General features: G+C 41.9%; 4 protein-coding genes across 14 annotated transcripts in view; all 4 read right to left on the bottom strand.

Moving 5' to 3' along the window:
• The window catches only part of lpar2b (lysophosphatidic acid receptor 2b), a 15,761-nt gene extending 796 nt beyond the window's left edge, over window positions 1-14,965 (bottom strand). The window contains exons 1-5 of one of the 4 annotated variants that reach the window (XR_014118256.1): window positions 14,803-14,965; window positions 9,172-9,686; window positions 6,380-6,794; window positions 5,809-6,065; window positions 1-4,400 (exon numbers count right to left, since the gene is read on the bottom strand). The exon at window positions 1-4,400 is cut by the window's left edge and continues 43 nt beyond it. Coding sequence is in view for 3 of the 4 variants with exons in the window: in XM_027027158.3 (XP_026882959.1) it covers window positions 5,809-6,065; window positions 6,380-6,794; window positions 9,172-9,507 (1,008 nt within the window). In the remaining variant the exon portion in view is untranslated. Of the gene's footprint in view, window positions 4,401-5,808; window positions 6,066-6,379; window positions 6,795-9,171; window positions 9,687-13,452; window positions 14,061-14,114; window positions 14,388-14,802 lie in introns of those variants that run through there. The other 3 variants (XM_027027158.3, XM_035535174.2, XM_081701402.1) reach the window with 3 other exon arrangements.
• Window positions 14,966-18,105: 3,140 nt separating this feature from the next.
• On the bottom strand, window positions 18,106-42,190 carry LOC113588102 (bromodomain-containing protein 3-like). 7 transcript variants are annotated; one of them, XM_081701334.1, is made up of 22 exons: window positions 42,121-42,152; window positions 39,262-39,382; window positions 38,842-39,014; window positions 38,406-38,692; window positions 38,118-38,255; window positions 36,688-36,820; window positions 36,288-36,436; window positions 35,544-35,894; window positions 35,245-35,373; window positions 34,851-35,057; window positions 34,493-34,737; window positions 34,006-34,346; window positions 33,837-33,920; window positions 32,633-32,971; window positions 28,422-28,933; window positions 27,281-27,410; window positions 23,778-23,902; window positions 23,631-23,700; window positions 23,400-23,518; window positions 22,810-23,012; window positions 20,125-20,320; window positions 18,106-19,970 (listed from the first exon to the last, which is right to left on the bottom strand). In XM_081701334.1, exons 4-22 carry the CDS (start codon window positions 38,595-38,597, stop codon window positions 19,902-19,904), a joined length of 3,732 nt encoding a protein of 1,243 aa, XP_081557460.1. In that variant the 5' UTR covers window positions 38,598-38,692; window positions 38,842-39,014; window positions 39,262-39,382; window positions 42,121-42,152; the 3' UTR covers window positions 18,106-19,901. The 7 variants fall into 7 exon arrangements, with proteins under 7 accessions (XP_081557460.1, XP_081557461.1, XP_081557459.1 ...); XM_081701335.1 differs by lacking the exon at window positions 39,262-39,382 and having other exon boundaries at window positions 42,121-42,165; XM_081701333.1 differs by lacking the exons at window positions 38,842-39,014; window positions 39,262-39,382 and having other exon boundaries at window positions 42,121-42,190.
• A 574-nt stretch (window positions 42,191-42,764) lies between these two features.
• On the bottom strand, window positions 42,765-55,473 carry akap8l (A kinase (PRKA) anchor protein 8-like). Of its 2 annotated transcripts, none has more exons than XM_035535162.2 (13): window positions 55,331-55,473; window positions 53,842-53,901; window positions 53,397-53,634; window positions 51,125-51,626; window positions 48,863-49,007; window positions 47,898-47,956; window positions 46,658-46,694; window positions 46,424-46,556; window positions 46,117-46,258; window positions 45,673-45,778; window positions 45,383-45,513; window positions 44,418-44,513; window positions 42,765-44,100 (listed from the first exon to the last, which is right to left on the bottom strand). In XM_035535162.2, exons 1-13 carry the CDS (start codon window positions 55,353-55,355, stop codon window positions 43,732-43,734), a joined length of 2,043 nt encoding a protein of 680 aa, XP_035391055.1. In that variant the 5' UTR covers window positions 55,356-55,473; the 3' UTR covers window positions 42,765-43,731. The 2 variants fall into 2 exon arrangements, with proteins under 2 accessions (XP_035391055.1, XP_035391056.1); XM_035535163.2 differs by having other exon boundaries at window positions 46,451-46,556.
• Window positions 55,474-55,867: 394 nt separating this feature from the next.
• mvb12a (multivesicular body subunit 12A) lies at window positions 55,868-64,457 on the bottom strand. The gene is made up of 10 exons (XM_027027134.3): window positions 64,309-64,457; window positions 62,852-62,932; window positions 62,358-62,441; window positions 62,109-62,208; window positions 60,385-60,514; window positions 59,324-59,464; window positions 59,121-59,227; window positions 58,235-58,293; window positions 58,086-58,145; window positions 55,868-56,809 (listed from the first exon to the last, which is right to left on the bottom strand). Exons 2-10 carry the CDS (start codon window positions 62,930-62,932, stop codon window positions 56,738-56,740), a joined length of 834 nt encoding a protein of 277 aa, XP_026882935.2. The 5' UTR covers window positions 64,309-64,457; the 3' UTR covers window positions 55,868-56,737.
• Between the last annotated feature and the right edge of the window lie 6,997 nt (window positions 64,458-71,454).

Raw genomic sequence — 71,454 nt, 5'->3', positions numbered from 1 at the left:
ATGTCCAGGAGCTGGGGGTAGAGCTAAATTGTGCAGGGCAGGAGATGTCCAGGAGCTGGGGGTGGAGCTAAACTGTGCAGGGCAGTATGTGTCCAGGAGCTGGGGGTGGAGCTAAACTGTGCAAGACACCAGGTGTCCAGGAGCAGTGTTGGTCACACTGGCCTATCCTAACCCTATGCAGCAAATGGCAGCTAGATTAAATGAAGCCGAACTGCTTGGAAATTGCCTACTTTTCTGTTTCCTTCTGCCAGAACCCTCTGATTAAAACACAGGCTAGCATCACATTCGCTCAGTGGGGCCTATTCCCCGTCAATAAAACTTCAAAGGGAACAAAGTACCGGCCTCAGGCTCTGTTCATTATGTATACTGACTCTGTATCACTATATTTGCAAAAACTTACAACCAGAGATGAATATTCCAGATTCAGACAGCCATCAGAAGTCATCTTGAGGATTTTCTTTCAGCCATCTAGCTTTGACAATTACCTCAAGCCAGCATGTGGAATTTGTTGGTAAAATCACCAGGGTGATTCAATAACAAAAATTATGATTATTGTAACTGACCTTGTACATTTGGACTCAGATTAGGCCCTCATCCTACAAACCTTTGTGCTGCTGACAGCCTCCATTCACATCCCTTCCTCTACCAAAAGCTCAAAAACCTCTGTACAGTTTAAAATAATTCAAAAACTTAGAAGAGGATTTATATTATTTATATTTTGTGTAGAAGTACTTCTGCACACTCAGCACACATGTCAATGGCTCTGTTGCTAATCATGTGCTGATTGAATAACACAGAAATCTTCAAATCTTATTTGCATCTCTCCTGAGGCTTTACCTCGCTAAGAGCCAAGCTTGGAGAAGCCATGTGTGGGTGATGTCTTGCTGACTGAAATTACAAACATCAGGTTCAGTGCCATTTCCTTATGTTTCTGCCTTCTTGTGTCAAGGAAGAGTTGTGGTTAGGTGGAATTCTCCTGGAACTGTGCCCATCTGTCAGAACATGTAGACTGCCAGAACAGCTCTAGTTAGTAGTAGGATAGTCATTGTTGTTGTCAAGTTTTTATGCAATTCTGAACTAATTCTATGAACTTTTAACATTATTATATAAGAAGGGATTGGTAGTAACAAAATAGACCACATGTAACAAGGAAATGATTGGTAGTTACAGAAAAAAAAGGCAGGAATTAGATTACTTCAAGGGCTTTGAATCAGAGGGGCATGTGATACTTGGGGTGAAGAACAGTTATATGTCCCAAATTAAAGCTTTTGAATTCAGTGGCACCAAGATTAAAATTGTTAAAATATCTGATAAGTTATACAATCATGTGTCAAATACAGACAGGACAAAGTAAGACTGAAATTGATTTGTGCTCTCCTGTAAAATGTGTCACCCATCACTTATGCAGCTGTGGTTCCACCCCCTGGATTGGTACATTTAAAATATTCAAATTTAACAAGGACCACTTGGTGTTATTTCATCTCCTTTTCCATTTTTAATGGTTATAATTAGGTCAGTGGTCATCACTGCAATAGCATCAGCATTAAAATTGGCCTGTGTTTATTGTGTTGTGTTCCTTCCCTGGGTGGATTTTGGACCTTTTACTTCAAAACCAATCAGCGGTTAAGGTAGTGGACTAGTAATCAGAAGGTTCTCAGATTAAAAGGTTGCCACCACTGCCAAGTTGCCATTATTGGGTCCCTTAGCAAGGCCCTTAACCCTCAATTGCTCAAGCTGTCTTCAGTCATAATTGCAAATCATTTTGGATAAAAGCCTCAGCCAAACACTGCAAATATAAACAGCCGGTCACTGATGCCAAATTTCTCTCATTTTATGTTCAAGCCTTGTCAAATGATGAAACTCTTAATAATGTGGTGGGAGTGATGAACCCAGATTACAATCTTCAAATGCTACTCGAACAGAATATTCAATAAACTTTTAAAATAGACAGACAATCTTGTCTCTCCTACAGCAGAAGAGTGTTTTTTAAAAATCAGTATATTCCAATAAAGAAGGTTCAGTTTGAAGAACCTCGTTCCCACCGATGCCAGGATATTCTACACCCATCTGGGACGTTCACACTAGTCAAGACGATTTAACAGTGTGCAGGGGGATTCCTTGCCAGCAAGGAACCAGGGCTGGGAGTGTACCCCCGGCACAGCGAAAAGTACTGAAGTAGTTCTTGACCATGGAGGAGTTGTGTTATGGTTCCCAATATACTAAAACCCAAGTAAAGTGTTGGATATCAGCTTGCATCCACAGCAGCTGAGTTAAAGATGTAGGGCTCCAAGCTAGCAGACATGTGATTATGACTGAATTAGCAGAGAGGAAACGTTAGGCCTCCTCTCTTGCTCCCGACAATGCAGTGTTTATCTTTTTCCAATGTTTAATCAACAAAGGCATTCAACTGATAGCTGGCTTGTTTGGGAAAGCTGGATGATTGATTGTGGCTGCATCTGGTAAGATCCGCACAGCTGCAACACGAACAACACGGCTGTGATCCAACAGTGCCATGGCTATGCTCTGTGGATCTGGAAGATCCGCCCAGACTCACGGACTAAAGTAGGGAGTCAGGCTGCAGCAGTGCTGGAGCTTCCCTGGAGTCTGAATGTTAATCACATTCCCTGATGCTGAAGCAGTAAAAGTGGGTGCCAAGCATACAAGCTCAGCTGCTTTAGCTGTGGGGAGAAAGAGCAGCATGTGAACAGTGCTGGGGTTTGCACTACAAAATGATGCAACACACAAACACACGATTTGAGTAATGCAGGTCACTGGTCCCAGAAGTTAGTCGAGTATATTATGTGTAGATCACAGGATCTGCTCAAGGTCTCCATTACTCAAACACAACCCCACACCTGCACTTGCACACACAGAGTATGGGTTAATATTAGCATTTGTGGAATTCACCCTTCTCTGCAGATGACGCATTTTAGTAACTATAGACCATGGAAAATATTCTTAACTATGGTTATGAATTAAGACATGGTGCTCTATTACTTTGGTTAACATTTGTATAGGAAGAACTGGCCTTATATCAGCACAAAAGGGTCAACCTCCACTCAAAATGTGTGCACACATGCCTGCTAAAATGGTTGGCTTTAGTGAGCTAGCCTAAGACAAGCCTAATCAAAAGATCAACGATCAGGCCTCCTCAAGACAAACCATGCCAGCATGCCATCACAGGCCTGAACCCAGAGATAGAGAGACAGAATCTGCTTTTTCAAGCGTGTTTATTTCTCATTTAAAAATAACCTCTGGAGAATTTCAAACCCATTTGTGTACGAAAATAAAAACAGCCAACAAAACCACATTTTTAAAAGCAGAAGGAAGCAGTGATGTATAGATAAAGTTCTTCAAAAAAAAAAAAAGGCACGAAACTACAATCATGTATGTTTTTATATCCACACAACCGCAGCAGTAATTCAACACAAGTGTCCTCCCCTCCCCCAGGGGTCGATAATCAAATCCACCCTCATAAACACGACTCATAACATTGCATGAACATTGAGGACTGCTTGGCCTGACTAGAGATTCAGTGATCTGATCAGTCAAAAGACTGTAGGACCTCTATGGATCATTAACCATAGGAGAGTAAAGAAGCTCAGTGGAGTCACAGCAGTGCTAGACATGCTACAGCTCCCCTTAAAACTGCACGTTAGATAAGGGTAGAAGCATCTGAACATCAAAGTTGTTCACATGCAGACTGCTGATGTCATCCATCGTATCTTAACTCTTTGATCTCTCTTGCTCCCACACACAAACACACTTTTAAAAATTAGTCACGTAGCGACCCTAACATGACATCATAGACCAGTAAGCCCCATCAGACCTGCAGCAGAGACACACCATCCAGGTGGAGGAGCCTTGGTGGATTTACCCCTGCGGAGATGCACCATTCAGGCCAGGCCAAGTGCACCTTCTCCACAGACTGCATTAGCACTGCAGGGCCAACTTGTGCGGGTTCACTGTGGCAAGGGCTTTCCAAGCACTGGGTTTTGGTGGTGAGCTACTGGAGGCCCAGATGAGGTGGTCGGAACGTTTGCCTAGGAAAAAGCTGGCACACGTAGCATTCCCAAACAACCCAACCACCCTACATCCTCGGGCAGACAGTACTGTGGTCTGGGGAAAGTCCAAGCACCTGACTACATAACAGTGAGTGAGAGCAACTCCCCCCCCCCAATATTTTGACTTTAACATGACAGCAAAATTAGGTTTTTTGTTTTCTCTTTCTTTGTTTAAGGCCCCACAGATGAACATCTGTCAACAGATCAGACAAGCATTACAAAAGTCTAGATGATTTTTCATGAAGGTGGAACGGTCTGATTTCCATCCAATTGTGAGGATGAAATGCAAAATGATTTACATGCTATCCATGAGTCTTCCGATTCTTGTCGCCTTCTCTGGATCGCAAAATAAAAAAAAAGAGAAGACATATTAAAAACTGATAGGCAGAGACTATTTACAGTTCAGAAGGCAAGAAGCACAAAGCCATTGTGTGTATATACACAACTAAACTCTCATCTCTAGAATGAGCTGTAGCCCACCTATTCCAATCATACACTGCAAGCATCCACACATGTGCATGTACACGGACCTACACACCCACATGTGCACTTTAAAACTGCTCATTAAACATTAACATTTGAGGGTTGTTTCCCCTCAACAAAATAAAAAGCATCCATATATATATATATATATATATATATATATATATAAAATGAAGTTAATGAAGAAATGAAGTTCTGTGTGCTTAAACACACCCACACACCTCCGTGTATCAGTGAGTTCACTGCCAGAACACAACTCAAGAGCACACAGGAATCAGACATAGCCGAAAACAAACTAGTGCTTTCCCATGAAAAACGATAAAACAGTCTAATCCACATTCATAAAAAATAAACAACAACAAAAAATGACAATCAATTTCTTGGATGATCCATTTCTATGACACTTGGAATGAAACATGCATGTTTCCACTTCAGTGGGGACATACGTATTCAGTACGCAGAGCCGCTCAGCTAATGATGACAAATTAGACAGCAAGGGTCACTGCCTGGTGACCATCAAAGCCAAACTCTAAATATCAGGTGAAAACTCCAAGTAGGTACTAAGCTAACAGTGGTCTGTCTGGGCAGGTTTGTGATCTCTGGAAGTAATTGGCAAATGCTATAATAGTTATATAGTCATTTAAAAAAATTTCCAATTATTAAATTGAAGTATTCTGGTTAATTATAGACAAAAGAAATGTATAGACGCAATAAAATATTTGACTATAATATAAAAACTATAACAGTTACATGAATCTACATTTTACATCTGGATACATTTTTGTATTTTTATTTTAATTTTAAATTAAATGCAAAGTCACCTCAACGTCCCTGTTCTAGCTAGGATTCCCTCCCTGAGAGAGAGTAAAGACCACAGGGTTATCCCTAACTGGTTGTGCCAAACCACCTGCTGGGTAATGCGTCTGCCTGCTCGAATGTGCCCCCATGTGTTGATCAGCACAAGCATGATGCCAGCGGATCCTGCTGCAAATGCCCAGAACTGCAACATGGACATTTTTTATTGCACGACCAAGGTTGCGTTAGCTGCTCTAAAAGGACTACTACGGAAAGTAGGGGGAAGTCTAACTGGAGGGACATGGGGGAGGGTCCCTGCCAATGGCAGTGCATTTTATGAACCCAGGTTGCACAGTCGTGGCAACCTTGGGTGGCAGGGAGCAGTGGCACCTCGCAGTCAGTGTTCAAGAGCGGACTTGGCATCGGAGTGGTGAGTGGTTTGTGTCCCATTGCTGTCAGTCAGTACCTCTTGTTCAAGCGTGTTGAAGCGGACACCTGCATGTTGGCCTCGCCCTCCCGCACGCGGCCACAGGCAGCACAGGATGCGTTTGAAAGTGCGGCGCATGTCCTGGTCCCGGTACGAGTAGATGATGGGGTTCATGAGGGAGTTGAACTCGGCCAAGACCAGCATGTACTTCTCATAGGTCAACACTCCACAGCCGCAGTTCACACCATCCAACAGCAGGAGCACCAAGCCCGGAGTCCAGCAGATCACAAAACATCCTGTGAGACAGAGAGAGACAGAGAGAGAATGTATATCAACAACAAGGTTTTTTTTCCTCTCTCACACACACACACAGGATTGCAAAAAGAGGGTTGCAGAAAAGGGGGGAAAACATGAGACAGTACTAGTAAGTGTGTGTAAAATAAAAGGGGAGTAGAGACAAAAGTGAGGCAGTGTGTGAAGGACAGCGTTGGGGGGAATGGTAAGTGTGCAAGAATGAAGCAAGACAAGCAACACAAGTCAGAACAAGTCTGAGACAGAACAGAGCCAAGAAACACTCCCAAACAGTGTGTGCGTGTGCTCGTGTGCATACCGAGGATCATGAACACGGTCCTCATCAGGCTGACCACAGTCTCCTTGTGCTTGGTCTGCGAGGTGTGCTGGCTCATCCTCAGGTTCTTGCGCCGTACGTAGATGAAGATGCGCGTATAAACTACCACCATGACGGTGAAGGAGAAGAGGTTAAGCACCGCCCAAAAAACCAGGTAACTCCTGCTGTACAGCGGCGCCATTTTGGAGCAGTTTTGCAGATCACACATGCAGTTCCACCCCATGGTGGGCACCAGCCCCATCACTATGGCGATGAGCCAGATTGCGAGGATGAGGAGGATGACGCGGCGGTTGGTCATACTGCTGTGCAGCTGCATGGTGAAGATGGTCTGGTGCCGCTCCAGAGCGATGGCCATCAGGTTTATGACTGAAGCCGTCAGACTTGTGTCAATCAATCCCTGGAACAACATCAGGACAATGTCAAGACACATTACAGCACATCACACTAAAGAGGGATCACAAAAGGGCTTCACTATGAGCCAAACACTTCTGTCAGATGAGCAGTGGAGAGTATTGAGCCTTCTTGGAGAAATTCAGTGGAACTGTGGAGAGGGTTCCAAGAAGTGACTCAATTGTTTTGATGAGGGACTTCAACACTCATGTGGGCAATGTGTTATTGGATCTGCCTGATCTGAACAGGAGTTGTGGGATGTTACTGGATCTCTGTGCTGGCTGTGGTTTGTCCTTATTGAACACCATGTTCAAACACAAGGTTGCTCGTAAGTGTACTTGTTACTACAGCACCTTGGGCCAAAGGTCAAATATTGACTTTGTGGTTGTGTCACGTATTCAAAGGCGGAGTTGGATACAAGGGTGAAGAGAGGTGCTGAGCTGTCCACTAAATGACCATCTGGTGGAGAGTTGGATCAGATGGCAGAAACAGTCCCAAAAGGATATCAAGGGGCTGGGAATGACTGGTATAGCACTCAATCTCTCTCTGAGGAGAGAGTTGAAATAATTCTCACGCATTACAGAGGATGTGGGAGACATGGAGACTGAGGGGACCCTGTTCAAGACCTGTGGAAGTGGTGGCACATGCACTGTATGGACTAAAGTTCTGGCACACACCTCTTAATCACTGAATTCAGGTGTTTAATTCAGTTACACTGCCACAGGTGTATAAAATCAAGCACCTAGCCATGCAATCTGCCTTTATAAACATTTGTGAAAGAATAGGTCTTTCTAAAAAGAGCTCACTGCATTCAATTATGCTACTGCAATAGGACGCCACCATTGCAGCAAGTCAGTTTGTGAAAGTTCTTTCCTCTTAGACATCCCACAGTCAAATGTGACTGGTGGTATTGAAAAGTCTAAGCATATAGGATCCACAGCAACTCAACCACGAAGTGGCAGACCACGTAAAATTACAGACCAGGGTCGCAGAATGCAAACCTTACATCAAGTGTCAGACAGAGTTGTGTGAAGCACAGTGCCAAGCGTTGGACAGAGTGGTGTAAAGCACATTGCCACTCAAAACTTGTTAGTGCCTGTTATGACAGGAACCCAAGAACCTGGTGGGGGACACCAGCAGTTGTGGGTTTTTAAGCAGAAGGAAAAGGCTTTCTGGTCTTAGCTGGCTTGAGCAGCTCCTGATTTAGCTGAAGGGTACCAGCAGGCAAAAACAGTTGTGGTTTTGGCAGCTGTAGAAGCAAATCCAGGGCATGGCACGACTTTGATGAAGCCATAGAGAGAGACTCTCAGGCAGCCTCAAAGCCACAGGAGAGCTTCAGGCTGTGGGAGTGGAAGGTTGCGTCAAGGCTATTTGTGGATGATGTCCTTCCGGCTCTCTCATACATAGGCCTTTAGCACACACTGGAGCGGTTTGCAAGAGAGTGTAATGCAGTCAGTACATGGATCAGCACCTCCTGAGACTGTATCCCTCTGGGTGGTGGCTGAAAAGCTTCCTCAGGTGGAGGAGTTGATGGATCTCAGGTTCTTGGTCATAAGTGATGGGAAGCCGTTCCTTGAGATCGACCACAGGATAGGTGCAGCGGCTGCAGTAATGTGGTCACTATACCGGACTGTAGTGGGGAACAGGGATCTAAGCAGTGAAACACTCAATTTATCCATATCCATCCATATCCTCACCCTCACCTATGGTCACAAACTCTGGGTAATGACCAAAAAACAAAAGAGTCTCATAACTATGGAAAACAGCATACAGTAAATAGAACAAAAATAATCTTTTTGTTAGTAAGATTTTGCAGCATTTAGCTCATGCTATATCCAAAACAGTTATGAGAACTATGATGGTGCTGTGTACATATGTCTGTGTTTGGGTGTTACAACAAAGAGGAGAACAAATTCAGTTGAAATAACTCACATTACATGAGAGGGCCCAGTTTTGGGGCCCATCTCTGCAAAATTAGATTATAATAGAATTGGCCCATCAGTTAGAAATCAGTGGTGCTCATGGCTAATTCTGATCCCCCATCAGATTTAGAGCACCAGAATTAGACCACTGTCCAACATGTACACGCATTACACCAAACACTGAGGTATAGATGCATAGTGCATTTAACCTGGGCTATTTGAGGTGTTCACTTAATCTGCACTGCAGTCTTTAAGCACTTTGCTCACATTACATGATTCAATTCCGATTTTTTGCTCATATCTGATTCACACACGCACACACGTTGGGGGAACCACTGGTATATGGAGTGTGTGTGCGCGCATGTGCATGCCTGTCAGAGGATCCACTGGTCTATGGAGAGTGAGTGTGTGTGTGTGTGTGTGTGTGTGTGTGTGTGTGTGTGGGCAGGGGGGTGTACGCACCTGTCGGAGGAACCACTGGTATATGGAGAGCTTCTTTGTCCATGGGCCAGTGTGGAACATCAGGTGCATGTATGCGATGCCAGCAAACAGGTCAGCGGCTGCCAGATTCCCCAGCAGATAGTAGATGGGGTAATGGAATCGCCGGTTCATAAATATAGCTGACATAACCAGGATGTTGGTGAGGATGATGAAGACACAGACAGTCAGTCCAAGGCCGACCACCACATAGTCCTGTGGACGCCACTCCTCTGGGATGGTTTTGTTCACATTTAAGTAGAAGAAAGACACATTGCTGTCATAATAGCAAACTGGTGGGGCAGCTGTCGTTGACGCCATTCTGGACAAGGTAGGAGTTCGATGATGTGTGAAGGGAGGACGTGGTTAGTTGCGGTGTGTTGAGCGCGCCAAAGGCGTCGTTCTGGTTTGACCTGATGAGGAGGAGCACTAGAGAGGAAGCTTCTGCTCACGAGTCTCCTTCAGACTGAGAACAAGCTGGCCAGTACCACTCTCCCGGCCTGGAAAACAGAAATCCATAGAAACATAAAACCATTTTCTCACCCAACAACAGCAATGCTTATCCAGAGCGAATGCAGTGATGTCATCCCTCAACTATGCACAACAAGGCAGACGAAAATCAAAAGAACTTGTCAAAACAATAACAGATGCAAGCCAGAGTGACTTCCTCAGCTCTCTGGAGCAAAAGGTGAGCTTGTTTTGACCAACTAGTTATTGAACACTGGCAAATTTATCCCTCTGTTTTATCATAAAACTGTCAGTGTTTTAAAAAAAAAGACAGAAAGACAGAGACAGGCACACACGCCTCCCCAGTCTACACCAATACACCAACAATGCTCACTTTCCATGGAGAGACACCATCACTGACACCTTATTAGTACAAAAGTGCTCCTGTTTGCCTGTTACTGTTAAATACACAAAACATGCACAAACATTCTCTCATGTGGTAGCGAGGTATAACGTTTGCTCTCAAATGCACAAAGACCCTCACTTGCACTCATGTATGCACATACACACACACTGCAATTTTTGTCCTCATTAACAACCCACAAAATAGTGTGTGTGTGTGTGCGCGCGTGTGTGAAAACTAGTCCACTCTAAATAAAAACAACCATGTCTGAGATGGGTAGACCAACATAACTATCAGGTACAATTCAAGGCCATGAATACAAAGAGTAACACCCACATCTCTCATGTCCTCTGGACATCTTTCTTTCCTTAGTTCCCTCATTCTCTCTGTACACAGGTCTCTATAAGGATGTCTGTTTCATTCATAAACAGACCTTGTTAATGCCAAGAACTCCCCTCACTGCATGAAATCACGTCTTGTGGGCCTTCACCTTCCGAAGCCCATAACCTGCAGTTTCATGCAGTGTGCTGCGCCGTGGAACATGGGGAAGACAGCATGCGTGGGCACATCTACCACGAGCAAATAAACTGACCAAACAACTCTGCACTTGACATCATGAGCACCTCATCCAGTTAGAAGCAGTTGATCTGAATTTCTACTATACCATATTTTAGATGAATTCATACAATGGATGCCCAACAGACTACTTTGCAATACTATTCTCCCAGGTCACGACATACAAATGAGAATTTGTTTTTGCATTTTACTGTACTGGAGCTTCCAAACCAAGCTCCCTCCAGAAGATCCGAGGGTCACACCTTTTTAATAAACATAAATAAATATACATTTACCAAACAAACAGATTACCAGTGTATTTTAACATGGAACTTCAGATATAGCAGCAGTGTAGTTTGTCAGATACAAACTTTCTTAGAAAGTTATATTTATTAGATTGTTTACAGATTTCTTGCTTCTTGTTTTGAGTGTTGTTGGATCTGCATTTCAATAAGGGGATGCAGCTCTCTTCTGAGGAGTACTTCTCTCTCTCTCTGTCATACACACACCCTGTAGCTGCACTAAGCAGGCCAGTTGCCAGGTCTAATTCTCCAGGACAGAATTAGTTATAATAGAATTATAATTAATCACTGGAGCATGAAGCACAAACAGCCCACTAACTCAGACACCAACATGCAGCTGAGCATTATGTCAATGTCAGTGGAAACCAGCAAAACCACATGAAAAGAATGAGGGGAGCAAAAGCAAACTCCAGCAAGCCTTGATGCTAACCCTCTGCAGAATGCAATCTTCAACGTCACAACATTCAACAGTTCCTGTAAACTTGTACTGTAACCCCGCCCCACCCCATCTGCCTGATGGATGGGTCCTCTGTCAGACAAGCCACACGATGTATTCACTTCCCCTACAGATCACTCTGAACACGAGTCCACCCACCTACACAAATACATGATACCCTTCTGACATTCTTCATGTTTTCTCTCTGTGGGATTAAAGTTGGCACCAAATCCTGCAGAGTGCTAGATGGTGAGGTCCTAGCTGCAGTCTTAATGCTCCCATACAAAAGATGTGTGGTCAAAGAAAGGTAAGCAAATAATTTCAAGTTGTCTACAGTCGGGAGCTGGCATTTTATGGCAGCTGGCAGGGCTTTTTTACGTTTTTTGTAAAAAAAACAAACAAACATGGCACTTTGTACTTTGCATCAAATTTATATCAGCTCACAGCAAATAATGCATGCCAGCTTTTAAACCAGGTCATATTAAGGGACAGAGACACAACAATGCCATTGCACACAGTACTAGAAGAGGGCAACAAAGTCTTTATAATCTATAGTGCAAGACATATCAATTCTACTGCAAAGTCTGAGTGATCATAGCAGGCAGTCCTTGAGTGTACTGACTCATCTGAAATGGGAGACGTCATCGTCACTGCCTGACACCAAATTGATACAAAAACCAAACAATAATTGCTTCAAACCTACTGAAAGAGTGCTTGCAAGGGAAAGCAGAGTGTAATTTGATTGAAAGAAAAGTCAACCAAAATAATGCTACAAAAAGTGTAGTATTAGAGTGTCACAATAAGATATGACTACCATCCATATTGGGGCCATCCAAGTAAGCTGGTTTTAAGTCTCCTGGATATCATTTAAGATAATTACCATGGTGCTAGCATCTTGTACTTTGCTGGTTTATAAGACTACAGAAAGGTTAAGGAGACACACTAATAAATACGTCATCCACAGTGTAAATACTGGAACCAAGTAGTGACATGATTTAGTACAGCATGGTGGTTACTCAACCATGATTTTAAAAACCATTCAAACAGCAGGCAATGAATGTATTAAAGAGTTATCAATACATAAGAAAAATAGATTTTATAATTTTCTACAAAAGAAGTAAAAAGCTATTTTTATTAGGCAAAAACATGCAATAAATATTAAAGTAGCAAAGAAGGAAATGATTGATAGATGTGGTATATTCTTTCACAGCTAGTCAGAGCATTTGAGTTTCTTAAAAGTACTCGGAAGAGTGAAGTTCCACCCATAGGATGAGCAGTGAGTGCATTTACATGCACTTAATCTGAAAACTGCAGAAAATCAGATTGTGTCAGTAATCTGATCAATGTGTTTACATGCACTTGGGTATTCAGTTAATGAGAAAACTATTGCCTGACTCAGTGCATCTCAGTATATGCATTCTGAGAAATCAGAAAGAATCAGAGTAAGGGTACACATGTGCTGCGAAAACTGATTACTGAGCTAAAATACAGCTCTCTATCAGATTTCTAGGCCATAATCTGACCCAAGAAATCTGAGTATGCTCTTTACATGACCACTTGAATAATCAGATAACTGGAGAAATAATCCAATCATAAATCATATTAAGTGCATGTACACGCACTCACTGATATCTCTGATTCATTACAAACAGTTACATTGGCCTACATAATCCTCACCAACAATATTTGTTTGTTAGATCATGTCAATGTTTTCAAGCATGACCTTCACCTGAAAGATCTGAGATTTGCAAGAAAGGTGACGTCATACAATAAAACAAAAATATTCGGGGTTTTTGGCACTGTACTGCGATATCAGTATTGAAAAATATCGCGATATCAATTACCAAGCAACTTATTGTGCAGCCCGACACTACATTTTATAGAAGCGAACACCTGGGAAACAGGACGGGAATTGATCGTGCGTTTACTAATCAACCCCCGCTCTAAGGCAGTAAAGACGCGTCTCTAACCATGTTCAATGAGTTAAATTAGTCACATTAAATGCTAACTCCAGTTCATTGTTCCAGCGAAAAACTATACAAGAGTCAAACTACTCACAGCAGCTGCGTGGGCCGCAAGCCATGTGTGAATACGATGCAGTTTGTCCGGGTTATGATTCATACCGTGTAATGCGCATCATATGGCGATGTGAGAGACCACCACATGCCTTGGACAGCAGCAAAGCCATTAACTCCGCAGGGGTCTCCCAACCACGGAGTCGCGCCCACGGCTAAACCCAACTCAAACGATTACTCTAAAGCACGTGAGTCTAGATTTAAAAAAGCTCCCGAGCGAAAAAATTGATGCTGAATGTGTCTATAAACTAACCGCCTATGAATAAAACTTTTGCCGTAATGGTCGGAAATTTAAATTCAAACAGATCTTTCAGCAGCACTGCTGGTTGGAAAGTGCGCTGCGGTCGTGCTGCTGCGAGGGAGGCTAAATGACTAACTTCGCTCTTCTCTTCTCTTGTCTTGTCATGTCTTGTCTTTCACTCCAGTAACCTTCATGCTGCTGTACAGATTTACTGGCACTCGCCCTTCTGCATACCGTGTAACCGGTTTTAGCCCACTACACACCGCACGCATTCCGTGTTTACCCACGCGCTCAACTTTCAGCGCTTTGAGAGCTTAAATAAGCAAAAAGGTAAACGCACGATACTTAGTAACCGGTGTCAGCGTTTGCATTTCTAGTGAAAATCAGTGCACTGAGATAATACACCTTATTCGCACTGTACCGACAGACGAGCAAACTTTTTTTTCCCGTTCGTCAAATACTCACGAACCTGCTTCCTGTGCTCAGATGTACTCAAACCTGCATCTGGAAAGTTTTCACAAATCCGTCCGCGACCGTGCAAGCGACGGAAATCCGCGGATAAACACGTATGAAGGAGACGCTTCTCGCAACATAAAGCGTCTGGGCTGTCTCGGTCTAGTTGACTATTGAAAGTCCCGTCTAGTCTAGTGTTAGTACTACTATTAGACTGGGAATCCTGGGAGACCAAACAGATTTGGGTGCGCCGATCAAACACTGCAAGAAACCACAGTACAATAATGTCCAAGACGTGAGTGAGATCAAACTACTAGACGAAAACAAATCCATCCATCCATCCATCCATCCATCCATCCATCAATCTCTCTCTCTCTCTCTCTCTCATATCATGTCATTGGGTGTATGTGTGTTACACAAATATAGAAGACCATAGCGGTTATGTAGTCTGTTAAACGTACGGCTGAAGTTCCGAGGCACACGGTGCCATTGAGACACAACACCCCAGAATTCAACAAGGGCAGCCGCGACTGGGTTACCTAAGCAGTATCCTGGGACGGAAAGGTTGGCTCCAAGGTGAACCCACTGACGCAGCAACTTCGAGTTGCAAAACACGCCAATGGATCAGCCACAAAACGACATCTAGTAAGACGTCTCGTCAGAAACGTAGACCATTTTAAAATCCAAACCACTCGGTTACTTACCCTTTTCAGCGATCCTTTCATAGTCATGCTGCTTTGATTTAAAAAGTGTGCTTTTCACCTAACAAACACTCTTCAAATAATATTCAACCGAGATCGGGGAACTTTACGTTTTCCGTCAGGGTGTGGCGAGATTCACTTCTTATCAAACTGAAACTCGGTAAGCCTCAGTACAACCTGGGCACGAAAGTCCCGCCCCCTGCACATTCTGATTGAGCACAGCTAAACCCTGAAAGGCCAATGAAAAGTGGGAAAGCTGATTGACAGCCCAGGTGGCCGGGGAAGCTAGTCATTTGCATGCTATTGTAAGTTGCCGATTTGTATTGCCTATGGAATTCAAATTTATGTATTTGCTTGTGGATCTGAAATGTGCATAGTATATTGATTATTGTTAAATATGTTTAAGCGGTATCGGTGTTTTGTTCTCATATGTATACATAGAAAAATTATGGCTACTTTTGTCTTGGTCAGCACAGCAGTATCTAATCAGCCATAGGAGACGATCACTCGTTATTTGACAGGTGATCAGAGACAATGCTGTTTAGCTGTGCACACATTAGCAAACACACATTTATATCTTTTACCATGTTATACAACAGCTTAATTTTTAATTTAATTTACATTTTTTTAACAAATCCAGTAATGTAGTAGAGAGATTCTGTGTTTCTACATGCATGGTGCATAGAGTAATTAGTGTTGGAGTCATGATCTCTCACATTCTGCATGTGCCTATGAGTTATGTGGATTTATTTACTCTCATCTGGCAAAGAGCTAAAAGAGTGAGAGATCTAGAGACAGAGAGATTTAGAGAGTGTGTATCCAGGAAAAAGAAAGAAGGAGAGTTGGAGGACAGAGAGGAAGAAAAGGGGAGAATAAAGAGGGCTGAGACAGGACCACTGGAGGGTAAGAACATCTGGAGAAAAGTTTGTATCTGAGTGAATGTTTGACTTCTTGAGTGTTTCAAAGTTTGTGCGGATTGTGTCATGAAAGCGGGTACGTTTATTGGAAGAGATCTTATACAATGACATCCTTCCTGCTAAATTACAGCACAAGTAACAAGAAGAACAGTTACATTAGTGGCCTGATATTCATCTCCCTCTCTTTCTTGTTCTCATCCTCTCTTTCTCTATAACTAACAGAAATTTCAACAGCTACCTCTGGTCCAGATTCCCAGATGAGGGCTGTACAGAAGGAATAAGGAAAGGGCTGCTTCTTACGGCTTGGAAAAGTGCCAGTTGCCCCGCTAGTTCCATAACAGTGCCCTGCCGCGCTCGTACAGGTGTGATGCTTTTACCCATAGTCCTTTGGTTTTTGTTTGGAACTTGCAGTCCTGCTCATATGGGATGAGTTAAAGGAACAGAAGCCTCAGGTGACCTTTGGAGTGTTGGTTTGTGTGGTGCCTGCTGCGCTACCTTTTGAAGATTGCAGATGTGAACATTTTTAAAAGGCCTGCAATGTATAATTGTGTGTACATGTGTGGGTGTCTCACACTGAGCATGGGCCACAATTATCTTAATGGTTTTAAATAACCACACACTTGCACACACACATACACAAACCTGGTCATGTAGATACACATTGCACACAGATAGATACACATACACTTATCATGCTGACGTTCGCACCTGGCTTACAGTCCATTTTGAATATTTTAATACAAATCTCAGAGCGATTTGGCTAGCAGAATTTTCAAAACTCAAGAAAATTCTTCTTGGGGTGGGGAGGGGGGTGGATCTTCAGGATCTTTATTGAGTATTGAACACATACTTTAGGAAGTGGACTTCTGTTATCAGCTAGAGTTGCCAGCAACTCTAAGTCAGAGTCAGTTCATTTCTGTACTGCAGAATTCTGGAAACTTCATGCTACAGTAGGTCATAAGCAAACACTTCTGCTATTCATCTGTTTATAAAAACTTAATAATTAAATTCCTCACTACCTCCTCCCTTTCCATGTATCTTTACCTCTAATTCATTCACTCGCTATCATTCATTCATTCATTGACTCACTCATTCTACAGAACAGACAGCATCCTCAAACATCCTGTGAGTGAAGATGCAGGTCACATGGAGGTTTGGGTGGAGTGTGAAGGAATAGTGTGTGAAGTCTCCACCCATTTGTCCGTGGCTGAGCTGGTTTCTTATTAATGAGCAGATGCTTTTATAGGATTTAGTAAGTAGCACTGGAACTTTCCGATCCCCTTCCAAGCACTTGTTATTAGAACATAACAAACACAAACTTTGTAGGGGTTAAAGGTTTACCTTGTAAACATAACAGTTGCCATAGAAATGTTCAAAGAAAGTTCAAGAATATTTTCCAATATTTTCCAAACTATTACGCACGTTCACTGCCATTACGGATCTGTTCGTGTTAGATATGCAATGAATGACACGTTACTGTATGTCCCGGTTAGTCCCTCCCTGCTTCCTGTCGTGTGTATTTTAGTTCCACGCCGTAATTTCGTTTTCTCCGCCCCTCGTTTCTATCTTGTTAAATTCATGTATTTAAACCCTGTCGCGTTCGCTCTATTTTTGCTGTTGACTGTTTGGTGGATGTATGAAATCCCGTCTGTGTTTCAAAACCTTCGTTAATGTTAGCCTGTTTTGTTTTCCTATCTTATGTTATAGCCTGCTTCCCTTGTTTGCCTTCGAGTGTTTGTAATGTATCCCCGTAATCTCCGTGTTGGCTCTTTGACACTGGACTACTCCAACGACTACGACTCTGGATTTGCCCCTAATAAATCTCGCTGCTCTCCGCACAGGCGTCCCACTCCTTACCGCTCACCGTTACACTGTGGTAACACTAACCTAATATTTAGGTTTGTTGAAAATTTGTATTAGGTGTGCTCTAAGCTCATGATACACACACACACACACACACACACACACACACACACACACACACAGAGAACTCCGACTAACACTGAAATCAAGGACAAGCAGTCCGCTTCCTGCTTGTAAACAGAGACAGATGGCCGTTGGATAGTTGTCTTTGGACACACGGAATCTCAGAGCAGTGAGAAGACGATCACTATATTTAAACCATTGTTACCACTGAGTTTTAAAATACTCCAAATGTACATGATGAATTTCCCCATACGGATACGCATCATCAGAAGAACAATAACATTTCCGTGCATATCTGTACTGCTTTCCTCAGAAACCTCCAGACACTGTTGCGTTTCGCTGGGGAAGTCAGTCTCATTATTGAAGTTTTCTTCATGTAATCACAACAACCAGCATATCCTAATAATGGGCTTATTACATTTATATAAGTCTAATAAGTAGATAAAAAGAACAGATCAACACCTCTACTCAATTTTTTGTTTATTTAACTTTTTTTCTTTTTAGAAAACGCAATTATATCATAATCTTTATTATGAACCTTTTTGTCAGCCTCACTCAGCAACAACTGGAAGATTCGTACAACAAAAATAAACAAATAAAACAAAAACTCACCAATGAGCAAATAACTGTAATAATAAACACAATAGTAAACAGAATAGTAAACACACAAACACAACATCCAAGCAACTCACAACAAAAACTCTACAATTCTGCAGGGGATCTGAACCTTATAAAAAAGAACAATGGCACAAGATGACCAACAATTTAAAAACCAACCAAACCACCTCAAAACAGCAATTTGTATATTCATAGTAGCAGGAAAATAAAGCAGAATAAGGATGTTTGTTTAGTGACAGCTCTAGATGGTCGGAGTAAAATAATGTTTTAATGTTTTAGTGACAACTCTAGAGGGTCAAAATAAAAGAACATTCTGATGTTTGTTTAGTGACAGCTCTAGAGGGTCGGTGTAAAAGATAATTCTAAAACAAATATATCTTTATCATTCACCTTCCTGGTCAATCAGCAGCTGAATGAAGCAAGTTAAAACCAGAACTACATCTCCCTGCAAATGACAGAACCCAGACCCATCCCCGCCTTCACTGATCTCTGGAGATCTGGACCACAAACAAAACAAATCCTCATACCATTAGGACAAAAGAGGAAACAGTCACCTGCCCCACTTCCTTTCAGAGTTTTGATGAAATACACACACACACACACACACACACACACACACACACACACACACACACACACACACACACACACACACACACACACATACACACACACACACACAGCTAAACAAGCTCATCACTGTAAAGACAACAGAAACAATTCTAAAATAATTTTAAAAAGTCTATACTTTCAAAAAAAGACCATTGATTACCAAAGAACTCAGAAATGGGTATGGGAAAGGTTTACTTGAGCCAAACCCAAATCCCACTCATTTTATTTCAGTATTTTTTATTACTAATTATAAATAATACAGTTAGCCTTTAGCTTTTCTATATATCCGTAATGGGAGTGCATGAATTAAACCATTAAGGCAAAGAATCCTGAGGAAGTTAAACAATAATGTTAGGATCTAACACTTGCAGACACAGACACACACACACAGACACACACACACACACAGACACACACACACACACACAAAAGCACCCCAATGTAATAAGATCTGTACACTACACAAAGCCAACAACCATTAAAATACCTTCAATATCATTTACAGAATCAATTTTATCTTCTCTCCCTTTCTCTCTCTCTCACTCTCCCCCCCTCTGTCTCTCTCACTCTCTCCCACACACACACTTGCAATCTGAGAATGACATGAAACCAAACAAATAAAACATTTTCATTTCTGGAGAGAATGTCTCTAATACAATTCCAGAGTGAAGAAAAGGCCCCACTGAGCTGAAACACACACACACACGCTGAGCTCCAACATTTGGATGATGCCCCACGGCTGAAGAATCAGTACTGACAGTGCAGAAAAACAAAGCAATACCTATTCACACCCTCCTCAAAAAGAGAGAGAGAGAGACAGAGAGGGAAAGAGATGGAGGGAGAGTCAGAGAGAGACAGGGAGAGACAGAGAGAGTCAGAGAGAGACAGAGAGAGTCAGAGAGAGTCAGAGAGCGTCAGAGAGCGTCAGAGAGAGAGTGGGGGGAGTGAGGGAGTGAGGGGGAGATAGAAATGGATCTGAAGAATATCTCTCTTCTTCTTTTGTCATTCTTCTTCTTCTTTTTCTGAAGGTCAGAACAAGTTCTCTTCAAATATGGCCATGAGGTCACTTTGGAAGTTCATGTCGATTGTTGCTGCCATCTACAGGACAGAGGACAGAATAACCACAAAATATATTTAATGGAGCTTAAATAATCTTTATTTATATTTCATATATTATTTATGTGTATGTATGTGTGTACACAAGTGTGTTTGTGTACATAAATCTGTGTGCTTGCATGTGTGTCTCTCTTACTGCTTCTCGTCTCCTCCTCTCCTGCTCTCTCCTTCTTGCTAGCTCCCTCTGCTGGTCCGTGGTGGGTGTGTTTGCGCGAGCCTGAGAGTGTGTGTGTGAGGCCGGGTGGGGGGAGGGGATCTGGAGCTCTGACTGAGGGGGTGTGTGAGACTCTGACGGGCCTCTGCAAACCTCCTCACACAACTCATCACTGTTTCTGAGAGGGGACAAGAGATAGAGACAAAAATCATCAAAAAGGAAGACCCGCCCTTCTCAGTGACTGGACTGAACATGTTACCAGCCAAGCTACTGTATGGGGCATCTCATTACCAACCTGGTGGAGGAGTTTCTCCCATTACTCAGGATCTCCTCCAACTGCCATTTAAACAGCAACGGCTGATGTGGATGGAAACAAAAACTGAAACACGAATTCTTGCACCCATGCTCAACAGCACTTCGTGGTCATGGGCAGTTAACAAGCAACACAAAACCCATGAGAGTAACCATGGAACAAGAACCAACTCGCACCACGCTGACTCTCTCGGGCTTCACCTCACACGTGCTGCGCCCAGCACCTCTGAGGTCCTGTCAGCACCGCAGGAGTTCACATGCGCAAGACCTCCAGATTCAAGACATCACACTCTGTGCTTTGACTACGAGGTTCAAGGTCTGCATGTTCTTTACCATGAATATTTCACCACAAACATCACGGGGCTCGAGAACATTAAGTAGTCACAATACGAATACTGCTACATACATAAAAGCTGCACAGTGAGGTGGTTGGGGTGGGGAACACTGGTGGGTGTGATAGCGTAAGGTATGTGCATGAACGCGTTCAAGGGTCCTTCATCACTTTCTGTCTGATCACGGGAGGAGCTGGAGCTCCTGGCACAGTTTTTGCAGGCTTGTTTCGCAGGCTTGCCAATTTTTCTTCCAGTATTCAAACCTGTCATTTTAAGCCATCTAAAATAATTAGATAACAACAAGATAACACATCTAAACAATGATTAAATATCTAATGTTTGCAATGTAAAGCTATACATGTGCTGTTAGGGTTCAGCGATATGGCAAAAATATGACCATATTTTTTCCCCATATTGATCAATATCGATATTTATCATGAAATATAATTTGATAATGTTGTCAGCTTGAAGAGCATCTTGCTAATGACAGAACCCTAAGAAAACCAGAGGGCTCATTAGATAACCTATAGGATAAAGTTTGTAATAATAATATAATAAGCATTTAACTGTGCAAACATGCTTTATATGCCTTTATCTATTCAAACAAGAAACTAATATTTAATAAACTAATAAAGAAATAAACTAATATAATATGTCTCAGATGTTTTAAATCTGGAAATCTGTGTAAAAAGAAATCCATGTCAATATGCTACATTTGCGCTTGTTATATCACTGATACTGTGCTTGTTATATCCTTGCTCCTTATTAATCACTTGTCATATGGGGTAATGGCTGCTAAAGAAGACAAAATGTATGGATGTTCTGGTACAGCCCCACAAGCGCTGCTAAAACATAGATGAAGAAGACGAGCTGAATTTTCACACTTTGGGTGCGGTCGCTGTGGAAAAGATTTGTTGTTTCCTGGCTTGGTTTGCACTGACCAGGCCATCTTAATCTGTGCGTCATCATTTTTCTGATTTTTAAGACAGTTTCATGTAACTGATGCCATGGTAACTTTTTCTCAACAATATCCTCAGCCAAAACTAACCGGGTGACTGCTGTCACGTTTATTTTTGCCATAATAGGTTGTTACATCTCTCCTTATCGAGTGAAAATGTCAAAAGATTGACATTATTGAATTTTATCAGAATCCTGTTTTGAGATCTTTTTATCACCCAGCATTACGTGCTGTACACACACTACATGGAAACTACATACATGTATACACACACACACTACATGGAAACTACATACATGTATACACACACACTACATGGAAACTACATACATGTATATACACACACACACACACACACACACACACTACACTGAAACTATATACATGTATATACACACACACACACACACACACACACACACAACATGGAAGCTACATACATACACACATACTACATGGAAACCACATACAGTCGTGGACAAAGGTTTTGAGACTAGCACAAATATTGGTTTTCACCAAGTTTGCTTCTTCAGTTTTTATGGTGGCAATTTGCATTAACTCTAGATTGTGAAGCGTGATCAGATGAATTGCAATTAATTGCAAAGTCATTCCTTGCCATGAAAATGAACTTAATAACAAAAATTATGGCATTCCAGCCAATGCATTTCAGCCCTGCTAAGATCATTTCAGTGATCTTCTCGTTAGCTCAGGAGAAAGTGTTAACGAGGACAAGGCAGCTGATATCACTCTGTCATGCTGATTAGAAGAGCCGACTGTTTGCTTTAAAAGTGTGGTGGTGGCTGAAGTGCAGGTGAAAATTCCAAATAAATGAATTTAAAAAAAAATCGTAAATCTCCTGTACCTGTGCCTGTAGCAGAATTCTCAGGGTGGGTTAAGAGTCTGTTTAAGTAACAGGTGAGGTTTACAGCTTTGTTTTCATTGTCTACAAGTTGTCTACAAACTGTCACCCTGCACAGTTAATGAAGCTCTTTCTGCTGCCCAACAACAAGAAGTACTCATTCTCGCAGTCAAAAGAACTTTTGCCCCGTGTCCTCTCTCTCTTACCGTAGTTTGTCCTGCTCTCTGCGTGCTCGCTCTCGCTCTGCCTGCAGCGCCCTCTCTCTCTCCTCCTTCTCACGTGCAGCACGCCGGAACTGCTCAAAGCTGTCACTCGATGAACGCACCAGTGAGGAGCCGGAGGTGGAGGAGCAAGACGCGGGTCTTTGAGCCAGACTTGCCCAGGAACCCATACTCTTCATCTTCATATCCTAGAGATGGGCGGGGGGTGAGAGCGAGAGAGACAGAATGAAAATAATGAATTTATTCACCTATTTTAATTACATTTTTAAAATCTAATAAATTATTCTAAAATAAAAAAAAACAAGAAACTCAGTTTATCTATGACATGCATTGCATACAATGCATATAAATACAACAGCTCAGAACGCAGGACTACACACAACGCAGCAGTTCAGTATGCAGGACTACACATAACACAACAGTTCTGTAAGCAGGACTACACACAGCAGTTCAGTACACAGGACTACACAACACACAACGATAATTGTATTATGAGTACAAAAACATGTTAAAGCTGGTAAGAAAAAAAAGATAAATAATAAACACAGCGCATGCATGCACGCACACATACACACCTTTCGAGGAGCAATAGGTGTTTTCGCCTCATGTTTAATTTTATCCTGTGCAGAAGGGGGTGGAGCTGGAATATCTGAGAGGCGGGGCCCTGAACTCTCCACAGCCTTCAGGTCAGCTCCTAATTGGGTGCACAGTCAAATCAGTCAGACTGACAGAGATATAATTATGCAATAAACCATTAAATGAAATAAAAGGAAGAAATGTGTCCTGCAAACACAAAAACTACTCACCACCAAAGTTGGGTTTACTCTCAGATGGACCAAATGGAGATGAACACAGTCTCTCCTGTTTCACCAGAACCTGCCCAGACCAGCACATCATAATTACAGACCACCACAGGCCAGTACAATTACAGACAATTACAGAAGCACACTCACTGGTTTCTTAGGTGTTGGGCTAACAGAAGGGGAGTGACGCAGCATGTGCTGGAAGTCTGCCCTCAGACTGGACGGGCTCTCCTTCACTGGACCTATCAGATCAGATGGGTTCTCCTTCAGTGGACCTATGGGGTGGGTGCGTCATGTTTAATTATTGAGTCAAATATCCCAACACGGCTAAAGGACATGCGCATATCAGTGAGATAAAGACTTGTGTGACACTTCATTTGTGTATGTCTGTAGTTTGTGTGTATGTGTGGGTATATCTTTGTGTGTGGGGTGTTTAGGGCTGAACAATTTGGGGAAATTATCTAGTTCTGATTTTTCTGTGCAATATTGCATTATTTTTTGAATTAGTACATTCCAAACCTGCATTAGTGGTTCACATATCTATCACATATAATCAATGATAAACTTGTTTCTACAAGAAGAAATGCAGTTTTTACGTTTATTTTTGAATATTTAAAGCCTAAATGAATCACAAGATAAATAAGATAAATGATCACACAAGAGTAACATCAATAATACACTTAACAATAACATAAAAAAATATTTTTTCCCCACATAAAGTGCATCAGTTTAACAGTCAAACATCACATTTGAACATATGCCTGGCCAGTACTGAACAGTTACAGATCACTAAAATAATAAAATTAGAAAACTGTTTTGTCAATTTTATCTTGCAATATTAAACAGTTTTATTCAATATTAAAATATTAAAATACATAAACCTGTGTCATCAATGGAAAATTATATTAATTGCACGTATAGCTAGTCAGAAACCAGTGTTCAAAGGTTTTTTCCAAAGGCCTGAATAAGGCATGAATGCTGACAGTTTACAATGTTGCCTCCTGTACTAAAGAGGTTTTCAGAGGGTGAACGTGTTACAAGTACACACAGATATCTGAGGGTGAACGCGTGGCTGGTACACAGATATCTTTGGGCCTGCCTGCTCAAACGTGGAGAGTTCACTTGATGAAGATTCCACCAAACCAGGGGATCGTCTTCTCCATCAGTGATGGGTGTCATTAGGTAGCTGCTTAGATCTGTTTTCAAGGCATCATCAAGCAGAACAGACAAGTCAGTAGACATGGAAATACTCTTGAAGTAGCTGCCAGGTGACCTTTATGGCTTTTCCAGAGAGGCTGCTGAATTCTGTGGTTCTGTGACACATGATCTCCTGTAACTTTTAGTCAGTATTTTTCAAATTGAATTTGGAGAAAATTATTTTTTATGATCAGTAATTGTAACTGGTAATGTTACTTGTCTAGAATGCATTATCTCCTGCAAAGTTAATAAATCCTAACCATCTATTTATCTTCCTCACTCCTTTTTTCATCTGTCATCATTCTTGCTTTAATGGCAGGGATATTCTCTTGGCTGATATACGTAGCCTTGAATCAGGGGATTAAGAATGATGCAACGATGTCAAGCAGGTCCTGGGTGACAGGATCTCTGTATTTTTCCTGGAGGTAGCCAATGACTCTGGACTTGATAGACTTTGTGAGGTCTGTGTTCTCTGGATCCTTTGCAAGGTGTTTTTCTTTAAAAGGTGGAGCACCGGTTTCAGAAATGAAATACTGATGTACTCTTCTTCAGAAAGTGCATTTGTAAATTCTTGAAGAGGTTGTGAATTGACTCTAGTGTTGCCAGGTGAACTCTAGGTGGTGTGAGTCAAGGCCTTACTTTGCTCCAAAACCCTTTCAATCATCTTTTTTTGGTAACACTTGGTAATGAGTGAATGTTCAGGAAGACTGAAGTCTGTCTGAGATGCCCTCAATCTTCTTTTTTCCTTCCCAAAGGCAGAGAAATAGCCAACCATCTTAGATTTATGGCATTTAGTTGACATTTTTATCCAAAGCATCTTACAATTCTGACTGAGTACAACTTGACCAATTGAGGGTTAAGAGTCTTGCTCAGCGGCCCAACAGTGGCAACTTGGCAGTGGTGGGGCTTGAACCAGCAACTTTTCGATTACAAGTCAAGTACCTTAACCACTTAATCTGATTATTTATTATGTAATCAGTAGTGTATAAAAATATACACATAATAAAGTGTAATCTAATCTGATTACTTTTGGACTCTTTCTGATCTAACTACTCATCTAACTTATTTGGTTTCTTCATTTCTTAATTATCTGATCATAACAGTCCTAAGTCATCCTACGTCATCTTTCTCTCTAAACCACATCTAAATATCAAAGTAACACTTTCATACAGATTTCATAGTTTTGCACAGTGAATTAATAATTAAGAGAGAGATTGTTTGACCTTGCCTAATCAAACCTGTAATCCACAATAAAATAACTGCCATTCTTTTACTGAATACAATGACATTACAGAAATATGACATAATAGATTACATAGATTGTTACTACAAAAAAGTTATCAGAATATGATTTATTCATTTTATATAATGTTTCTCAGAGACAGATAGAGAAAGAGAGAGAATGTGACAGTATGTTACATATTTATAAATGTAATTTAATGTGACACTTACTGATAGCAAGGTGGAGTTTGTGGCCAAAACACTGTCGTCTTGTCCACGCATTTATATTCATGTTGGAGGCGTTATCTGTGGTAATGCACACTTGCCCCTCTTCATTCACACCCCAGCTGGCCAATGTGTTTTTCAATCCAGTAGCGATGTTGTCTCCCGTATGGTCAAGTGGAAAGTATGCCGTTTGTAGACACTGACTCTTCAATTCAAATTCTTCACTTACAAAGTGAACAGTGAGGCTTTGGTAAAGTTTGGTTTTTCGGCTAGACCATGTTTCTTCACATAGCATACAGTTACAGAGACTTGGCTAAAGTATGTGTCAGAGGAAATGTGGTATAATTTATCAAGTGTTATAAAAGGTTTCGGAAAACAACTTTAGACACTGTAAATCAGCACCATGTCTTTAGCTATGTGCTTCGCAAAAGCATCTCATAGTATCTCATAGTAGGAAATTGTCATGTTAGGAAATTGTGACTGAGATGAGGGTTCAGGGCTGGAACTTTTAGACATGCACTCATCATAGAGATGTCTGTGATGCTTCTTCAAATGTTGATAGAGATTTGTGGTGTTGCAGTTAGCATCAATGCTCGACATGTTTTGCACAGTTCCTCTTTTGGATGCATGTCCTTTTTCCTGAGACCAAAATCCTCCCACACACATGTGCTGTTTTTCCTTGGTAGTAACTCGTTCATTGGTCTTTGGGCCTCGCTTGCTCAGAAGAAGTGTTCATCATTCCCCTGACAATGCCAAACTGCTTGTTAATAGTTCTGACATTTCGCTTTTATTGGATGGATTTTCCCTTATAAAAATTGGGTAATTGGATATTGGCTATGGGCTAATTCAAGCTGCAGCGCCTACGAGTTGGAAATCTTGTGCATTTAAAACAATTAGACGTTCAGCCCTTGGGGTGTGAGTGTGGTTTTATGTGGTGTGTGTGCAAGCGTGTCCACTTGTGTGGTGTTGGGCTGTGTGTATTTATTTGTGTGTGTGTGTGTGTTTCTCACCCAGTGGGGATGGCAGGGCTGGTGTGTGTGCAAGCGTGTCCACTTGTGTTGCATTGGGGTGTGTGCTAGGTGGAGACATCCGTGTTGTTGTTTGCACACCACCATGAAGAGAGTGCAAACACAGCTGGACCTACAGAAAAACACAGATATACTCTACAGCAACATCACACCCAAACACAGATAAATAAACACTCTACATCAACAATCACAACAAAAGACACAGATAGACAACTACTACACATCAACATCACATCCAAACACACACACATATACAGCACTACACCAACATAACTCAAACAAAAACTGCAGCATTTCATCGTTTCAGCAATTCTTGTCATAGCAATTACTATTACAATAACTAGATATTATTATATTATTATTATATGCAAGATAATACCACATTTAATTATTAATTTGAATTGCAAGGGCCACCAATTTCAGCAAATATACTAGTTTCAGCAAATCCTACTAGTTACCATAAACCACACTACAGACAAATGGCTTTTGCTGGACCACCATCCACTGCACAGTGTCAAGTGTAAAGGAATGTGAGATGTACCTCCCTATTGAATGGGTTGAATCTAAATGGTGCTTTGTGACTTATCACTAAGGAAAAGCTTACTAGTAATTGGTGGAACCTTGCCTTTCCGGTTAATGAGCATTTCAGTAATGGGCAAACGGTACTTGTAAAAAAAAATACACACACTAGATACCGTGACTAGAAAAGAAGATGTTAATAAGTGGGGTTTTCTCTCTCACATGCTTGTCTGCACTGACCAAGGTAACATTAACATGGCTGATGACTATGTAAGGAAAAGGTTCTAGATTTAATGGTGTCTTTAGCTAAGCACTTTGTGACACCTGCTGACTTTCATGTCCCAAGATCATCCTCTTTGATAGCTACATCACGGTTGTCCTGCAATCATTCTCTTTGATAGCTACATCACGGATGTCCTGCAATCATCCTCTTTGCGTCATTTGGTGGGTGAACAGAACTGGCTCTACAAGGCAAGCCCACTCAGAGGTCCAGCAAACAACATGCTCTAGACCACCAGCAGTACTGAGAAAATACGGTGTTCCGTACTCAAACATTTCAGTGGAAACTACATATCCCATGATGCTGTACTTTGGCTGCAGTCACCTGACTAAGTGGCAGAGGCATCTCCTCTGCTTCGTCCTCTTCATCCTCCAGCAGGGCCTGAGGTGGCTGGGCAGAGAGCTGGCCCAGCAGTGAGGGTGCAAGGGGAGCCAGTGGTCTCAGAGCAGGAGCTGGGGGGAGGGAAAGAGGAAGAGGAGAGGGTTTGGGAGGAAGAGAGAGAGGAAGAGGTGAGGGTTTGGGAGGAAGAGAGAGAGGAAGAGGTGAGGGTTTGGGAGGAAGAGAGAGAGGAAGAGGTGAGGGTTTGGGAGGAAGAGAGAGAGGAAGAGGTGAGGGTTTGGGAGGAAGAGGTGAGGGTTTGGGAGGAAGAGAGAGAGGAAGAGGAGAAGGTTTGGGATGAAGAGAGAGAGGAAGAGGTGAGGGTTTGGGAGGAAGAGAGAGAGGAAGAGGAGATGGTTTGGGAGGAAGAGAGAGAGGAAGAGGAGATGGTTTGGGAGGAAGAGGAGCTGCATGGCTACTTGGTCGAGAGGGCTGCTGAGGCAAGGCAGAGTGGAGAGCTGGAGAGAGAGAGAGAAATGAGAAAAAGGAAAGAAAAAAGGATTTAAAAACAGTGAAACAAAAAAATCAGAGTAAGAAAAGAGAAAGAAAGGGACAGAGAATGAGCAGAAATATTAGCAAAACACAAAGACAGAGAGAAACATATTACTTTACTGTAATTCGCATAATCATAAGACAGGTAATATGCATGTGTGTGCACATGTGTGTGTGTGTGTGTGTTTGTCTCATTGGATTATCATCTGGTTGGTTATGGGAGGCTCTGAGTTCACTTACTTTTGTCTTAGATTCTGTGAAATGCAAGGTTTGTTGTCTAAACCTAGTTGTTAGTTGCTTGGTAGCTGTAATTACCCACTACCAGTGTGGTTTCGCCCTGGCCTTAGGTGTGAATTAAGGGGTGGACTCAGCACCTATTGAACTGAGTTAAATTAGGACGACTCAACATCTGGAGAGGGTTTGGTGGTGCTCTCAGTTCATCTACATCTCACCTACCTGACTTCACAAACTCAGCTAAGTATCTTCTCATATTATCTCAATCCTTTATCTCATACATCCACAAATCAAGCATCTGAAGTGTTTCACAATTCCTGTCCACATATCCCACAGAACTCCTTGACGCTATCATAGACGTCGCAATCTCAGCAACCTCACTGACTCGCAAAGCTTGGCACCATCACATATTTTGGTGGCAGGAGGGCTCTGGAACTGCCAATCTGCTGTCCAGAAGGCTGACTTCATCTCAGCATTAGCATCCCTCCACTTCCTATACTTCTGGCTCTAACAAAAACATGGATCACCCCCGAAGACTCCGGCTGCCCTGTCCTCTGCCTTTTCATTCACACATTCTCCGAGGCATCTCGGCAGGAGTGGTGGCACAGGTTTACTAATGTCTCGAAAGTGGTGTTTCACTCCACTTTCCTTCTCTAGTTTTTCCATCTCCTCTTTTGAATTTCATGTCATTACAGTGTCTTTCCCACCAAACCTCTTGTCATCTTCCACCATGCAGGTTCCCTAGATCACTTCATTGATGAGCTCGACATCCTCCTGAGTAAATTCCCCAATGAAGGAAATCCACTCATTCTCCTTGGTGACTTCAACCTTCCATCAGACAACCTGCATCCTTCCGTTGCTGACAGCATTTGACCTCACCCTCAACCACTCTCCTCCGACTCACAAAGTGGGCAATGTTCTGGATCCGATCATCGTCCGTACCACCACAACATCAGACATCGCAGTCACCCCCCTCCAACCATCACTTTCTATCCTTCTTGCTTTCCCTTCCTTCTCTTTCCATCCAGTCCTCTCCAACATGTTCTGCCTCCTTCCATTGCAATCTGCACTCCATAACTTCCTCTTCCCTTACTTCTATTATTTTGTCTACCCTTCCTCACCCTGGTTCTCCATCTTCTCTCTCTTTGGATAGTTACAAATTCTTTCATTTCTACACTCTCCTCATCAATGAATCTTCTGTGCTCTCTCTCCTCTAGACCTGCTAAGTCCTCCCCACCTGCCCACTGGCTAACAGACAAACTTTGCTGCCACAGGAGAGAACTAAGGACTGCAAAGAGGCGGTGGAGGAAATCTCACGTAGATTCAGACGTCAGCTCATACAAGTCTCTCCTTTCCAAGTTCTCACTGGAAATAACATCTGAAAAGTCATCCTACTACAAAGAGAAATTCAAATCATCAGCATCTGACCCATGCAAGCTCTTCACTATTTTTTCTTGTCTCCTTAATCCTCCCTCTCCTTTCTCATCTCTTACTCTGAAGGATTCTATCACCTTCTTTGAGAAGGTTGCAGCAATCTGCCAGTCCTTTTCCTCTGTTCCCACTCCTCCAACCAATGTGCATTCCCCAACATCCAACTCTCTGACTTTTTTTCTCCTCTCTTCTCAGATGAAATTCTTCAACTCCTGACTTCCAGCAATCCAACTACATGTCCGCTGGATCCAATTCCTTCCACTCTGTTCCAGACAATCGCAAGAGATCTGCTTCCTTTCATCTGCCATCATCAACAACTCCTTATCTTCTGGATACGTGCCTACTACATTCAAAACCTCCAGGGTGGTACCAATCCTCAAGAAGGCCACAATTGACGGCTCCAGCGTTATCAACTACAGACCGGTATCACTTCTCTCTTTCCTCTCAAAAGCACTTGAACGAGCAGTTTATAATCAATTGTCTCTTTTTCTCACCCAGAACCAGCTGCATGATCCCAATTAGTCGGGCTACAAACCGGCACATTCTACAGAACAGCCCTCGTAGCAGTGACTGAGAAACTTCATGCTGCTAAAGCTGCCAAACTGTCATCTGTTTTGATGCTTCTAGACCTTTCAGCAGCCTTTGATACAGTGAACCACAACATTTTTCTCTCTGTTCTCACCAGGCTTGGTGTGACTGGCTCTGCTTGGAGATGGTTTCATTCCTATCTGGAGGGATGATCCTATCAGGTGACATGGAGAGGATCCACATCCAAATCATGTAGGCTCTCCACAAGGCTCAGTATTAGGCCCCCTTCTCTTCTCTTTGTATATTCCTTCTCTTGGTGATGTAATATCTTCTCATAGTTTCTCCTACCACTGCTATGCTGATGACACTCAATTATTTATTTCTTTTCCACCCTCTGACACGCAAGTCTCCAGACGTATCTCAGTATGCTTGACTGACATCACGTCATGGATCACAGTCCACCACTTGAAGCTCAACCCCAGTAAAACCGAGCTTCTGTTCATCCCAGGTACTCCCAACCCTTACCATGACCTCACTGTTTCCTTTGAGAACTCCCTGGTATCACCATTCGAAGCTGCCTGTAGCCTGGGCATAACTTTGGACAACCAGCTGTCATTCTCAGCTCATGTTTCTAATCTAACCCGGTCTTGCAGATTCCTCCTTTGTAACATACAAAGGATTCGACCCTTTCTCTTGCAGGAAGCTATCCAGGTGCTTGTGCATTCTCTTGTGATTTCAGAGCTAGACTACTGCAACTCACTACTTGCTAGTCTTGCTCTAAGAGCCATCAAACCTCTACAACTTGTCCAGAATGCAGTAGCACAACCGGTCTTCAATCTTCTGAAGTTCACACGTTACTCCACTGCTGCGCTCCCTTCATTGGCTCCCTACATGCATCAGATTTAAAACCTTGATGCCTACAAAGCCGAAAATGGACCAGCCCAGCTGCTTTAAACATGAAGTCAATGGTCAAAGCCCGATCCGTACCTCGAGTACTTCAAACCTCAAGTACGGCTCGGCTTGAAATACCTTGCTTCAGTTCTCATGGATGACAAGCATTGAGCCTTTTCTGTCCTGGCTCCAAGATGGTGGAATGAGTCCCTTGCAGTGTTCAAACATAGACTGAAGACCCATCTATTTGCAGAATATTTAAAGGACAACTGACACTGCTCCCATATTGACTAAGTTAGTACTTATTGTAAATGCTAGCACTTGTTTATAGCACTCACCATTGTTTAAGATAGACCTTATGTATTTTGTACTTCTAGGTATCAGCATTCATCCCTGTTTTCTACAGTATTCTAGTTCATTGATATATCTAACCTACTGTACTGTACTAGAATATATTCTATGAGTAAACGACAAAGCAAGTAGCTCTGGATAAGAGTGTCTGCTAAATGCCGTAAATGTAAATGTAACTGTGTGCGTGTGTGTGTGTGTGTGTGTGTGTGTGTGTACGTACACATGCATACCTGGAGAGGGGATGGGCGTTGGGTTCTGGTTGAGGAACAGGTGTGTCTCAGCCGGTGTATGTGTGTGAGATTGTGTGTGCGTGTGCACTGCTGTGCTGAGACTGTGAGAGGGTGCCAGTGACATGCTATACTGAGGGACAGAGTCAAAGCCGTTGCCTAGGAGATGGGACGGTTCCAGCACCTGGCTGGTTGCAAGGGGGTAGGAGAATACGACAGTAGGCTGTACTACTGTGTGTGAGGGAGGGGGGGCCTCCGGAATCCCTGCGGCCTGCGCCGGATAGTTCAACCTTTTGACCTCTTTAGCTTTTCGAGGCTTCCTCCTGTGTTCAGGGCCCAGCCCTACAAAGATATTATACTGAATTAATACAGAATTACAAGTTTCCAGAATTTCAACTTGCATGCTAAAAAGTAAACAAAGTTATGGAGACTGTTTATAATTAAAATGGTGCATTATAGAGATATTTAGCCATTAACTGGCTTATCTTTTATCTTATCTATTAACTAGCATTAGCCTAGCAATTAGCTTATCCATTAACTAGCATTAACATAGCTATTAGCTTATCTATTAACTAGCATTAACCTATCTGTAATCTTATCCATTAACTAGCATGAACCTCTGTTAACTTATCCATTAACTAACATGAACCTCTGTTAGCCTATCCATTAACTAGCATTAACCTAGCTATTATCTTATCTATTAATTAGCATTAACCTAGCTATTATCTTATCTATTAACTAGCATTAATCTATCTATTAGCTAGTTTGGTTCATTTGCCAATATTGTGTGTCTATCACACCAGTCTCTGACGCATCAGACACTGTACTTGTAAGCAGTTGTTGTAGAAAGGCTTTTAGAGACTTTGAACACAAAAATATGGTCACCACTAGAATAACTGACCCCACGGTTCCTTGAACATTTCATAACTCTGGCCCTAACTAAAATAACTGACCCCACGTTTCTCTGGAAATGCATTTTTCATCAAAACAATCAGTTTCTTTCTTTTTTTAAAAAAAATCTCAATATGCAAATTATGCTGAAAGTTGAAACATTCATGGAATTCATTGAACCTTCAATGGGAGGCCTATATTAATTACTATAAAATCAAACTAATTTAACAAACAAATGCACAATATAAAGCTACCAGAGGCATAGATAGGGCTATGTCAACTTAGTTTCAGTACTGTCTGTGTTTTTTATTTTCACCTGCTGAAAAACCCTCAGTGTCTGAAGAGCTGGACTCACTGCTGCCTGAGGAAGAGTCCATCTTCATCTTACTCAACTTTTCACCTACAGTACACAAACACAGTTAACAGAGGGTCGAACACACCCACACACACCCAGCCACACCCACACTACTCCACTCAACACACACCTGTTGTCCTCTTCCTCTTGAGGCAGGCAGAGACATATCTCTGAAGTTCACGGAGTGTCGACGGTTTCAGCGTCTCGAAGTCTATCTCGATCTCATCTGGGTTTGATCTCTTTAGTGTCGGCTCCCGTGATTGGATAATGTGGACCACACGCCCAAGCTTGTTACCAGGCAACCTGTTAATATCCAGACTCAGTTGTCTCTTCTCCTCCAGTGACATGGCCTGAGACCCATCAGCAACACCCTGAGATATGCCCTCTTCCTCTAACTCCATCGAAGGGACCAGAGAGGGTGTGGCCAAGGAAGGAGTAGTCAGTGAACGACTAGGCTTGATATCCTTCCTTCTGTAATTAAGAAAAGAGAGAAAGAGGAAGAGAGAGAACATGAGAGAGCAGAGAGTATTCAATGGTTATGTTCTAGAGAAAGTATGCCAATAAAGGGGTGTTTCACTATGTAAAATGTAATGACCCATGGGAAATGTAGTTCTTACTCAAGCTTCTTGGTCTTTTTTGGAAGGATCGAATCCTTGCCAATCTTATTCTTCCTGATTGGTTGACATGATGTGGGTGTGGTCTCTGCGATAAACCCCTCCACCAGTGGAGGGGGCGGTCCGCTGCTTTTCTTCTTGTGCTTCTCTTTCCTCTTCTCCTTCTCCTTTTTCTCTTTTTCCTTCTTCTTAGGCTTGCTGGGCTGAGGCTGGGACAGAGCTGCCAGCTGCTCGTGAACAGCCTTTAGCTGCAGGGGGCAGCATTGAGCACACAGTCACCTACACACCCACTACTGATCAGACCACACATGACCAGACATGGCCAGACTCATGCCCATTTCTCTCTCTCGCTTTCACCAACCTGTTCCTGAAGCTCAGCCAATCGTTGAGCTCGTTCCTGATCCGACCCATCATCTGAAGATTCTGATTCACCAGAGGAGCTAGAGGGCAGGGCAGGGGCATGTTGCTGTCTGACTGATGCATGGTGGAGAGCAGGGGAGGGTGCTGGCTGAGGGGGCGTCTCTTCTGGCTCATCAGGTATCTTTGCAAATCGCATCTCAAAAACCTCCTGGGGGGTCGGATGGAGAGAAATCAGCAGTGAGGGTGATGGGACATGCTGAAGCTCATGCTTGGGGTTGGGAGATTGGGGTTGTTGAACCTCACAAGTGCATGTTTAGATTTATGGCATTTAGCTGATTTAGCTGATGTTTATGGCATTTAGCTGATTTTGCTCATGTTTGGGGTTTTAGCTATACCTGTAGCTTCCGAGCCATGCGCACTATGTCGTGGTCCGGTGGGTTGTATTTGTAACAGTTGGAGAACATCAGCCTCACGTCCGCCGCAAAGGCCTGAGCATTTGGGTACTGCCAATGGTCTAACTTTGCCTGCACAGAACAAGCACTCATCACGATACAGAACAGGCACTCATCACAAAACAGGAAGACAAAGTGTGTTTTCGTAGAAGTTGGTGGTATATGGCTGACCTAGACTAATCTGAGTGGGTATGCATGCATTGTCTGCATGTACGTGTGAGTGTGTGTGTTTGTTCCTCCACCTGGATGGTGCTGAGGTCCATGGGGTGCTTGATGATGTCATGGTAGTCGTGGAGACCGAGGCTCTTGGCATCCACGGGGCTGTAGAAGGGCCAGGCGTAGGCCATGTGCTCCTTTGACAGCATCTCTTTCAGGACGCCCTCACAGTACTGTAGCTTCTGCCCACTGCAGGGGCTAGGGGGCGTTGTCTCCCCGACTCCCCCCACCGAATCCGGCAGGTCCCGCCGAGCTGGCCTGGGGCGGATGTTCTCCCGCCGGGGGCGGAGCTCTGTTGCCACTGGCGACGACTCGCCAAGCTGATCATTGGCATTGGGGGTGGTGGTGTCAGCCTTCCTCTTCTGACTCTTCCTTTGCTGTGTTGGGAGGTCGGAGTACAGAGGGCACAGGTCAAAAGTGAGGAAAGGTCACAAGCTAAGAAGAGAGGCCGGAGTGAACCATAGCTGGGAAACCACCAAAGCTAACACGTTTACTGAGTTTAGGCCATATGTGATCCCTCTACACCATATACTATAAACTTAATGGAAAACCATGAAATATAAACATTAACAGACACGGTATATAAAATCAAATGCATGAAAAGCACATAAAAATAAAGTACATAAACTCAATCTTTGTGATCCAACTCCTTATCACAAAACCATCATAAAAAGTCTGTAAAGCTGTTTCAAGTGTCCCACTTGGATATATGTGTGTGTGTCTGTGTGTGTGTTTTGGGGTGAGAAAGTAATGGATTCTTATTGGCTTACCTTGGTAAATGGTGTGGCACTCTGGAGCAGGGCTCTGCTGGGCATGGCCGTGACAACAGATGTGGTGACGTCCGTTGCCATGGTGTTGGACATGCAGTCAAGGGTGAAGGGGGGGCCAATATCCGTCAGAGATGAGACAGAGAAAGATTCTGGGGGGGGGGGGGGGGGTTATATTGCAAACTATTTCAGTAAACCATGCCTTAAAAAGTTCACATAAACAAGATGCACATGACCAAGCCACACACCTACACACAAACAAAGACACACACGCAGGCAGTCTCTCACACATACAGACACATAGGAAGTAACAGACAGACAGACACACAGATAAATAGACACACACACACACACACACACACACAAATAGACACACAGACAGACACACACACACACACACTACCGGTTTCCTGTTTTGATCTACTGCGCCTCTTGGATGCTGTGTGGATCTCAAGCTCCTCCTGAGGCATCTCAGACACTTTCTGCAGGAACAACTTCTCCAGAGCCTCTGCCATTAGCACAATATCGTCTCCCGGCTACAAACACACACATTAGCACATCATCATCTCCTGGCTACAAACACACACATTGGCACAATATTATTTCCTGGCCACACACACACACACACACACACAATCATTTCCTGGCAACACACACACAAGCACGATATCATCTCCCTGCTACACTCACATGTACAAATTCACATATAGACTGAATAGCCACTTTATTAGACACACCTGCCCTGTCATGAGTGGAGCTTCCCGGTATGGAAATTAGACACATGATCTCACAGTGCAACATAAAATCAGGTGAAGAATTCTGTTGACCAGTTTCAGTGTGAATCCACATTACAATGGGAAAATTGATTGATCTAAACGGCTTCCAACAAGGCAGTGTCTTCGGTGCTAGATCAACCAGGGCCAGTATTCCAAAAACTGCCAACTTTGTAGGGTTGTCTCGTGCAACAGTGTTGAGATGAATCCAGATTTCTGTTACATCATGCTGATGGGAGGGTCAGAATTTGGCACAAGTAGCATGAATCAATGAGCTCTTCCTGTCAGGTGTCAACAGTTCAGGCTGGTGGTAGTGGGGTAATGGTGTGGGGAATGTTTTCTTGGCACACTCTGGGTCCTCTGATACCTTTGGATGGACAGTAGGACTTACCTAAGCATTGTGGCTGACCAAGTCCATCCCTTCATGACATCTGTTTATCCAATAGCAGATGTCCTTCTTTCAGCAGGACAATGCATCATGACACAAGGGTCATATAGTCCTGGATTGGTTCCAAGAACATAACAGTGAATTTTCCTTGCTTCCCTGGCCTTCACAGTCCCTTTATAGGATCTTAATCCTATAAAGCATGTCTGGGATGAGGTGGAACAGGCTGTTCAGAACATGCTTCCATCTAATTTGTGGCAACTGCGAGAAGCTGTCCTGTCCAAGATTCTTGCAGAACTATTTCAACCCCTAGTGGAATGCCATGCTGAAGTTCTGAAGGCAAAGGAGGTCCAATATGCTACTAGATGAGTGTGTCTAATAAATTGGCCACTCAGTGCATATGCACATATAGACACAGACACACACAGCATAAACAGGAATACACAGACAAGTATTTGCAACTTTTGTTATTGACAATTTCATCTTATGAAGTGCGAAAGGAATGTGTAATGTGTTTATGATGTGGTGTGAGTGTTCTGGATGGAGGAGAGGGTTACTAGATGAACATGGTGTTGAAGCCCTAAATATATTTCTGAAAGTTTTGGATTTTTATGTATGTGTGTGTGTGAGAGAGAGAGAGAGAGAGAGAGAGAGAGAGAGAGAGAGCGTGAGTACCTTGTTGTAGATGTAGCAGTTGGTGAACATGGTGTTGAAGTCCTGAATGCACTCCTGGGCATTCCAGTAGTATCCATTCTCCAATCTTTTTCTAATGGTCCCCATGTCCATTGGAATCTTTATAATGTCATAGTAGTCCTGGGAGATGTCGATAAAGACAAGCAGAGTGAGAGAAATAAGAAAATAACTTATTAATGTATTATACCTATTTATTTCTGATATTATTAATGTGTCATTATACACACGAGTAAAACAGTAATACACCCACACCCATGCAGGTATACTCACAGGCAGGCATAGACTGACAGCATCTACAGGTGCCTGGAACGGCCATGAGAACTGATGCTTCCACAGTGTTTTCAGAACCACTTTTTGCAGATACTGTAGCTGATTGGTGTGTCTTGGTGGCCGGACGATATTACTCGTCTCAGGGGGTGAAGGATTCGAGATAAGTGGTGTTGCTTCCACACTGTCCGCCATTCTGATTGGCAGGATGTGTCGTCAGCCACCCAGTCAGTGTGGAAGCACAAACACAGTGGGTGGAGCCAAGGCAGATATGGCCATAACTGACCTCACTGCAACAAGAACAGTATCTGCATCAACAACACCATCATACGTATGCTATACCTGAAATCAGAGAGGGACAAAGCACTAGAGCCAAGTGACGTTAACAACACAAACATGGGCGTGATACAGAGACCATCCACACTAGACCTTTACATACTTCAGAACTTTACTTCAGAACCCAGATCTGGTCCCTGCTTCTGACCTTTACTTTAGAACCCAGATCTGGTCCCTGCTTCAGAACTTTACTTCAGAACCCAGATCTGGACCCTGTTATCAGCTGATGTCACAAAGCCTGGGCATTTCCCCCCTGCAGTCCTCAGAGACTTTTACCTGGGAGTCAGGTGTAAAGAAAACATGACCTTCTAGTTACATCAACTATCCAGTTACTTGCCTACTGCTGCTGCTGCCATGTTCTATCCCTTGTTTAATATTTTATCGTATCTCTTTTTTATTAATGTGTTTGCTGAATTTATTTTGCGTTATTTCATATTTTTATCCATTTGCTTTGTATTTTATTACATTTCATTGCTACTATGTAAAGTAAAATAAAATTAAAAACACAAAATAAAAAGACCACCTCCTGTGGTTCCCAATCGTCATCAAACACTGATGATGTCCATGTCATTTACCACTGACCATGGCTTCATTCAGGGTTGTTCGGTCAATAGTGGGGAAATATGGAAAACCTAGGCATATACCTATCAAAATCAAAAACAAAACACAAACTCATGTTGCCTTTGCTCCTACCGAAATGGTTTCAGTGTCCTGTCACTATGCTGAAACTTGTTAGGGGAATTATTAATTTAAAAGTAATTATTATTATTACATCTACTGAATTAATGTAATAAATGTTTATTAATTATTATTAATTATTTATTATTAATGAATGTTTCCTGTCTGCACAGGATCTACAATCTACATACAAAATGCATGTAGCTTTCCTTTGCAAGGTGTATCTGAATATCAAAGAACCTGCGTGAGTTATGAGATACTTGAGTGCACTCATTAGCTTTGCTTTTTTTCACAGCATATTTCAGCAGAGCTGTACTGGCGCCCAGCAGAAGAAAGCAAATCCTTTACCATGTCGTTATTAGGAGATGTTATGTCGGAATTACAAAAACATAGTAAAAATTACATGTCAGTTATGAGAAAGAACGTCTCATTATTACGAGATGTCAGAGATCTAACATTTGTGAAATGTGTTAATGACATAATACCCGTAGGCTTCTTCATAGGCTAGACTCAGTGGCGCAGTTGGTTGAACTGATCAAATTTGACTTTCCGCTTGGTTTAAGTCTTGGTGAAATCTTAGTGTATGTATGGTATCTTCATTAGTATTTGAACACTGCAAATGATTCTCAAATCTCTGCGTTGCCCATATATGCCACTGAATGCACAGTGGTTTGTTTCGGAAAAAAAGCCAAAAAGAAAAAACCAGAAGTCCCTCATGTGCCCGCCAGAGACATTCCTGTAGGCACATGTTCCTGATGCTTCCTGGTTGCTGCTGGAGAGAGCTCATCTATTGTTTGTTGACAATGTCATGTCACTATTTGCATGAACCAAGAGTAAAAACTCCTGATGTTAAACACTTTTATCAGAATATCAAGATGAGGACATGACCCTTCACCACATGATCGACACAACAGGGAGACGACAGGAGGGTGCCACAACTCTTTGGTGACTTTATTGATGATTTTACTCCAACACTGGAATTTTGCTGCATGGTAAAAGACAAATGGGCTACACATATAAATCAACTATGGCTGCTGTATCTGTGTTTAATGAATTTTCCTACACGGCAAATCTAGGCTGATTGCATGCAATTTCCAAGACAGAACAGACATTCGTAATTCCGACGAGGCATAGTCAGACTTCTATTAAAAGTTTTACATCCACAGGCTGTACATGAATCCCGGTCCTAACTTCAACATGGCACGACACCGATGTAGTACGGCTCATAATTATGTGGTTATATAGCACAGCCCACAAGCAAAAACGTACCTTCGGCAGCATTAAAAGAAATGTTTGCTTCTGTGTGACACTGAAAATGAATAATTAATAGCCTATGCCATTTTAAGATATACTGTAATGAGTTATTTTCGTGTAATTACGAGATGTTCTCTCGAATATGGCGTCATCTCATAACGACACTTTGACATTTACAGCATTTAGCTTCCTTTAATTATTTTCTCATAATTATGTCGTTATACATATCTACTGTAATAACGAGATACTCTCGAAACGATGAGATTTTTTCATAATTCCAACATGACATCTCGTAACAACATGCTGAAGAGTTTATTTTTTATTCTGCTTGAAAGAAATACGCAGAGCTCAAAGAACGAGAAACATCACAAAACAACAGCTGGTATGAGAAAAGGGAGCTTGAGAAAGAGAAGCTACCCCTATATGCAACGAATAGAGAATAAACCGATTCTGGAGACATGTGTCCGGAAAAAGAGTGATGCACAATTAATCAAATCTGAAACAGCAGTCCGAGTAGGAGCAAAATGCGCATGCAAAACGTCAACAAGGGACAACCAATAAGATGACGCGCCAGTTCTAGTGGGCGTGAACGAAACAAGGGACAACCAATAAGATGTCGCAACACAACTCGTGTGGGCGTGAACGAAACAAAGAACACCCAATAAGATGCCGCTACACAGTTCGAGTGGGCGTGAACGAAACCAACGTGAATTACGTGAGTTAGCGGTTTGAAACACAGCGAATTGTATTGCTACGTAGTTGCATGATTTTGCTGATGTATTATAACAAACAATATCCGAATGGTCTCCACTGTCAACACAGTAAACGGAAAACAAACTATCCACTGAAGTACGGAGGAAAAGCGCAGCTAGCCAGCTATCCTCGCTCGCCGGTTAATCCTCTTTCAGCCCAGCGTATGTCTAACACGTCCTAATACACTTTCCAGTAACTACGTTGCGCAAGTATTTTTCGGGAATTTGAGCAGGGCAGTTCCGATATTCAAGAAAGCTCCTACGTCAAATTCATGCGTACCTTCCGCAACACAGTCACACTAGTACGTTACTTCCAGAGCGTAACCGTTGTCACGAATACGGCCTTCTCTGGTTTACATGCACTGCAACATGGGCCACACGCTCCAGAAGTCAGAGAAAAGGCTCAACGTAACTACGTTCACAGTCAAACCCACAATGTATAACCGGTCTGATGACAAAACACGACCAAATTAAGACCAAAACACATCGAAGCCTTGGGGCCGTCGAGCTGCGCCGTCAGCCTCAACCTAGCCAGCTAGCTAGCGATCATTCCTTGCGCGATAACTTCATATTACGACCTGACCCAATTAGTTACCTCCAAATAGACTCTACAGACCTTAAAGTTCGACTTTGCGATTCACGTACGTTCTGCCACCACGGACGTCGAAGGTAAAAACCAGTGAACTATTTTTATTTACCGCAGTCTAGAAGCTGTCAATGTGCGCGCGACTCTTCCCTTCTCGCCGACCGAAAATTAGATGATGCGCGACGTCGATGACGCGGGACGCACAGCGCGCGCCCGCCCCTTGTTACAGGAAGATAAAAGCACGTGCAGCCACGGTGTTTCAATGCTTACAAAAACAATGCAAATTATTTATCGTTCCCAATTACTTTCAAAATTAACATTTTAAATCTTGAGTTGAAAGAAAAAAATGGTTATACGTATACTGGTGATCTTGTGTATAACCATAAACAAAGTAGAGCATTTAATGTAACTTATAAGATTGAAATCAAACATCCCCTGTTGCTTAGCATCACGTTACATGATACAACCTACAGCCTATTGGAGTGTAATTGTATACAACATACAGCTTAAGAGGATGTAACTGTATGCTATAATGTATATGTATTTGCATTAGAAACTGCACTTATAATATTCACTGCTTATTCTAGTGCAAGGTTAGGCCTGTGCTCTGGTAGCTCAAGGTAGAAAGTACCACAAAGTAGAGCAACATAGTAGCATCAACGTTGTGGGTTTGGTACCCAGGGGGCAAACATTCTGATAAATGTGCAAGTTGTGCTGGATAAGTTTAAACTTGCAAGGCAAATGACAACCCAAAGATTAACTTTGCAAACATTTATTTTCAACTGAAGGCAAAATTTAATTAACAACAGTTCTAAATGTTTGTTCTTTATCTTTCTTACAAACAAATTAAAAACAAAACATGAAAAAGCTCAGATGAAGCTTCATGACATTTTGAATGTCTCACACAAAATGACCTTGAATTAGCTTGACATTTTGATCTGTCCAAACACTACAATTCCAGTGCCAATCCTATGGCTATCATACATTTGAGGGTCATGATTAACTCAAGTACCCAACAGGCTAAAGCACGTATAAAATGAGTGTTCACAGACAAAAGAGATACCAGTATGAATTCTTGCAGCTGAAGAATAAATGAAGTCAAATTGGCCAAACAAAGGACAGTTCTTAATTGATTGGTCCAGAGTGTGAATTAGCACATGGGATTGTTGGAGTGCTCGTCGTCTTGAAACTGTTACTCTACAGGCTGTTCTAGGATCAGCTTTCATTATATTGTTTATTGATCACTAATTTCAATTAAACATCTCCTGGTCAAGCACCTGCCTGAGCACATTTTTCTCCCCACACCAGATGTCAACTAATTAGACATGAATGTTAATTAATTGATCTATTTAACTGAGCTACGTTAAAGGAGACAAATCTGCTAGAACAGGTTGAGACTGGCCAGACTGCTGAAAAGCTACTTGGAGTGAGGGCATACAAATCAACTTCACCTGAATCAAACAGTTAAAACAAATTCACCTAAACTAGATTTTGAATGCAACAAAACTCTGCACAAGTAGTCATCTTTCCCAGATGACTGACCGTCACCATCGATTTAAGTTCTTTGTCAGTCTGGCTTCAAACCCAAAACTCACTGATCTCTGATCAGTGTACTGGGGTAATTAGCCCTAATTTGCTGTAGTCTGTTTCATCAGTCCATGAATCCAGCTGGTCCTAGTTCAGATCAAGAGCAACAGTGTCGACGAGGAAGGTCTCTCACTGCTCATTCTTTTACGCCGAGGTCAGCACCTGCATCTTCCACCCTCTGCTGGAGGCCACTGTCCTCTGCGTGTTCTGCACTCTCTGTTCCTTCCAGCTCCTTCTGCTCTGCCTCCCCCTCCCCCTCCCCCACCTGCTGCTCTCCTCCAATCTCTTCTCCTCTGTCACTTTTCTCCAGCTTCACCTTTTCCTCTTCCTGTTTTCCTTCCCTGTTCCCAATCGTCTCAGGTTCTAGGACTGCCCTGTCTCCCTCAGGCTCCACCCCTTCTAGTTTCTCTTCCTCTTTCAGGCCCTCATGGGCTGGATCTGAAACCTCCACCATGGAATCCTCTGGGTCCTGGTCATCTTGGTTACCAATGAAAGGGTTTTCACCCTAATATCCAAGAGGCAAACAGATTTAGCTTCAAAAACAATTAATATTCTATTATATAGTACTTCAACACACCCAAACATATTCCTGATTAAAGGAACAAAACCTGGTTACATAAATGGCAGTAAAAGTATAAATTCAAAATGTAAAACAGACAAAACTCTGCTTGTACCACAGAGGAGAATGTGAAGTGTGTATTTATATTAAATGTACACTGCAATAGTGTGTATATACATTTGGAAATGTGCATTACTGTAAATAGTGTGCATACATCGTGAGGTAGCTCTCTCATTCCTGCATGTGTGCGAGTATGTGTGTACCCTGAGATAGCTCTCCAGTTTCTTGCCAATAACTTTGTGGTTGAGAATACTCCGGGCCACAGACAGACTCGACCTCTTGGACTGCTCCATTGTACCCTGCAGGATATAACTGGCTGATGGTCAACAGGCAGAGATTAACACGACTGTGCAGTAATTGAATATGTCCACCCAATGCTTGTTAACCATTCTCCCCAGATGACTTCTCTGCTGTGACCACCAGAAGTGGCCTTAACAGGAAGCGTGCAACTGTAGTGTAGCAGTGGTCAAACCTGAAGCAGTTGTGCTTGTAGTCTGAAGTCTAAACATATTCATGTACAACAAAACCAAAAACCTTTACAAAAGTTATTAGGACACACTTTTAGAAACATTAGTATGTTTAAAATGCTTTAGTATAAAATGGTGGCTAACCATGAGCAGAAATACCACCGTCTTACTATGAACATACCAATAATACCTACCTTAGAGGCCTAGAAACATTATTTATATAGAACCCACATCATTCTGCAGCTTCCTCAGAGGAAACATCGTCATGGCAACATTTACATGGTTGCATGCCACAGAAGCTTTAGCTTAAAAGAATAAAAAGCCAACTGCACAACATTAAGAACACCAGCAAGTTATGTGGTCATCATATAGCTAGCATCCTTAGTAGACCATAGTCTGCCTGCACAACAACTTGCTAGCTAACAAGCAAGTAAATTTAGACACTAGTTAGCCTGCCAAGTAATTTAGCAAGGAACTAAACTCAATGCCTTTCATGCAGTGCACATAAAGCGCACTATGGAAGCGCAGAGCTGTTCAGAAGAACTTGGATTGCCCAATGGGCTGGGGGCAGGTGCACTTGAATTATGGCTGAGAATCACAATCCTTGTTTACAGGGAGGAGTGTGTGCCTGTTCTAGAGGCTGTAGTTGTGCTCGCGTGAGCAGATGTTTCTAGATCTGATTGTACTGCACGAGTGTGTACCTTGCGGTTGTAGTTGTGGTCGGGTGATCTGAGGTGTTTCTGGATCAGATTGTACTGCATGGGGATGTACATGTCACACGCAGCACAGTGAGCAGCTTCCACCTTCCTCATGAAATGCTCCATACCAATGTCTACACACACACACACACACACACACACACACACACACACACACACACACACACACACACACACACACACACACACACACACACACACACACACACACAAAGATCAACAAAGTAAAACTAGGCTAAAGAAACAAAAAAGGAATATATACTCCTACCCACCTCTGGTCAGGTCTTGTTCCTTTAAAACCTGACAGATGGCAGCACTGTGATTCTCCATCTGATTAACTCTCTGCTCAGTCTTCTTGTATTTATTATTCAAATACTCCTACAAACACACAAAGTAACCCATTCTAGCTCACAGAGTCTCTGGTAGTCCGAGGAGTGTTAGAGCAGTGGGGCCCTTCAGCCCTGCGCTGGGAGAAGACCCCCACACATGCTCGAACGATCTAAAGACAAACCAGTAGAACACTAAAAAAAATTAATAAATAAAAACCTACAACTTCAGCTGATGCTGGGGAAAAATATAAGCCAATGCCTCTCAAAATGGCATTTAACTGGCTGATTAACTGGTTGTCTTCAACGTCAACACAGGAGGACACTAGACTGTAGCATGCTTAAAATTAAATAAAAGACTCAAGTATATGGACTAAAGCACTGTTTTACCTGCAGGAAGTCCGTGGTTGGTTTTGACAGCTGATTGGACAGGAACCTAAAATGATCTTTGTGGAATTTGCTCTCCAGGTGTGCTGCCATGTCCTCACTGTAGAATGAGCGGAACTTGCAGATGGAGCATGCAAAGGTGACCCTGGAAACCACACGACAGGGCGAAAGATGGCCAATTAGAACAGACTTTCTCCTTTCCCCACCCCACCCCTCAAACTGCATTTCAACACAACGGATATTTTTCACTCTTCTTCACACAGACAGGAGAGAGGTTTAGCGATTTAGTTCAAGTGATGGAGAATCTGACCTTTGGGCAGTGACCTTGACCCCTGACCTTTCAAAGAAGCCCCGCCTTTTTCTGAGTTTCGAAGCAGGAGGCGGGGTCTGTTTTCCCTGTGGCTTTGCCTTCAGCTGAGGGTCTTCCTCTTTCACGGACAGGTCTAAACGGGGGAGGGAGATGAACAAAAACATTAACAAAGACTATCGACTGAACATCAACATTACTACTACCACCAATAATAAACAAACAAAGAAATCTCACCAGCACTTTCACCTTCAGCCACCGGTTCAGACTCCAGCTAAAGAAAAAGGCAAATTAATTAAAAAAGTTGCAAATTATCAGTCACCACATCTGTTACTTTTCATATAAAAAAAGAAAAATGCATTAAGCGCAATTATTTTAAGATATTAGTTCCAATGCTTTCCCATATATACAATGATTATTAAACAGAAATGTTAGCAATGTAATTATGATTTTCCTAGTTTTCCTAGTCATACTGGAAATAACTAACCAAGCAAAGTATCAAAAGAATTACAAGTTTTTTTAATTTTTAATTAATAATCTAAAAGTTTTAATTTGAATAGATGTATATACAGCCTCATTACCTTCACAGACTACAAGGTTTAAATAGTACCAGTAGGTTTAAGACCAATGTCTGTGGCAGCAGAGGAAAACCTAAGGTATGTGGTGAAATGGTCATCTGTATGGAAATGAAACAATGAAATTTGGAAGGTCTCTTGGGCTTGTATTTCAGTTTAAAGATTTTCATTGTGATTCCAGTTAACATCAAAAACATTTAGCATTTGTCTGTACAGCAATGTGGTAATGCAAGCTCATTATAATGATATCATCATTTAGCACCACATTTATTGATCTTGAACCAAAAAGCAAACAACAATGATGAATCTTTATAATCTGGTCCTATAGTCTGCTAAGGCATAAGTGATACTTCATCAACACATTTTATTCAAACACTTACTACTGCACAACAAGTTCCTAGTTCATAAAAATAGCTCAGTAGTTAAGGTACGTGACTAGTAATCAGAATACTTCAAGCCCCACCACTGCCAAGTTGCCACTGTTGGGCCCCGAGCAAGGCCCGTAACCCTCAATTGCTCAAGTTGTACTCAGTCATAATTGTAAATTGCTTTGGATAAAAGCAGTCGCCAAATGCCATAAATGTAAAGTACATATTAGGATTATAAATACAGGTCTCACTCATTTCCAATTCCTACCAATTTTCTCATTGGCTCCCCCAAAATTCCAAACAGATTAACAGTACTAATGGTTCAGACAATGGGGAAAGTAGCGCAAGGAATTAAATATATAATGCAAACAAATTTAAAACAGAAGTAACGAATTAAAGTCAAATGTTACCAACTTGCATAAGCAATATGAACTTAACCAGTATGCCTAAAACTAATCTTTACTCTTATACCACCCATATAAACTGTTTGGCTGAACTACAACAAAACTTGAGAATGAACAGGTTTAAACTCACAGTGGCTGGAGCGTCTGCTTCCTTGGCCTCCTCTGTTGGCTCTGTTGGCTCTGTTGGTTCTGTTGGAGAGAGACAAGCACTGAGCAGATATAGAACCATCATTTGCACTGGTACAACTTCTGCAGGTAACACTAATGTTCTTTTGCCTATGTGGGCATTGTGAAAACTATATCATGTTCTTTTAAATTATACATGCATTACTACTGGGCTTTGAGTTGCTTACCCAGAAAAGGATCAAGGCTAAATGGTAGAACCAACAGTGAACAAGCACTGGAAATTCTTCATTAATCCAGGCTTAGGTCAACTACAGGTATGGAAAAATTGTCCTTAATATTTGTCTCAAAGCAAGTGTGATATTCCATATAAATATTTAAGACATGAATATTTCAACCTCATTTCACTGTTAAATCAGTGTGGGACAGTTACTGAAAATGTAACCCCTGCAATCATACTTCCAAAGGTTAACTGGATGTGTTGTAGTATATTGCGGTCTAGGAGTAACCCTTGTTTTAGAAAACAGGCCTATATAGTGCCATGCACACTCAGGGATAAATTATGCAAATATCAATAAAGTCTCTTAGAACTACGTAGAACCAGCATGTCCAAAAGGCGACGATGGCTTTCAAGGCACTCTGCCCAACAGACTGTCTAGAGGGCTTCCCATCAGAAGTAATGCTGCATCCTTACAGATCCTTACAGTCCATATCAAGTCAGTCACAAGCAACATGAATGTGAAGGCATTTCTGACAGAGGCTGCATGCCCAGTGTCCAAACTAAGTAAAAGTGCTTAGTTTTTCCATGCACAAAATTACATCATTGATTTTCCTTAAAATGAGCATTAAAAACTAAAAATAGTTTTAAGAGTGTTCTTGTAAAATAAGGACAACTGAAATCACCGAATTAGAACTAAATGGGGTCAAAACATGATGCCCATGATTCCCCCTAAACTGTAGAGTGGACAGTACCACAGGTGGCTGCATCCTCTCCTGCCAACTCTGTCTTTCCCATTTTAGACTCCGGCTCATCAGCTGCAGTCAGACTCTGTTTCCTCTTCTTCTGCACCTCTGGCTGAGGTTTTACCTGCTGCTGCTGCTGCTGTTGTTGTTGCTGCTATAGGAACAGATTCATGCAAATGTCAACACGCTTTATGTCCCCACCCCCCCGCACCCAACACATGCACTCAACTGACAACAAACAAAAACACTATTACCCGTAACCACATGTACCTACTAGCATGCTATATTCTGAACACACAAATGCATGGATCGCATTAGGGCTGGGCGATAATGTGGGGGGCAAATGTTTTTTATATATACAATTAAATCTTCATCCCCCCCCCCGCCCCAAAAAAACCCCTCCATTATGGATTAATTTTTTTTATTCCTTATATAATGCAATTGGAAAATGACAATTTAAGTTTTTTTAAATGGTCTTTTGATGTGCATAAATAACCTATAGCAGTGAACAACTTTGGAAAAAAAAAAAATCCTTGACAGACCCAAAACTGTATAACAATTTTAAGTATAAAAGCAATGTATTTTTTGCTACATCCATCTAAGAATAGCTTCATCAATAATTTTCCTAATATGAAATGCCACTACATCAGCCATTTCTTTCAACTGGGAGATCATGTCAAATGGACCAGCACTAAAAAGTGAAGCAGTGAATGACTAAAAACTGATGTTTTGGGTATTGGAAGGTTACTTGCATGTCGCAGCCTGTGTGGTAGAAAAAAATAAAAAAAATAAAATAAAAAAAGCTAACACTTTGGGTTGCAATTGACTTGACATCTCTTATACTCTACATGAATTTCTTCCGCACCCGACTTAAAAGCCATACAAATTTCCGTTTAATTTTAGTTTCATTTCTGTCTCCCATGTTTTGTTTATCCTGTCCTTCATTGTCTGCAATTGTCTCTTTACCCCCTAATCTACCTGCGTACATATACCACGTCTTCATGTCGTGTTGTCAGACATGGTTGTAATAAGGTTAATGAGAATGGATTTCTACAAAATAAACCAAGTATCACAACGTGTCCTGCCTCAAGTCACTTCATGTTATCACTAAAGTGATATTTAAATGACAACTGACCCTGCTCCTATACTGACTAACTGAAACTAGTACTTATTGTAGGGTATTGTTTATTATATTGATGTCTGACAAAATCTAGTACATATTGTTTATTACACTTATCATTGTCCAAGATAGACCTTATGCATTTTGTACTTCTAGGCATCAGCACTGATCCCTGTATTTCTACAGTATTCTAGGTCATTGGTATATTGGACTCTAACCTACTAGCTAGGATGTATTCTGTGAGTAAAGAGCACTTTTGTAAGTCACTCTGGATAAGAGTATCTGCTAAATGCTGTAAATGTAAATATTACTACATTATATTCATGATTTATTTGCAATCTTGATCACATTTTCAAAACTGCATTAAAACATTAATTCAAATGAACAGAACTAATCATGAAAAAAAAAAATCGCCCAGCACTACATCGCATCATACAAAAACATTCTGAAGCAAGTTCGTTAGTCAGACGGGCCACAGAAGGCCTACACAGAGGTTAACACACACATAAATCAATAACAACATACAACGACGCTTCAAAACAACAGTACGTCACATGATGAAGGCATAAAACCGCACATGCACTTACCTTCACACACCATCTCTACACACACCACTTTCAAACATACCTGGCAATGCACTGACCACTACACAACCATGCTGACTGATTTCTCAATCTTAGTTAACAAAAAGTAAACAGTTCAAAATAAGATGCTGCTCGTTTTCAGGATAAGACTGTTTTCAGTATGGGCTTTAAAGAAGGTGAAGTACTGCTAAGACTCCTGCTCCAACAGGACAGGAATGAGCCTAGGCTGTCATTTGGGATTGTCCCACAAGACGGCTAATTTACATTTTAATCAGGACATGAAACAAACTGGGCAAAGGAAAAAAAGTGGGGGAGAAAGGGTTGGCAAATAAACTGTCCCATGGTTTCCTACATGGGTGCTTATATGCTTACTGGAGTGAGATTTTCAGACTGGGCCCGGAGATACATGTATACTATAGCAGATGTTACGGAGTGGCGAGTGGAGTAACAGAATATAACTTCCACACGCATCTCCACCCTTCAGGCTGGGCAGGCTGGAGTAGGAGGGGTTTGGGGGGAGGGGGTTGGTTGATGGTTCAAGTCCAGTATTTTACTGGAGGTACTTACTCGGTTGAGGGGCCTCTTGCGGGTGCGTTGTCGGTTGGCCCTTTGGCCCCCTCCAAAGTGCCGGACAGGATAGTCCTGGGAGCCATGCTGGGGCTGGTACGCCCCACTCTCGGGGTACATGCGGTGGGCCAGGAGCGACGGCAGCTTGCCACGTCCTGAGGGGGAGGGGCCTTGCCCTCCGTTCCGCCCACCTCCACCCCCCATAGAGGAGGAATCTTGTCTACGGCCAAAGCCGCGCCCCGCTGATGCTCCGCCCCTGCGAGGGGACCTCTGCCCCGCCCCCCAGCCGGAGCCTGTGAAGGCGTCTCGAGCCTGCCGCATTTTGGCGGGTCCGTCAAAGCCACCACCCCCTCCTGCTCCTCCCATCGCCCCGAAGCCCATGCCTCCACGCTGGGCCATCATGTCGCCCCGGGAGTCACCGTAACCATAGTTACCGGATCTGTAGAGATCGCGCGGGCCGAGGGCAGAGGAGCGCGAGTCGTAAGACTCGTACTGGTCAAACCTGCAGAGGGAGGGAGGCGCAGAGCAAGCAGACATGAAGCAGTGACAGCCCTCTCAGTTCTTTCCCCTTTCTCCTTCACACCCTCATTTCCCCCTTGATTCACTTACTCACTCTCTCCCTTTATGTCTCTCCGTTAAGAGAAGGAAAAGTTAACTCAAATCAACTGCCCCCCCCCCACCCCACTGATCAGTTTGGATGACAAGGTGCATTTTGCCAGCTGTCCTTCATCCGAGCTATTCCCCTGACCGATGTCCAAGTTGACATCCCATTTGATCAAGGCCTCAGAAGGTGCACTGTGAAACAGTACTGGGGCAAGTGAGCACCTTTTAAAACATGCAGCCCCATTCAGGCACCATTTGTCAAAACTGTCAGTGAGAGACATTGAAATGACAGTTTTAGGGTTTTGTCCTTTTCACCTTCATCAAGCCAAAATGTCTCTGGGTCATAACCAAATCTGAAACTGTTTTACCTCAATACAGTGAGGTCTAGCAGGGGGTATTTCAATATACAGATGAAGGAATGGCTTCAATGATGAGACCCCTCTGTTTAATCTTGGAGTTACTGTTTGCCATGGTAGCCTACTTCATTCCAGAGGCATGTAGCCAGAAAATAGGAATGCACTGACTAGTCAGCATTGAGGCTGCTCTGTCCCTGGATGACATCAACAGCTTCTTGGGAGAGAGAGTTTGAGTCAAGAGGGGACTGGAAACGTGGACTAGAGATTTCAGATAGCAACAGATTTTGGTACAACTTTTGGCACACACAGTGGGTGTATTTTGCAATCCACAGCCAAAGAGGAGGCAAGCGGCAGCCTGGGGACTTCAGGGTGAGGTGGGTAATGAGTAGATGGCAGGGAATAGTCTACAGCACAAATCTCTGCAAAACATGGTGTGCTACAACAGCTGCTGTGAACTTTCAGGCACCCAAATCGAGTGAACCACAGCCACTCACCAATGCAGGGAGGACAGTGTACGGTTCAGTGACGTGCAAATTTGAACAAACCACATGAAATGTAGTGTTCTTTGTAGTGTGCAGTCATCCTTACCTTAGGATCTAAAAGAAGTATTACTCCACAATTCTCCAAGCTTCTATCAGATATGCAACAACCCCCTAACCTTATAATCAAGCTGTGTGCAGTTTTAACAAGATGAACCAAAGCAAGAGGTTTGCATTTGTTCTCTAGAACTTTTTATCTTTAGACATAGGGGGAAGGAAGAAACTAATGAGCGTTTAAAGGGGATTCTGTAGAGGACAGAGGAGAAAATGTAGAGAGGGGAACAACGATGCATCTCCAGTGGAGTCTGTCATTCAACCCATCGTTTGGGCAAATGCACCACAATACATCAGTAAGAGTCCTTGGCCAAGTCTCATACCACTACATTTGCCTACCTCCGTAACATGGTAGAAATTTTAAGTAACTTAATTCACTAAGAGCATCTGCCAAATGCAAGAACCTCAAAAGGGCAGAAAAAAGGACAACCTTTAAAAGTGCATGAGGAATTTAAACATGCTGTTAGATCACACCAATTATGTGTAAAGGGCTGAAGTTTGATTTTGTAAATCTTATGAATTCTGAGAGGTTGAGAGTTTTCTAGAAGGGTCAAAATTAAAAGCTCTGAAAGCAAATATCAATAAGCAGAGCTGGCAATGTGTGTGTGTGTGTGTGAGAGATACAGGAAAGGAGGGTGTGGGCAGAGCAAAACTATATGTACTCATGGTGTGGACAGGTGAACACTGTTAGAACACATGCAGGAGAAGCGTCCATATTACCTGTCACCACGTCCACCCCCTTTCACGCCCCCCTCCAGCTGAGCCAGCATGTCGAGCCGCTGGTTGATTTTGGCGATTACAGCATCTGCATTTGTGCCGGTGGAGGACAGGAGAGAAGCACCCGACAGTCCCCTCTTCATCTGCCCCCCACCACCATTGCCGGCGAACCCTCCTCCGCCGTAACCGCCTCCACCTGACATGGAGTCCTTGTAGCCATAGAGGTCGTAGCTTCCAGAGCCTAAGAGGAGAGGAAAGGGTGAATGATGCTTTACTGTACTCATATTTAGGTTTTAATTAGCGATTGATCTAGGGTATAGTTGTTAGGTGTACTAAATTTCAAATAACTCCAGAGGGTGATGTTTCCTCAAGTTGTTACTATTGCTTTTTTTTTTTGTTTAAGTGTTTATTATTGCATATTACCAAACTCACGACAGTGCACTCTTACCTCTGTTAGAAGCTCCTCCACCACCCCCAACTCCTCCTCCACCACCCCAGTTTGAGAATCCTGTCAGGGGTTGAGCAAGACGATAGGGGGTTAAGACGCTCAGCCACACTTGTACAGATCAGTCAAACTGATCAGTCAAAGAACACCAAAAATGTATGTACACGGGGCTGCAATCAACGCAACAAGGAGGAAATGCAGAGCATTAGCCAACGACCAGCGCAGTTTAACGGGGCAGATTACGTAAATTTAAAAAACGACTTCAAGGTTGACGCATACTAATTTAACATTATTTGTGGTGGTGTTTACCATTTGGGCTAATATAAAGTTCATTTTAAAGCTACAGTTCAGCCGAAAATGCTAGCTAGCAACGCGCAATTGTTAGTTGCTGCGTTGCTTTCCTACATTATCGAATTAGTTCTGTTTACTTGTAATTCATTGTCGCAGCTGCTTCGCCACAAGCCCATTTGTAAGTGTCGAAACTACACCTGTTTTAACAGTCCCTAACTAAACGTTAGGTTATTGTTCTAGCTATAAATCAGCTAGCTAACGCTAGCTACCCTGCCTAAAGATTCCGCCCCGGGATCCATAGCGTGAAAAGGGACTTGCTCTACTTCCTGCACCTCACAGTTATTCTAAACCGATCTAAAATAGCTGTCCTAACTGAATATACGCACACATTTCTATCATGAGCTTAACATCTTCCATCGGTGGCAGGCCCACAAAATCATATCGTTAGGCCTATACGTTCCTAGTCAACAACCGTTAGCTCTTAGCAATAGCTACTGAACAGCCATGCCTTTGTTGGTTGGCTAACGTCAATTTAATTCGGTCAGGTACAATTTTAGCTATCCAGCTACTTGCAGATTCTATATGGCTGAACTACACACAGACAGAAAGCTCGGTGATGTTTACGAGTTAGCTCAGCTAACCATTTACACGGTGTGATTTAGCAAGCTAGCTAACCTAAAGGACTCTTATCGCGCCTTAAAGCGACACCACTGTAACCACATATTAACTAGCTAGTAATCTATACTGTAATTAGCTAATCTAGCTATCAGAAAAACAACTTGGTTCTTTATCATACCAAGAGTCCAAAACTAGCCTTAGCTAGCTAAAGCTATTTAGTGTTTATTTAGCTTGAAATATAGCTAGCGTTAAATATATGTATGACCACAAATAGACAACGCTAGCCAGCAACGGAAGCGTGAATAAAGGCTAGCTGGCTAGCTATATAAACACACTTGCTGAGCAAACGCAGTCATAGCCGTTCAGCTACCTTGTCCCGAACCTGCTACACAAAGACCTACGTTAGCTAACGTAGCTAGATAACCTTACGTGGTCCTCTCGCAACTCTCCATTCCACCAGCTAAACATTAACCACGATCAGATGGAGATCCAAAAGATCCAAATGCAAGGCCAAAGGTTGGAAGATCATGTTCCAAAAATACCGATAATTACATACATGTTGGCTTATATGGCATTAAAATACCTGTTCCGTATCCGCGACCGTCCATATTGAGCTGAAGACGAAAACCCTAGCGGATGACGCAAAGTCCCGCAGTTAACTATCCAACTAGCGCCACTCCGTACGAGCTGCCGCACAACCCAGAAGACTGAACAGCCTGGGCAGCCAAACCTCTAGCACAAGGCTGTAGCGTTCAGACGAGCGCCTCTATTGGCTAGGTTTGTGATTGACAACCGCGTCGTCCAACTATAGGTTAGTACGCCAATACTCAATCAGTGACTTTATGCGTGGGACATTCTTCACGTTGACGGGTGTATTTGCGGATTCTACCCTATTTCAGGTGCGCTACCGTCACCCCTTGTCATCTCAGATGATGCTTCATGTATTCACTGAAGCTTTTAAAAAACCTAAATGACATATTTGGAATACTGAGTTGTTAAGAAATTTCTCCTTTAAACCCAACTGAAATATTCTAGTAATATACTCCATCAAGAAACGTTTCATTCTGTCCAAGATCTCTACAATATACAATGTTTAAAGACAAACACAGAAGCAGCCACGTAACATGTTGTAAATTTATGATAGTCGTAGCACATGCGCGCATATGCGCCCACAGAACAAAGTACATTATATGCATAGAAAAATACCCATAAAGTTAGGTCCCAGGGCAAACACAATAATTTAAAATTTTGTTTCTGCATGTAAGACAAATGTAACTATAATCCAAAATAAACCCACTAATAGATCTAATAGTTTATATTTCATTAGACATTGAGCTCTTGCATAGACTGAGTATGTGGAATCATAGCCTGTGTATGGTTGACTTCTATAAACGGAATGTGAAAGGCACAAAGAGCTTATGGCACCCTGTGGGTTAAGTGTAGTTCAATAGAGAACAGAAGGAACTTTAATTTTCTACAACCTTCAGAATGCTCAGCTGGATGGCATGTCAGGTGTGGTGAGGTCATGAATGTGCCACTGCAGTTAGTCTACTGTGGCATTTAGCTGTAGCTCATATTCAGCATTCATGATTAAGCCAATTTAAGGCCAGGACGACTAAAGACCCATGGTGTGGGTCAATCACATGTTTTTTTTGTTTTGTTTTTACACCATTACATCAGATTATAAATAGGCTAGATTTCTTTTTGGTTTAAGATACAAAATATTTCTCCAAGCAGGGTCATCTTAGATTAGAGACAGGATAAACTTGTACGGCACATGATTACTATCTAGTAAGAAAGAAACCATTGTGTAAAAAATTCCATGATCAAGACTTGGATATAAAGTGCAAAAATGGGTAAAGCCAAAGGGAATTCAGTGAGGCCAAGTTATCACACCTGATGCCAACAGTTTTCATACATTATTAATCAAGGATAGACGTTTTGGTGAAAGGATTCCCTAAAAAGGGCAGCAGAGTGTGGTATCTAGGGCTTATGTGAGTGATGTCACTGAGGGGCAAGATCGCTTGGCAGCAAGCTCCTCCACTGCAAAGGTGTAGTTATACTGTGGAGAGAAAGAGAAAGAGAGAAAGAGAATTAGAATGTGCAATTTTTGGAGCACATTTTTTTAGCAAGTAAATTAAATGTCTAAATCTTATCCAATCAGCAAATCATGTGGCAGCAACATAAGAACGTCAGGTAACGTTCACAGCACACATCAGAAAGGAGGAAAAATGTGATCTGAGTGTCTGTGGATGCCGATGCCAGATGGGTTGGTTTGGGAACTTCTGGAGAACGATAAGACTGATCTGCGCTGAGGGGAAGGCTGCAGTGAGTTAAATACCCACACTCTGTAACCATGGATACAACAGCAGCAGAACACATCTGCCTCTGCTTGTCAGCTAACAACAGGAACTTGAGGTTGTAGTGGTATAGCCTCACAGAAAACGGACATCTGATGTCCACATCTCGATTCCTGCTCTGACAAGCAGATACTAGATAAACAGATATTCAGTGTAAACAGCAGAATCAGTGGACTCAACATCCCTTGTGTTTAGATTGGTGATAGTGTGATGGTGTAGTGGAGTGTTTCTCTGTACATATGGGCCTCCTAAGACCATTTGAGCAGCAACTAAGCATTGCAGACTATCTGAGTATTATCAAGTGCATTTCTTTATGGTCTCAATGAACCCATCTTATAAATGGCACTTCCAGCATAATGTACCATGTCACAGAGAATGGATCATCTCAAATTTCCATTACCAGGACAATGAGGTTAGAGTACTTTCGAAGGAGTGTTTCCTATACTGGGTGGAGTCTATAGCCTCTTTTCCGCTGTAAGGACAAGCAGTCCTGAGTACAGACAGGAACCATTCCAATTGCACTTCCACATAAACAAGGTTCGGAACGGAACCCTGCTCAGCACAGGCTATTTTGTACAAACTCAATGAAATACCAAAAACATTCTAAACAACTCCAAGTTGTCGTTACTCCAACTGCAGCACCTGGAGTTGATGAGACATAATTATAATGAGAACCTTTTGCCACTTCAAATACTTCCAGACCCTGATTTCCAGCATAAAACTTGTGGAAAAAGAAATCATATATCAGTTTCAGGACAGAACAGTGTGGAATGGCCTGACGCAGCCTCTGTATTAATGTGGTCCGACCTATTAATAATAAATAATATTATTACGTACCCCGAATTATTATAACAACCTTCCCTCCATTATTATAAAACTTACCCAGTATTATTATGGTGTTCCTAATAAAGTGGCCATTAAACGTCTATGTGTGTGTGTACACGCTCATATTACTGATACACAATGCTGCCATCTTACCTCATTTTCTATGTCTTGGACTGATTTAATGCGAATGTCATCCAGTAATGTCATGGACACCTGGTGAGACGAGAGAGAGTATTTAAAAGTTACTAAACACACTGAGTTAGCGATGTGCTCAAAACTGAAGACCATCTCAGTGAACTCACCGTTTCACTAGCCCGGGCCTCAAACTTTGGGTGCAGAGCAAACGGAACCCCATCCATTGCTGGGATATCGAAGGAAAATACCAACATAAGATAAAATGAGGTCAGAACAGGAAGAACATAAAACACCTTTCCCAACATTCCCTGGTTCCAGACTAATCGCTACGATCAACAAGACCAACCAGTGCCTGGGGCACAATGCTTTGAACATGTTTTAGACAGCACAGAACATGCTGTAATTAAAATGCTGTTTTCCGTGTGTCCCATAGAAAGTTTTAAATTATTTTTTAAATACACTAATCAGCTTGGTTCCATTTAAAAGAAGAAGTCAGTATTCTGAACAAGACGTTAAGGCAAATTGTAAAACTGACTGCTCCCACACAAAACCTCTGAGGTGTGCAGGGCTAGTCCAGCATGTCCCTTTGCGTGTGTGTGTGTGTGTGTGTGTGTGTGTGTGTGTTTGAGGTGTGCAGGTCTAATCCAGTATTACCCTCTAGTCCTCTAGCTCTGCCTGCCCTGCCCTGCACTGCACTGCTCTGCATGTGTGTAAGAGAAGTGTGCAATCCAAAAATTAGAAGTCTAATCCAGTATTTCCCTCCTCCAGTCCTCTAGATCTGCCTCTCCTGCACTGGTGTGTGTGTGTGTGTGTGTGTGGTGTGCAGGTCTAATCCAATATTTCCCTCCTCCAGCTCCTCCTGCCTGCACTGGTTCATGGTCTCTCTGCTCTAACACACCTGATCCAGTTAATCAGCTCCTAATCAAGCCCTTCATGAGCTCCAGCAGGTGGGCTACAGCAGGACACCCTGACCCTGTGCAGGACAGGACTGGAGCTGGGAACTGGACCTGGGAACACTGGTGTGGGCTGCACTTTGGTTATGGTCTATACTACCTGTGATGCCATGGATATTAGTGCCATCACACACACGCTCAGGAGATTCCTTCACATCCAAGTTGCTATGGCGACGGCTGAGCCTAGGTGGTGCTGCAGGCTGGTTGCTATGGAGACTCAGAGTTAGACGAAGAAAGCCTATTACACACACACACACACACACACACACACACACACACACACACACACACACACACACACACCTGGGTCTGAGAGGAAGTGGTGGTGCTGCTCCATCCAGTGACATCTTGCCGATATCTAAACTGATACGGCGAGGTTTTGCCTGTGGCACAGGAATGGAGAAGGGTCCCTTCATACACCATAGCACATAGCCCAGCATGTCCCTGTAAATCACACAAACACACAATTTAATCAGAACTCGTGTGAAAATCAGCTTGCTCTTGTCTGGTGCTATGACATACAAGACCAACCAGCTGCTGAACCAACACTACCACAGATGTAACATTATAACCTACCCAGATTATGGTGTTTCTAATAAAATGGCCAGTAGACAACTGTGTGTATGCTCATATTACTGATAGACACATGTAACACAATATGCTGCCATATCACCTCATTTTCTGTATTGGACTGATTTGATACGAACGTCATCCAGTAACAGCCAATGTTACAGTAAGACCAACATGCTGCTAAGATGCCTATGGCCAAAAAGCAAAAACAATCTTCTGGCTGATTTATAGTTTAACTAACAATGGTAATACTAGAAGCACGATAGTATGATAAGATATGTATAATTCCTGACAGTGGATATACAGCCTTATACAAATCAGTTACTGATCACCAGGGAGTGCAATTCCTCAGTCCCACAACACCCAAAAACTTTTTTCCTCTGCGGATCTACACTGATCTCATACACAGTCTTTCTGGTATCCAACTGACAAAAGAATTCATGTAGGGATGGAGAACTAATCCCAGTGGCTGCTACTCCACTGGCAGAGGAGCTAGAGCATGACATGAACACATAACCTAACATACTGATTTATTCATTTGTGCTGATTCATTTTAGTATTAAATCTTATTGGGGAAACATCATAGCTTGTGTGTGTTAATTTCCTGTGATAAACACTCGAACAATTAAACTGTGTACAACACTCACACTGCCAAAATTCTGGCACTTTTTATGCACACACACACACACACACACACCAATCATTAGCATAAACCCAGGAGACTCAGTAGCCAGTAACCCCTCCCACATAGGATGGAGCCCCTCCCACTCAGCATGGAGCCATTCTCATCTTACCCTAGGCAGGTATATTGCTGAAGCATCATCTTGCTCTTGGCCGTAATTCGAATGTCCAAAACTGCTGTGGTGACGCTGTCCACAGGAACAATACGTACACAAACTCGCTTCTTCTTCCAGACAGAGACCTCTGAGTGAGAGTGAGAGAGAAAGAGTCCAGAGTGCTGTCCAACATTAGAGGAAGACTGAGTCCAGGACTTTCCCAGTCCTGCATCTTCTACTGTGTGTTACTGTACTCTACTGTGTCCCGCATCTTCTACTTGTTATCTGACTAACACAGCTGATTCAATTCATCACCTGTTTAATTTACCATCCTGACAAATTAACACACCTGTCTAATTAACAAGTCCAGCAGTTCTGCCTTGAAGGATATTAACACAGAGCCGTGCAAGAGGAATGTCTGTAGGATCACGAAGGACCTCTCACACCCCTCAGTCAGTCTGTTTACAATGCTCCTGTTTGGATGTAGGCTACAGAGCATCTGAGCCAAATCCTCTAGACTTATGAACAGTTTTCCACAGGTAGTTAGACTGCTGAACATATCTGCCAAATGGACAAATTTAAGATCAAGTGCAACCTCAGATCTCACATCTATTACACTACCTTCAGCACCCAGTTGCTTTACACTTGAGATTACACTCACTTTAATCTGCACACTGTCTGCTCTTCTGACAGGGTTTAGGTTACAGTCTATGACCAGCCATTAATGTGGACTGAAATTACATGCAAACAAATTCAGTCATCCCCATTACTAACTGTCTATTTTACTGTGCTGTGTTTAATGATTAAAACAATCTACTGTATTAGTGATATAAATAATTTATTGTAGTTACATAACCAGTGGTTTTTTAGTTGTTTGTAAAGTGTACAACTAGACTTGTCTGGATTTAATAATATTTATGCATTTTCCATGTTGTCGGAATTTAGCATATTTGTTTATTGGCGAACTTGCACTGATGTCTATTAATTGTATTTATTGTGTGTTTGTACTGTTAACCTGAATAAACTACATTTCATTCCCCACTCAACACACCTGTGGAGAGACTAATGTTTAAGTTATATAACTCAGCTAACATTACAATACCACTCACTAGTAAAATTATATAAGTGAGCTATGGCCAACAAGGACATCGTCACACTCGGACAGAAACACAACTGAGACTGTTCCTCCTGAGCAAAACACATCAGTAGCTGCTTGGCAGTGTGTTGTGCTGATACAAGCGAACAGTGTTGGTCTGTTTATGTAACTGGTGAATGCTGACTCAGGTTTATGATAATGGAGTGTGCAATATCATTTTTTGATATTCATTGCTATACCACCATTTACTGATGTTTACTGCATTACGGAATTTACGGCATTACTGAGATATTTATTCTTCTGTGTGTTTTACTGCTAATTAGCTCTGTAAATAGAAACAATTTTCTATTATTTTTAAACTACAATAATTATAATCTCAATTAGCTTTTTTTAAGAAGGTTTCAAAATTACAGCTGGCTAATCTTTATATCATTAACCATTTATGATTAGATCTGGACAATATCAACAAAATTCAAAATAATTTAATTGGCATTGCTATAGGTATAACTATAGCAATCTTGTTAATTTCCATATATGTTGTCATCAGAATCTTGAAAAATGTGATAGAAGGCCATTTCTCCCTCCAGCTTTGAGATATGAAATGAGGTCACCATGGTGATTTGGGTGGGTCATGAGGAGCTCTTACTGGAATCCATGTACTCTGGAATGTAGCAGTAGCCATGGGGAAGGGTCTCTTTATCGGAGATCACCTGTACATCAGACACCACCATTCCACCTGACAGATCCTAGCAGAAGACAGACAAAACACACACAAAATTTACATAAAATTGATTTATATAATCTGGTGCTTTCACCTGGCAGAAGGCTATTCTGTAAGCATTAGAAAGCCACACCAATGTGCTTGTGTGTGTGTGCGCGTGCGCGAGATAACCACCTTACTGCAACACAGGTAGTAGCCTGACTTCAGGCCGAAGCCCCTGGTGAAGCTGGCAGTAGCTCCATCCTCAGTCACGCTGATCTGATGAACACAAAGAAAAGCACACACCCTACAGTGCATTAGTTACACACCCTAAACCACTGATCTCCTCAGTACTCATCTGTTACACACCCTAAACCAGTGACCTCCTCATAGTCTTCGTAATAGTTTTAGTTATAAAGACTAGTTATGACTTAGATAGGTTTTTAGGAATACAGTCTTATCACTTAGACTGTTTTTATTTATCTAGACTAGTTATCAGCTATAAAGGCTGGTTTAAAGTCATACAGTCAAGTTATTTACATTAATCACATTTTCAACATTTGTCAGAGATACTGAAAATATGCTGATAAATACACAGACAGGATGTTTTAAATCAGAGAGACATAGAGACTAATTATATAGATATATTTATTGTTAATTTATAGATGGAGCAGTGTTGTCATGGCTACCAGAGTGAAATGGCCAGGGCAGGTGGTGCCGCTGGATGTCCAGGCCACTGCCGTAATTGGCCTGAAGGAAGTGCTAGACATCTGAGACAGACAGATATTGGGGGGAGAAACTGGATCAGTATTTAGCAACAGTGTTTCACAACATGAATGTCATGAGTGTGAATTAAGTGTTGAATCAAAATAATTCTGAATGGTGTCTATGAAAAATTATTAGCTACATCTGTGACCCTGTTTACACATGGTTGTTTCAGGGGTATCATGATTATATCTGGATAGATTATCCACGTAAAATAGGTGTAAACACACCCAAGACGCATTTAAAACAGATCCACTTCAAGATGTGGTCTGAGACACATTTTAGTCAGATGTTATGGTAGTATAAATGCACCTCTTTTTCCACCATTCCATTTGCATTCAAACAAAACTGCAACCAGTACAGTACAGTACAATACATGTGAGCCATGACAGCGAGGACGCACACGGTTGGTCCCCGCACGAAACTAAGTGTTTATTAGCCTTTCTCGCGCCAAGATTTATCTATGAACCACAGTGGCATTTTCTTCAACTCTGACCAGGATCAATTCACCTAACCAGTAGTTTCCTCGTTAACGTCAGTCTTCCGCTAAATTAAACTAAAATACATGACACCATGCAAAATGTCCATTTTCGAGGTAGCAACCATCTTTTACATAGCAGAAAACAAACCGGTTGCTGTGTGTGTGTGTGTGTGTGTGTGTATATATATATATATATATATATATATATATATATATATATATATATATATATATATATATATATATATATATATATATACACACACACACACACACACACATACATACATTTTAGTTAAGTGCCAACACTGTAGCATTGCTTTGGATCAGAATGTTTTCATCTCCTGGATATCTCAGCTATAGCTAGCTATGGTTATACTGTTTAAGTTACCTTAAAGCATCACCAGAGACAGGAGTCAGTATAGATAAAGCTACACGTTACAACACTGCGAGAGTATATACATTTTTATTTGTTTAATAACCTCCGAGGAAATGAACCAACCACGAGCACTGTTGAAGTCACACGCGCTTGATAACGTCACAAACGGGCTGGCCAGCTGCATTCGCAACAGGCTTGTTAGCTAGCTAGCGTTAGCTAAACTTTACTTCATTAATCAACGTTGTTTGCAGTTTATGTGTTATTGCACATTGTCTTAATTATAAATTACCGGCTTTAAATTAAATCGGCCCGATTTTGTTTTCATCTGTACTTTATTTAAGTAATTCTTCTGTCTAAGAAAGCTAGGTCAAATTAGCTAGCTAGCTAGCTAACTACCCAGGCAAACTGTTGCTAGCAAATTTAGTTACTTCTAAACCCACCATCATGACAGACATTTCACTATATTCTATACAGAGGTATTAGAATATCTGAAGTTTGATGTTTTTACAAATAGTACTCACTTAGCCTTTGTGGCTGAATCTTACAACGATGAATCCTCGCCTGTGATGACTAGCTAACCCAGCTACAAACTTGACCGAGTCTGTCCTGAAACTTTCTACCTTGGCAAACTGAAGAGGAAGTGAATGTCCCCTCAACTCCAAATCCCAACATGCAGCTGTAGTAGGTGTCGCTACCATTGGGTATATGGCTGTATGTGTGGGATTAGGGATGAAACCAAACCACAGACAAGACATTCTCTCTCTCTCTCTCTCTCTCTCTCTCTCTCTCTCTCTCTCTCTCTCACACACACAAACAAACACACATTTTGTTGGAAATGTGGAAAATGTGCTTGTCTCTCTCTTGTGTGTATTTTGTTGCTTTATTGAACGGTATTTTTTTTTCAAAAACTTTCGACTACACAAAAATGATTGGCCATTTTGCCAATCACAGTCTAACTCCCAGTGGTTACTGATGTTATTCCATACTAAGTCCAAGTGACACATTAAGGTTTGGAACTGGGATTTTGCCCACACTTGTTAGCTAAAGTAGATGTTTGGCTAAAAATTGCTGGAATTTGAGACCTATCTTTTAGGGTTTTCCATGTGCCAATGCACTTGGCTCAACCTCAACCATTCAGTAAGTCCTTCGTGAGGTTAAACCATGTGTGTTAGAGTAGGGCTACTTTGAGTAACTCAGGAAAAGAGTCTGAATACTGGAGAGGAACCTTTGACTGTCATACACAGCATCAGCCAATTCTCACTTTGACACTTGGAAAGTGGGGTGAGGGAGGGCGTATTCCACAAAGCAGTATTTCTGTTTAGCCAAATTAAGCTCAAAAGTGAGGATTGTCCAAAGGGAATGTCACTCATCTGCTCTGCAGTTGGACAGCAGAGCTAACTGGTGCTATAAAGCAAATGGTACGACTGGTAAATGCTACCAACATTCAAACAAAAGTAGATTTGTATTTTACACAAAATTCGACTCTAAGGGCAATATACAGAGTTGTACTGACCAAGCTACACTTTGTTTAGTTTTAGCAACAAGTTAATCTGTGAAACTAAAGAAAACAAGCCCAAAACATAATGTTAAATGTTTTAATACCTTCTGCCAAAAGGTAGTTCCACAACAAATAGCTTGTTACTGTGCAAATGTAACAATTACAAATGGAAAAGATTGAAAAGTGAAAATAAGTGAAGATTAAAGGAATAAAAGATGTTAAAAACCAACAAAAAATCAAATGAATTTATTTATTTATGGTTAAATATAGAATTTATTTGTTTATTATGGTTATTGCATTATTTGTATATTGTAATTTGTATGTAGTTATTGTCCAATTTGAATGTTCCTTGTCCAAAAGAAAAAAAATGTTGCTCTGTAGGATATATATTGGCATCCAACAACCCAGCTAGGTTCACCGATGGGTGTGTTTAACAATAAACATTTTGTCATCACAGCAGGCAACCTAAACCTAAAGGTGATGGCAGATTCAGAATGTGATGTGCATCTGTGGTCACACTCCTTCAGAGTCTGACCAAATGGCCTGCAGGTCAAATGACATTATATAGATACTTATCCACTATATTCATTTGCCATTTTGTATATGCACCAAACAACTAAGGGTTGGGTGCATAAAGCTGTTTGTTAGCAACATATCAGTAGAGTGATAGTTTTGGTATGAAAAAACTTCTGTTATCATGAATATAAGCACAGCCAGTCAGATTGTGAGATGGGAACTAACTTGTATAAACTACAATACTATACACTGTGTTTCAGCTGATCTATATGTTCCACCTCTTGAAGGGTTGCACATCCCCTTGGAACCTTTCTTTCAGCAGGTATCTTGTCCGCTCTTTCAAACTTCAGCCTGGAAGCAGCACATTTATGGCCCTTGCTCTTAACATAATAACAGCACACTATTAGCTTGTTTCTCTGACTCTACAGAGACAACTGGCCATAATCATTTTCAATTGGGACAACTAGTACCTCTTCCAATATGTCACTTTCAGACTGTTATTTAGAAATATATCTCATCATTTGTAGAATTCTGGTAATCTAAATATAGTTCTTGGTCTTCATATTCTGAAGAAGGTACAGCAGATTCAACTTCAGCTGTTTAATAGGTCTCTCTGTGTGTATCTTGAACCCTGTTCACTGGTCTGTGGGTTGATTTTCTTTTCTCTTGTGATGTGGACAACCTCACAACTACACATGCAGATTTGTCCACAACAAGGAGAGCAATGGTTTGACACAATGATCTGAAATAAAGAACTTTGCTCAGTTAACACTACAACACATTCACAAGGTCAAACATAATGCTTAATAAATGTTGACATTTTGGTTTTATTGTTTATTATGCTGAGAACAATTAACTGACATGCAGTCGGCTTGTTCCTTAGAATGGCCTGGTTCTTCTAATATCGCCTCTGCAATATCAGGCATGTTAATTTGCATGGCAATCACCTTGCGTGTTATACCGCCCCCTTGTGGAGAACATTCAGTTCACAAGCTATATGAGTGAATGGCTGATGATATACACTAAAACAGTAGACAATCAGGGTGAAATGAATAATGAAGGAGTGTTTCTTTGACCTCTCTTTTTTACGATCTGGGGCATGCGAGTTATGGTAAACTGTGATGTTATGATGCTGTCAGTTCACCCCTTTTTGTCATTCAGGTTTGTTGACTGAGAGTGGCAAAGTGCTGATGTTCCAGGGTGCCCTTATGCCTGTGTTTCCTTCTGGCTCTATCCTTTTATCTGTGCTGCCATAGCTAGATCTGCCAGAGTCCATCTTTGCACATTACAGATCCCTAATTTACATACTTTAATATTTGGACAGACATTTTTTTGCCAGATGTGTTTCGGATACACCTACATGCATCAAACCCAGACTAGGACTTCTAGAAACCCTGAATAGACTTTAATTGTATACATGTTCTCATTACTTATTTTTGTTCTTGATTGTATATATTGTTGTTATTGTGGTGTCCAGTGTTGACCATAGCAGCATCCTCCCCTCCCTTTTGAGTCCTGGTTCCTCTCAAGGTTTCTTCCTCATGCTCTAGGGAGTTTTTCCTTGCCATTATCACCTTTGGCTTGCTCACAAGGGGCCTGGACTTCAAGCTAGATCAACACTTAAAGCTGGTGATCTTCACACTCTCTGGTGAATTACACCCCAGCTGTTGGCCCTTTGAAATCTATACCTACAATCAATGGAAAAGGACAGGCAGGCCCAACAGGTGGTGCTCATAGGTGCATGTCACTGACAGTGGGTGTGCTGCTCATAAGAGCATGAGACTGACAATGATTGTGGTGCTCATAAGGGCATGAGACTGACAATGGTTGTGGTGCTCATAAGGGCATGAGACTGACAATGGTTGTGGTGCTCATAAGGGCATGAGACTGACAATGGTTGTGGTGCTCATAAGGGCATGAGACTGACAATGGTTGTGGTGCTCATAAGGGCATGAGACTGACAATGGTTGTGGTGCTCATAAGGGCATGAGACTGACAATGATTGTGGTGCTCATAAGGGCATGAGACTGACAACGGATGTGGTGCTCATAAGGGCATGAGACTGACAATGGTTGTGGTGCTCATAAGGGCGTGAGACTGACAATGGTTGTGGTGCTCATAAGGGCATGAGACTGACAATGATTGTGGTGCTCATAAGGGCGTGAGACTGACAATGGTTGTGGTGCTCATAAGGGCGTGAGACTGACAATGGTTGTGGTGCTCATAAGGGTGTGAGACTGATAATGGTTGTGGTGCTCATCAGGGCATGAGACTGACAATGGTTGTGGTGCTCATAAGAGCATGAGACTGACAATGATTGTGGTGCTCATAAGGGCATGAGACTGACAATGGTTGTGGTGCTCATAAGGGCGTGAGACTGACAATGATTGTGGTGCTCATAAGGGCGTGAGACTGACAATGGTTGTGGTGCTCATAAGGGTGTGAGACTGATAATGGTTGTGGTGCTCATCAGGGCATGAGACTGACAATGGTTGTGGTGCTCATAAGAGCATGAGACTGACAATGATTGTGGTGCTCATAAGGGCATGAGACTGACAATGGTTGTGGTGCTCATAAGGGTGTGAGACTGATAATGGTTGTGGTGCTCATAAGGGCGTGAGACTGACAATGATTGTGGTGCTCATAAGGGCGTGAGACTGGCAATGATTGTGGTGCTCATAAGGGCGTGGCACAAGCAGGAGGTGTTACCACTAGTAGGAGGTGTACCCATATCTTGATAACGCTCAAACATCCCAATGGACATCACAATACATCACAAAGAGGGAGATTAAGAATAGCAAAACCAGAATTTTTTAGAACTTACAATGGCATAAGAACCTGGACCCTAAATAAACTGAACACCATTAAAAACACATACATCAGTGCATACATACTGTTAGGAAAGGCTCGTTTGTATTAGGGACAGGCTAAGAATTCACATTGGTGCCATGAAGAGGAGGGGGTCCAAGATGGTTTCAAGGCCCTCTACCCCTGCTTCAGGTTCTTCTGTCTGAACTTTGTGGATGTCACATACCCCAAGTTTGGTCAGTTGTTTTTATTGTTAACAATCATCAAATATGACCACTCATTTAAATTAAATGAGCAATTTAATTGATTGGGATATTGAGGACTGGAGACAGGGTAACATCACAGTTTGGTGAGTCAGTTCTACTTTTTAGCCTTCCAATTAGTATATTAATATACAGACATAGCATTGGAAAAGCTCATGCTGTTAGCACCACGTTGGGCCAGCTATGTTAAGACCAGCAGCCCCAGATAGATGAACTGATAGTTATCTAGCAACCCTAGTCTTAGACAAGCAAAGTAACTATTTTTAGTGGTAGGTGCGTAGGTGTTTCTTGGGTGCTGAACACATATGTACAATGCCCAACAAAATACAGGGAAACACAAGGTTTAAATACAAATAGGGAATACAAAACAACACTGGACAACACATGAGAACTAGGCACAATCAAAAGCAAATGGCACAATTTCAAAGGGAATTACTATGCTAAATGGAGCAATCCAAACTTTAGTCCTGAGATTCAGAGCAAGAATATCAATGCTGCACAAAACAAAAACAAACATGATTTGTCCACATATGAAATTACAGATGCAACTCCATCTGCAACTCCAGTATTATGCACAAAATCAATAATATATGTACTAGTATATATACCTGTGGTTGTGCCTGTATGCATCATCAGTGATGTGCTGGCTTGTTGGTACAACATTAATCACCCATAGATCTGCCCTCTGGATCCAGGTGGAAAACATTTTTATTTGGGGAGGGTATCATATAGTTAATCTCATTGTAAATTCTGCTGCTGTAATTCCTTCAAAGTGTCTTTTGTGTTTTTAAACCATTTCTAAATTTGATTGCTGTTTCATAAAGCTCTTTTCTATATTTATTATGACTGATGCAGGACACTATATGATAAAAGGTTTTATTTCTTGCCTGGATATGTTTGAAGCTTCATTGTCACCATTTTTTCCTTAAATAGTAATTACTGATTTATGTTTTCTTAGTGATAAAGAACTATTATACTAAATTCCCTTTTTAGAAATCTTCTACTAAAAGATTTGATCATTTGCTAAACTGTCAGTCTGGCTCTGCTTTGTGTCAGGGAGTAAGTCCAACAGCGTGTGGTGGACCTCTGAATTGGGAGCAGGTACCTGGATCTCTTTCTATGATTGAAGTTTCTACTGATGGAGATGTGTATGGGGTCAATTCCCTTGGAGATATCTCTTACATGTACTTGTATTTTGTCTTTTATTATTATATGTTCTGGACAAGGGTAATAAAATTAAAATAATCTTGAAGGAATGTGCATACAGGGGCATAAATATGTACAATGAACACATTCAAAGAACATAAATATTTACATCAGACACAATCACAACTGATGAAGAATATTCTGACTATTATTATGTTAAACAATGGGCAATTTAATTAATGTCTTATAGAGATGTCTCTGCATGCAACCCAACTGGCACCGGGTGGCGCAAATTCCCACACTCACAGAAAGTCAAACATTTTCCTACAATCTTGGGTCACTGTGGATCACTGGCACAGATGACAGCATCATGAAATGCAACATATAAAAGAAACCCTGCTCCTATGTCTCTAAACTGAAGTTCAGATTAGATTGTCTCTTAGAGAATCAGATAATCTATTAGCATCAGACCATCTATTAGAGAGTCAAATCATCTCTTTGAGAATCAGATCATCTCTAAGAGTTAAATCATGAACAGCATGCTTGGACTTTTACCTTGTAAAGATTCATCCTTTGCATGTGATTCCTCTTCATTTCATCCCTAATTGACTCTCATAGGCCTACTAGTTTTTTGTGTTAAATCAAATGCTGCAAAAACTGTTTGCTTAAAAATAAAACTATATCTGAAGAATGAAAAAAATAATAAAGCTTTAGCTTGCATATCTCTCTGCTGAATATATTTTTATACATTTTAACGTCATAGCAATGACATAGAAACCACCTAGGCTACCATAGGGACCACATAGCAAGACAATAGCAGCCACTTAGCATGACCCATGATCCTAGCAACAACCTGGGATACCACAGCAAGTGGTTAGCATCCACCTATTTACAGCATAGCAACCATGTAGCAAACACCTGGGACTCCACAGAAACCAATTAACAATGGCATATCAGTCATGTAGCAACTCTGCCCCATCTGCCCCAAACATCTGCAGTAAACCACAATGCACACACTCATTAAATACACAATCTTGATGACCAAGATGACAATCTGGAGCTTTGTTCAGTAACCAGAGGAGCAGAGAAGAAGCTCATGTAAGGCTCAATGTGTTTGAAAATTAAATAGCTTCCATCATCAAGCAAAGTTAACAACAGTCTCCTAGGCACATATATGACAAGATTTGCTTTTCAAAAAGGAGGATGGGAACATGTATGTAACGGGTATTATGTCTGTTTTTTGTAGGATATAACGGTGATTTAAACGATGACCCCAACACATCATCTTAAATTGAGGGAGCATTGACTTCCGCCACCTACATAAAAAGGACACGGCAAATACACAGGCTTCATCAGGCATCTTTGCGCTATCTCTCATGATATCATTTTTCAAAGAAATGACACATTTATTAACTATCAATAAGAAAAAATTAAAA

The sequence above is a fragment of the Electrophorus electricus genome, chromosome 18 (assembly GCF_041902795.1).
Source record: "Electrophorus electricus isolate QZ-2024a chromosome 18, ASM4190279v1, whole genome shotgun sequence".
NCBI classification, from domain to species: Eukaryota; Metazoa; Chordata; class Actinopteri; order Gymnotiformes; family Gymnotidae; genus Electrophorus; species Electrophorus electricus.
This window is presented reverse-complemented; position numbering and strand designations above follow the sequence as displayed.

Excerpts from the sequence above, each read along its gene's own strand:
- akap8l (XM_035535162.2), bottom strand. The coding sequence starts at position 55,355 with ATGGACGGTCGCGGATACGGAACAG. Across the intron at positions 47,957-48,862 it reads AGAGGATGCAGCCACCTGTG|AACCAACAGAGCCAACAGAG; the intron begins GTACTGTCCACT and ends TCTCTCCAACAG. Across the intron at positions 46,259-46,423 it reads GTCAAGGTCACTGCCCAAAG|GGTCACCTTTGCATGCTCCA; the intron begins GTCAGATTCTCC and ends TGTGGTTTCCAG.
- LOC113588102 (XM_081701333.1), bottom strand. The coding sequence starts at position 38,597 with ATGGCGGACAGTGTGGAAGCAACACCACTTATCTCGAATCCTTCACCC. Across the intron at positions 33,921-34,005 it reads CAAGAGGAAGAGGACAACAG|GTGAAAAGTTGAGTAAGATG; the intron begins GTGTGTGTTGAG and ends TGTGTACTGTAG. Across the intron at positions 19,971-20,124 it reads AGAGGAGGAGACGAGAAGCA|ATGGCAGCAACAATCGACAT; the intron begins GTAAGAGAGACA and ends TCTGTCCTGTAG.
- mvb12a (XM_027027134.3), bottom strand. The coding sequence starts at position 62,932 with ATGTCTAGCACTTCCTTCAGGCCAATTACGGCAGTGGCCTGGACATCC. Across the intron at positions 59,465-60,384 it reads CAGCAATATACCTGCCTAGG|GGACATGCTGGGCTATGTGC; the intron begins GTAAGATGAGAA and ends TGTGATTTACAG. Across the intron at positions 59,228-59,323 it reads CCACTTCCTCTCAGACCCAG|CAACCAGCCTGCAGCACCAC; the intron begins GTGTGTGTGTGT and ends GAGTCTCCATAG.